Source organism: Triticum urartu, chromosome 7A (genome assembly GCF_056163025.1).
Source record: "Triticum urartu cultivar PI428250 chromosome 7A, HENAU_Tu73, whole genome shotgun sequence".
In the NCBI taxonomy this organism is placed as follows: Eukaryota; Viridiplantae; Streptophyta; class Magnoliopsida; order Poales; family Poaceae; genus Triticum; species Triticum urartu.
This window is the reverse complement of record NC_141879.1, coordinates 162,152,800-162,213,747: the sequence shown is the minus strand read 5'-3', so window position 1 is coordinate 162,213,747 and position 60,948 is coordinate 162,152,800. Positions and strand designations below refer to the sequence as shown.

General features: G+C 43.5%; 4 protein-coding genes and 1 long non-coding RNA gene across 9 annotated transcripts; all 5 read right to left on the bottom strand.

Moving 5' to 3' along the window:
- Window positions 1-4,367: 4,367 nt before the first annotated feature.
- LOC147958768 (uncharacterized) lies at window positions 4,368-11,005 on the bottom strand. 3 transcript variants are annotated; one of them, XM_087534985.1, is made up of 16 exons: window positions 10,925-11,005; window positions 7,717-7,860; window positions 7,566-7,624; window positions 7,351-7,475; window positions 7,167-7,269; window positions 6,956-7,070; window positions 6,737-6,778; window positions 6,567-6,648; window positions 6,342-6,474; window positions 6,084-6,241; window positions 5,610-6,003; window positions 5,432-5,490; window positions 5,257-5,338; window positions 5,098-5,159; window positions 4,916-5,010; window positions 4,368-4,828 (listed from the first exon to the last, which is right to left on the bottom strand). In XM_087534985.1, the coding sequence occupies exons 2-8, from the start codon at window positions 7,858-7,860 to the stop codon at window positions 6,634-6,636; spliced, it is 603 nt and encodes a 200-aa protein (XP_087391111.1). In that variant the 5' UTR covers window positions 10,925-11,005; the 3' UTR covers window positions 4,368-4,828; window positions 4,916-5,010; window positions 5,098-5,159; window positions 5,257-5,338; window positions 5,432-5,490; window positions 5,610-6,003; window positions 6,084-6,241; window positions 6,342-6,474; window positions 6,567-6,633. The 3 variants fall into 3 exon arrangements, with proteins under 3 accessions (XP_087391111.1, XP_087391109.1, XP_087391110.1); XM_087534983.1 differs by lacking the exon at window positions 10,925-11,005 and having other exon boundaries at window positions 6,567-6,778; window positions 7,717-8,102; XM_087534984.1 differs by lacking the exons at window positions 4,368-4,828; window positions 4,916-5,010; window positions 5,098-5,159; window positions 5,257-5,338; window positions 5,432-5,490 and having other exon boundaries at window positions 5,556-6,003; window positions 6,567-6,778.
- LOC147958769 (uncharacterized) lies at window positions 8,098-9,273 on the bottom strand. Its single transcript, XM_087532295.1, has one exon. It carries the CDS (start codon window positions 9,271-9,273, stop codon window positions 8,098-8,100), a length of 1,176 nt encoding a protein of 391 aa, XP_087388421.1.
- LOC125520269 (uncharacterized) lies at window positions 9,182-12,478 on the bottom strand. Its single transcript, XM_087534982.1, has 2 exons — window positions 11,108-12,478; window positions 9,182-10,999 (listed from the first exon to the last, which is right to left on the bottom strand). The coding sequence occupies exons 1-2, from the start codon at window positions 11,538-11,540 to the stop codon at window positions 9,417-9,419; spliced, it is 2,016 nt and encodes a 671-aa protein (XP_087391108.1). The 5' UTR covers window positions 11,541-12,478; the 3' UTR covers window positions 9,182-9,416.
- Window positions 12,479-14,096: 1,618 nt separating this feature from the next.
- On the bottom strand, window positions 14,097-17,365 carry LOC147958767 (glutathione S-transferase U10-like). The gene is made up of 4 exons (XM_048685148.2): window positions 15,626-17,365; window positions 15,491-15,547; window positions 15,296-15,404; window positions 14,097-14,743 (listed from the first exon to the last, which is right to left on the bottom strand). The coding sequence occupies exon 1, from the start codon at window positions 17,109-17,111 to the stop codon at window positions 16,377-16,379; it is 735 nt and encodes a 244-aa protein (XP_048541105.1). The 5' UTR covers window positions 17,112-17,365; the 3' UTR covers window positions 14,097-14,743; window positions 15,296-15,404; window positions 15,491-15,547; window positions 15,626-16,376.
- Window positions 17,366-20,328: 2,963 nt separating this feature from the next.
- LOC125525076 (uncharacterized) lies at window positions 20,329-26,819 on the bottom strand. 3 transcript variants are annotated; one of them, XR_015611697.1, is made up of 6 exons: window positions 26,658-26,819; window positions 25,815-25,907; window positions 25,631-25,686; window positions 25,402-25,480; window positions 24,958-25,321; window positions 20,329-20,601 (listed from the first exon to the last, which is right to left on the bottom strand). It is a non-coding gene; the product is annotated as an uncharacterized LOC125525076 (long non-coding RNA). The 3 variants fall into 3 exon arrangements; XR_015611696.1 differs by having other exon boundaries at window positions 25,815-26,819; XR_015611695.1 differs by having other exon boundaries at window positions 25,631-25,907.
- Between the last annotated feature and the right edge of the window lie 34,129 nt (window positions 26,820-60,948).

Sequence of the window (60,948 nt, the reverse complement as noted above, 5' to 3'; positions counted from 1 at the left end):
GAAACATTTTATAAATTGTCCACATTTTTTAAAAATGCGAATAATTTTTGAAAATTCCAAACATTTTTTGAAAAAACAAGAATTTTTTTTGAAAAACAAATGTTTTTATGAAAAAAAGACAGTAAAAGAACAAAAATTGAAAATATGAACAATTTTTGAAATCCAGAACATTTTTTAAATAAGTTAACAAATTTCCAAGTTATTTAACTTTTTGGAACAAAATGAACAAATTTTGGAAACACGAATTTTTTTCGAAATTTGAGAACAAATTTTGTAATTGCGAACATTTTTTTAATATAAGAACAAAGTTTGTAATCGCGAACAGTTTTTGGAATTCCGAACAAAATTTCAAAAACACGATTTTTTTTAGAAAAAACGATTTTTTAGAAAAAATGATTTTTTTAGAAAAAATGAGTTTTTTAGAAAAAATGAGTTTTTTAGAAAAAATGATTTTTTATTTATTTATAATTGTCTGAAAAGGAAATAAAAAAGAGAAGAGAAAGAAAAATAATATTTTAATGATAAATCAAAACATTTTTTGAAATTTTAGAACATTTTTCCAAAAACAAAAAAAAGAAAAAAGAACACGAAAAAAGAGAGAAAAGAATAAACAAATTGTAAAAAAGAAAGAAAGAAAAACGGAAAAAGAAAAGAAAAAGCCAGTTTAGGAAACTACTAGAAGGTACCCAAAACCGGGAAAACCCAGCTGGAACCTTCCAGCGGGTTCCCAAAACCGGGATCGGTGGAACGCTTTTACTGGGCCGGCCCAAGCCGATCGATCGCTGTGCGAAACCCCGACAGTTTGACGCAGTGAGCGTCAGCTAGAGAGTTCCCACGGCACTACTATTAAATGGGCGTCTGATCAGCACGTTTAGCCGTTTAGCCCACCTTTTATTCAGTCTATTGGGCTGCCTATTGGTCTATAAATACTAAAAAAAACTAAATGGGTGCCCAGGCATGACCCTAGGCGGGCCACGTGTCGGGCACGGCCCGATCAACCATGTGTCGGGCCGGGCACTCGTGCTAACGGGTTGGCCTGCCAGGCACGACCTAGTGGCCAGGTTTGTTCTTGTCTATTTTTTTTCTCACATACGACCCCAAATGAAACTTTCTTTATAGGACTTAAAAGAAAGAAAATAACAAGCTAGTCCTTGGCTTTTGCAAAGAGGACCATATGTTGAAATGTAAGATTCCTACTCGTTGTAGGTCTAAAAAAGCAACCTCCGGTCACATACAGGCTCACATGGCTGGGGACGAAACCACTTGGGATAGCTAGCCAGCCACCTCCAACTCCATAAGAAAGTATGAGAAGTAATATTGCATTGCCTGTCATTAGGGCTCTGGACCGGGTTGAATAAAGGGAGTCGGCGTCGATCTCCAGTGGACGATGGTCTAGTGGACGATGCTTTTGAGGTTTGAGGAACGGTCGTCAACCGTTCTAGCCCAAAGGCCACGGTAAGTGACATAGTTTCTCCACGGTCGCCAAGGTGATCTCCTTTTCAATCATCGGGATCTCAAGCTCCACCTTTCCCCGTCTCTGCTTTCACCATCACAACGGTCACCAGAGTTAGAGGACCATACGAGCTTATGGGCATGCGTCTATAATGCCTTCGATGTATGACAACTCCCCAATGAGTAGCAAGAATAACAATGCAACAACCTCTGGCCACTCCATGCAGCTCGCACCCTATTGGCATCAGACTAGATGCCCCTGAGGCAGATCTATCATATAGCTACTATATAGATGACAACCCCAAGCACCTCTCATGTCTCGACTCTGACTGCAACATGGTTGGAGCAGATCGGGAATTGGCAAGGGCTCTCCAAGGCAACTCTCCCATTTTACACCAAAAATCTTCTTTAACAAATTGTAATAGGATTTATTTCATTGAGTATATGGGGAATGGAGACATTTGGAGATTCCCAATCCACTACATAGAAGAATGTTCATCCATTTCGTTAATTCATGGGTAACACAAATTGGCTTCTCAAGGACACATGTTAATACACCACACAAATTGATGATAGCAGTCATAAAAAAAATTTGGAGCCACACAAGCCAATCGCCCTCATTCCTTCATTGTTTCATTGACTTCCAAAATTGTGAGAGTTCATCTCAAAATGATTATCGCTGGTAGACAAAGCTAGTATTAAGCCAAGGTGGAAGTGACTTTCAACATCGGCTAAGAAAGAGCAAAGAGCAAGTAAACACCTTTGCGGTGCTAATCATTGCAACATGATATTTTTCTTCTATTTAGTCCTTTCTGTTAAATATATTTTGTTGGAAATCTATCGATGCTTGAAATTATTCCGGTAGTAGTTTAAGGAAGGACATGATCAATTATCGCAACAACACACAAGGTATTATCTACACGTACATCTTGGATAATAAGGACAATATGGTAATTTCCACTGTAAAAATACAACTTTTATTTCAAAGCAGTTAAGCTATTGCATATTCAAACAAACTATGTTCAATGGATGATAGACTGCTATAGCGGGAACTTGTAAAAATGACTTTTGTGCTGGTCTTATCGTGATCTTTCATCAAAGTTGTGATCACTTTATGAGACCGCAAACTGCGCAAGTTGCGATTATGTTGTGCCTATGTACGTTTGTAACAGGAAAATTTGTGAAAAAAATGCATCATACTCGTTTGATAAATGGTAACCTAATTGCATGAAGTACACATACCATGTGGTGTCATTATAATACAATGCATATCAGATTAAAAAGGGATCATAAAATTACTTAAACGTTCGACAAAAGGAGAGCACCATAGTACCAAAAAAGTTGATACCTGATAGAGATCACGACCTCCCCATCCTCCCTCCCCAACAGTCAGTGCTCTTCCACTTGCCGCTGCCTGTGGCCAGGCTAAGCACCAATACTAGTCGATGAAGGTGGCAACGGGGAGGCCTCCACTCCGGAGACTTGGCGACGAGATGTGATCTATGGGCGGTGGCATGAGGAGGAAGGTATGGTTGTGCAGCGGCAGCAGTGTCGTTTCCTACTGGGCCAACGGTCAAGTGTGCGTTGTCAGCAGCAGCGATGTTGTCTACATGTACGCGCACCGCGGCAAATTTTGCCTCCCAACAAGGCGGGCCTCCAATCGGGCGCGCGGGTGACACGGTTGTCAAGATGAGGCGAAAGGCGTTAGACCTTCATATCTAGTGGCAAACAACAAGTATGTTGCACATGCGAGGACGGCGGAGCACTAGGACGATGTGGGATTGTCGTAGCATCTTGAATTGGGATTTTGATGCTACCGATGATCTTCCTCCGTCATCAATCTTCGTCTCATGTGAACGTCCACCTTCGCCTTTTCGGAGCCTTTTGGTGGCAACCATCTCTTGTCAAGGCTTGACTAACTTCGTGTGTGCGCAAGGTTTTCACTTTGTGTGGCATATCACATCAAGACTGTGCTAGACATGTAATTGTCAAGATCATGAAAAATGGTCGCAATAACACATGATGACTTTAATTCGATGGTGCTTCTAGAGTACCTGGTCTCGAGCTACGGGGTGAAAACCTAGGTATGATCCTAGTTGGTTATACCCTGATAATGACGGCATTTTGCATTGTTATCTTGTTGAAGACATTGCTCGGATCTGCTCGGTGACGATGACGACGCTTGAACATTGGTCCCTTTCTGAAGACATTGCTCTTAGAGAACTTTTCTCCAAGAGATGATCTTTCTTTTATCAGCTTGGGCATACGTTCGATCTTGTATGATTTTGCTTTTTACTAATGAGATTCTTGTGTGCTTGGTGTTGGTTGTGTGCATCCAACTAATGTAAAGATCGGTGTATTATTATTATGTTTATATCCTCTTAATGTTTCATTTTATTTAAGTCAACGGCACCGTTTAACCGAAAATAATCAACAAAACAGAGCTTCGTGCATTCTTCCTTGCAAGCTACCCCACGATATTATCAACTAGATCGGCAACGCGTCTTGGCGCAAGGGTGCCTGTCCGAACGTTTTGGTCAAGCATGTAATGTTAAGTTATTAGTAACTCAAGTTACTATTCGGACGATAAAAAAGGCGATGAAAGCATGATATTACCACCATGTAAAATCAAATTCTACACCCAAGAGTTGACATATTTACAAATAGTAGAAGTAGAGAGAAAATTATTGAACAAACGGTCTAGTAAAATAGATATATGCTAAAATCTGTAAGAGGCGCATACACCAACAGTGATGGACCACAATTTTCTAACTCTACAAATCAGAGGCAGATACCGAAATCCCAAATCACTTAAATTGGAGAGACAACTATAACAGGAAAATAAATATATTAAGAAAGGACCATCAGAACAGAGTAGAAGTTTGTAAAGACTTGTAAAACACAAATACAAACCATAAACAACATCGAGGGGCGCCACAACTGCCAGTTAAATTTGATTAGGCAATCTATCCAGCAGCAGAACCAGTTCGAATAGCACGATTAATTCACAATGGGCAACAGGTATAACCCAAATTCACAAAGACCGCATACATCAACATAGACCATAGCATGGACAACGGGCATACTAAATAAGATAGCCAAGCTTCTCTTTACATTCACCAGCAACCAGAAGCTAAGCAAACACCACACAATAGCAAAGGCCAACGCTGATCCTAATACCGACAGCGAATGTTCAACCACAAGCAGCAGACTGAAGTTTTTTGAGACTGGTAGACCGGAACATCACATCATAAACAACACAGCACGACAAAAGGGGCGATAGACCTAAAGAGAAGCTTCACCATCTAACCCACATCGAGTCATCCATCTACTGGGCCATCATTTCGAGCGCACACCTAACAACCGCCCTATGCTCCTGTAAAAAACACAAGTTCAGGTAAGAACCAAACCACGTACAGCACAAGAGGTAGCCGATGATAAAGATGGTGCCTAGCGAGCACACCAAAAGAACTTCCTGCCAAAGGGCGGCTGATCTACAGCTTGGCCCTTTTGGCCGCAGGAGCCTCGTCTTCATCTTCCACCAGGCCTTCGGTTGATCTGCTTCAAAAACAAATAGCCAGTATGTAAAAGAAGGCAAGAATTATGCATATACTGTTAAGCAATTGTTTCAGACCAGACATATACCTTGAGGCAGCAGCAAGCTCATCACCGAGAACAGCGGAGCCGCCAACCATCTTTGCAGGCCCCTAGAAGGCATAAACAGATACATCGTGTCAACCGACTACCAAGCAAGTACGTAGAGAGATCTAAATGAAGTTCCGCCAAGCAAATGAAAGGATGTACCTGAGTACGGCCATCGGAAAACAGAGGTTTACGCAGCCCAGACTTAGGCACACCACTTGCTGCCACCATATGTGTAGTGGCACTGCAGGTCACAAATTTGACAAAGTCATATCATCCATCTAAAAGTGTTAATGCACGGCGTCCTGGATCACTTTTGCTAGAAGGATTCTCATACCTTTTGTTGACAGAAGCTGGTGAAGAACGATTCTTATTGGCTTCAGGAGTGGCAAGCTCCTATAAAAAAGAAGACACATGGCAATTGAGCAAAACAACACATAGAGGGTAAATGCAAATCAACATGAATGGTACATTTTGACATGATAATGGTGGAATGGACCCAGTGAGCGGCGCACCAGTTGATAACCCAGCACCAGTGAGAGAACCAGTATCACTCAGATTGCCTGGGTGAATTTGCCTTATGATACACAACCGCATTTCTCACGGATGTTTCATTGGGCACATCTAGCCTATTGACTTGGAATGAGGTCACTTCAGTGTTAGGTAAGAAGCTCTTTGAGGAGATAGACACCACAAATGCACATCTTTGTCCAATGAGTGCAGTAATTTCTCGGGGCAGTGTCATCCCCACGTGCCATCCGAACTATCTCATCAAGTGGAACACGGTTGGATTTTCCTTCACGGATCAGAGTAATCAAAGATTTGCCAACAAGATCTTTTCCCGCCCTTTCAAACAGGACGAACTCAGCTTCCCCTGTGTCGTCAGCACCTACGAAACATATCCAATACCTGCATCACAACATGCATCAGGTACACACCTAATGAACAGATCACATGAAAACAAATACACACTCATGCAAGAGAGATACCTCGGTACTGCATCGGTGCAGGAACAATCTACACCAGCACACTTGTAGACAGTACTATATGGCTGGGCAGATTTGTGGCACTTTGCACATGACATAAACCAGTAGCTCTGGCCGGAAGCCAACCCAGTTAAGGTAACCTAGCAAAGGAAACACACGTCCTACAGGAGGCACGATACACGTCATGGACAAAGTTAAACAAAACCGAAGCAACCACCCAATACAGAAGCCAGGACACATGGAAAGGTAAAAAGTATTTACCTGGTTCTTGTAGATGTGCAGGGCCAGAAGTTCACTAACTGTTTTGGTCTGTAGATCAACCTGGGCGCTCACTTCAGCTGACGTCTGTCCCTGAAGAACAATCTTTTCTATGGGAGAGGACTTGCCATGGAGCCTGCAGGCAACAAAATCGACAACAGGAGCATAAAACCAAATTAGGTAAAGGACACCACATAACAGGCACGGGCATAAACAAACAGCATGTACCTCGTATGGAAGTCTATCATCTCAGAAATGTCGTCATTTATGTACCACCGACATGCCGCGCTCCCGCTCACACCCCTTCGACCTACAAATGCAACCAAAGATGTAGCTTGTTACACAAATATACTTGGGCAAAATAACAGTCATTCAGACAACATAGGAAGAGTAATTACCTTCGTAGTTTTTTCATTGTTGAGGAAATCGTTAACTGGTAGCTGCTCGGTTGGTTAGTGAGTAGAGGATTAATCGGCTAATCGGCAAGTTAATCGGACATTTAATCAATTAATCGGATGATTTTTCGGTTTATCGGCTACTCGGTGACCCTATGAGTAGGGATTAATCGGCAAGTTAACTGGTTAATCGGATGAATTCTTGAACATGGAGTTTTTTACCAGAGTCCCAACAAACAGTGCAACAACTGGTTCAGATTTTCCTAGCTCGATAATGTAGTCTCCTTCAAAGGTCGTGGCACGTTCACCCCAGAATACAACAGTTATCTGGTATCCACTGCACATAATACAAATAAAGCAGAGTGAAAAGAATGACACACCAATCAAGGCGACAACACAAACAACAAGCGCCTGACAGACAAAGGTAGCATACCTTAGGTCCTTGATGTTGATAGTATGCTTTGTGGAAGGCTCGCTCCTGTTCGAGCTATGATACTGAACAACATCAGACACACCAGTGATAACTCCAAGTACATCTGAACAACCAGGGAAAGGGAGGCCAGCTTACGGGTGCACACACCAAACACATTAATACAACGATAGTCTGGCTAACACACCTGTGAAGAATTCAGGTGCATCGAGAGGGGCAGGCAGGCGTGACAGTTCAGTGAGTGAGTAGGTGCAGAATGGAAACTGAGCCTCTGGGTTGGTATTAGGACTGGCCGTGGTGAACCTATTGAACCTGATCATGTGTACTGCATCAATTGGCTTGAAGTAACGCTTGTTCAGGAACACCAAGAACTGTGAAATTTCATATGCACATCCTTCTTACAGTTTACCCATAAACTTGGTCACAAGATTCTCACCGATCTCAGCATAGATGTGGTTGCCCTGCCAAGAAAGAACATACATCAGTTACCAAGTGAAAAAGCCAGAAGAAAACCAGAAACAACACAGGGGACGGAGCCAGATGAGTCATATACCCGGGTATCCAGAAGGACCATGTCAGTGTGTTTGATAGGACCATTATCAGTGGTCCCACGATGATGCCAGTGTCGCGAGACATACACACGGACTGTCGGGTTTCTGTTCCCCACAACAAGACCCTGCAAACCAGCCATCGCCATCTACAACACAGGGGTCATCACCAAAATATAGCACTACCGTTAAACTAAGTAAGTTCGGATGACATAAGGCAAACCACAAATATAGACAATGGTAGTACAACCCAGAATATAACCCACATCGCATAGGACCACATATGTAACAAGCGTAACACAAAAGTCATCTACCAAAACATTAGATAATTCCCAAAAGCATGTGCCAACGACCAAAAAAAATGGAGATTGCCATCAAACACAAACCTAGGCCATCCCCGCGGCCCGGAAGACCTCAGGGAAAACAATGTTCTTAGTCTTAGATCCACACTTACCATCAGCATCTAATATAAGGATTTTCAAAGAAGCTCTCAAAGTAACACGAGAAACCGCCACATACAGCTGGCCGTGCGTAAAAACAGGACCCTTAAGATATATACCAACAGCAGACAGGGTCTGTCCTTGGCTCTTGTTGATTGTCATGGCATAGCACACACGAACAGGAAACTGGCGACGCCTAAGCACGAAGGGTGCGTTACCCTTCTTTGCTAATAACTCAATCCTAGGGATATAAACGGTATCGCCCACATGCGAGCCAGTCATAATAACAGCCTCGATAAGCCGATCACCCAATTCTTTCACAATTAGGCCTGTACCGTTACATAAACCATTTGCCCGGCTAAGGTTTCTAAGAAGCATAATCGGAAAACCAACCTTAAGAGTCAACCTATGGTTTGGGAAATTTATAATCTTAGTTGAATTCAAGTACTCAATTGGATAGTAAATATCCTTGTCCCTAACAGAATCTACAGAGTCGTCAATTGAATCAGCGCTCAGATAGTCTCTGCTATCAGTAGGAACCAACTTAAGAACATGATCATTAATATCATCAGCATGGTCATTGGTGGGTGCTAAAATGGCTCTTTCTTGCAAGTATCCAGAGTTCATGTAGTTTTGAGAGAAACCACCGTAAACAGAAGAAACAATAGCAGATATTGGATCACCATCTGTACAAACCAATAGGTCGTCCAGAATTTGTATCCAAGAAGCCTCAACATCATCGCCTCGCCTTGTAACAGGCAACTTTCCTTCACCAAGATCAAGAACCCATTTGCTAAATAAGGCAACATCCTGCTGTGCCTGACTATCCACACCATGAACAGACAAGCGCATGTTAACAGAGAGTGACAACTTCTTACCAGAGCGCCACAGCGGGGAATTTGTGATCGCCGCATCAACAATCTGAGGTCTAGTACCTCCCTCAACGACCAGTAAGATTTGTCTAAGGTCACCACCCAAGACCATCACTATCCCACCAAACGGAACATCCGCAAGGTCTGGATTACCCACAGAGAGGACATCAGGCAATGTTCTATCTACAGCCTCAAAGCACTTCCTGTGTGTCATAAGCGCCTCGTCCCAAATAACAAGCGAAGCTACCATCATTAACTTACAAAGCTTAGAACCTCTTTTACTATCACACTGCGTATTATCTTCAAGGAGAATGGGTATTTTAAAGCGAGAATTGGCAGTCCTCCCACCAGGCAGTAACAGCGATGCAATTGTTGACAATGCAACAGTTAGCACTATCTTCCTCTCACCCCTAAGGAAAGCACAGATTGCACTCCATAGGTAAGTCTTTCCAGTACCACCGTACCCAGAGACAAAAAAAAGCCCGGCTCCCCCGACTGAACACATTGTACAATCGTCTTGTAAGCAACCAGTTGGTCCTCGTTTAAACTATCAAACATGACTAAGGATTGTGTAGCCAAAGCAGGTTCATCATAACATAATTCATCACGGATGAGACGATTATCATCGGAATGTTCACCTTCACCGGAATGGGACGACAAGTTAAAAAAATTTATATCAAATCCATGCTTCAAAAAAACATCGGCCAGCTCATCAAGAAGCAGATTCCTCAGTCTCTCAGGAGGAACAACATAGTTTGGATTACCTAGGGCACGGCGCAGCCTATGATGGATATCATCGTACATGCCACTGCAGTACCGCTCAAAAAAACCAAGCTCATCCCTGATAGAACAGTGCATGAGCATAGTCACAAACAGCTCCCTAAGGCGATGCCCAAACCCCCAGACAACCGCCTCATCAAACGTTGTGTACCACTCACTATCATCCCCTAGTAAACCACGTGCGGCACAAGCCTCTTTAAAGGTGTGATAAAGACGACCAGCATATGTACGGAGACATTCGAAAGGCCTAGCCCCCTTAACAATCATCAAAAGCATGCGTAAGTAATACAACTCACCACTCAAAGGATGCACATAATATACGCGACCAATCTTTTCACCCCTACCCCTTGGATGCCATGATCTACTTTTAGCATCCCAGGTCCAAGCAGATGGAAAATCATAGTAAGTCAATGACCGGGCATCTTCGAACAAATCATTCGCAACAAACCATTCGGTAAGCATAGTCTTTTGCAAGAAGTCAGAACCAACAATTTTCGTGAGGTCAGCACCAGTACGATAGCAGATATTATTCATACCAGGCATATGAACAGTCAACCTTTGAACCGACGGCATTTTAAAGTGTATCTCAAACCCAAATATGCGCCACAGTGCATCATACTCACATATGTACCAACATATCAAATACTCCTGAACCTCATCTACCGTACGACACCCAGTTGTAGTCAATTTTTTTAACCTTTCTAACATGACCTTAGAATAATCAGCACCTTTAGTGACATACTTGAAGAGGTATTTCATAACCTGAGTTTTATTACACCACTCTACATTTATATGGCCCTGAAATTTCTTGAGCATTGCCATATTGTAAGGAACAACATGCCTATTGTCCAGGTAATGACCATTTTTGTATACCCTTCGACCGTCGTCACGACGTCGATATAAGACAAACCCATTGTCATCAACGACAGTAGTATCTCTAAAATCCTTTGGGAAAAACTTAGAACAAACACCCTTTTTCATGCAGACGCATTTATCATTCATTTCCCCACAGGGACCATGCATCATAAACTCGGAAACTAAAGCATATCCTAAAGGATCAAGCAATGCATCAGGTATTTCAGCGGATATTAATGAATTAATATTCTCAACACCAATCTCACCGCTGCCCCCTCTCCTCCAGACAAGTATATGCGCGTGAGGCAGTCCCCGCTTCTGAAACTCAACGGTGTACATCACTGGAAAGGAAAACAGGAAAGATAAATTAGACAAACAACCAAGCAGAAGCAGTAAAGAACTGATAGGAAACAATGACCATGCACAAAGCACAACAGCATATATAGTACCAGCCTTAATGGGGCCAAAAGCCCGGCCTGACTTGATCTCGTCTAAGTACTCAGCAAGCTTCATGTGGTAGACCCTTACAATAACATCTGCCCTATCAGGAGGCGTCTGCCCCGGCTCCAGCGCAGCAGTGATCTCGGGCCATTTAGGATTGCAAGTAAAAGTGGTAAATACATCTGGTGCACCGTGCACTCGACAAACGGCAAGGCCATCATGGAAGTTTTCATTAAAGTAACGACGACCACCCATGTGACTGGAAGGCACGATGGTCCTCTTCCCAACAGCATCACCATCGACACACCCATCACCTACCGCATCGGCAATAACCTGCATGTGCTCTGACCTAAACAGGTCCTGGTTTCTTATGATATACCAGTCTATTCTCATCAATGCACGCACGCACATCGACAACCGACTGAGAGGAGAGGAGACCATAACATATATATGGATTGGGCTGATCACCCTTGTAATGGCACATAAAACGATAGTAATCCTGCATGGTCATCCTATTCCGACTATTTGTATCTGAGTCAGCACCCCCAGAAGGATACGAAGAGGACGCCTCAACGGATGGACTCCCAGGTGGAAGATTAGAACCTACATCCCCATCATCATCACCATATTCAGGAACAGCTAAGTGGGGAACATCTATTTGGAACCCTCGCTCACCATAAGGGAAAAGCAACGGGTACTGCAGACGCATGAACGTGGTATTCAGAGAAGATATCCGCTGCAAACCATCGGAACGACTGCAAACAACAATATCCCGAGAAGACGCCTCTAACGTAAAGTCACCACCGACGACTAAAGCAGCAAGCCCGGTGGTTGTAGGCATGCTAAACTGTGGACTATCACCCTCCGAAGGCCCAATAATACAAATCGAGATATCCTCGATGGGTTCATCACCACGGCCCTCTATCATCCTACTTGCCTCCCTAAAAGTCTGAACCAATGGATTAGACTCATTAAGCATATCTCTAAGACCAACCACAATGCTATCATCCACACCCCCGGTGGGCTTATCGTCTGGATTTAAGGCATTCATCCTATGCCTAATCTCATTAGCAGGGTCATGTATGTACAACTCGGCAAACTTAGGAGTATCATTACCGCTCGGCACCAACGAACCAATACGATGAGACACCTGACCATTGATCTTGAATACCTTAGGTCCACGGCTGCCACCAAACGAACGTTCAATGGTAGCACCCATTGAAGTAAAAGCGAACATACAATTATACTCACGTATAGCCCGAATGAATTTTTTAGCACGAGAAGTTCCATGAATCGAAGGAGCTCCCGGAGATAGGCCGGGGGGTCCTTAAAGGGAGGGATATAGACCTTTGCGCCTTTACAACAATGATTGTAAACCATCTTACGCTGTACCCATGAAGACCTTGACTTAGAACACTCAGCAAACCAAAAGGAAGCACCACAGTATTGGCACAAGAAATCAGGAGGGCCACAGCTGCATAGCAAGCTAACAACCACCAAGGCACAATACCATCAGACGCGGACCGAGTGTAAAAGAAAGACAATCATCACATAACCAAAGGAAAGATATCGTGTCAGCAAGTACCTTTAAGGGACTCAGCAAACCCGACCGAGTAACCTTGCCAATCCTTCGGCAAAGCCCCTCTGACAACAACCTCTAGAAAGACACGCAAAACCAAATAAGAAACCGTACGGCAAACAACAACAACTATGAAACAAACAAAGAATGGTCATGCACCTTCGCTTCCAGGACGACGCAATCTAATTGACACTTTCCGTATTTTTCGTTTGTTGCGATCTATCCCAGTCACCTCTGAACAGACATAAACAGAGTGACCATGCCAGACCGTTGGCAAGGGGCCATCGACAACATGCTCTAAGAGGAAATGCAGAACCAGTTAAGGTACCATACGCCCGGCAATAGAAAACAGGAAAAAAGAAAACTAATAATCCACATGCACCTTCATAGCGAGCACGCCGAAACTGAACGCACAATTTCCGTTTTCTGCGATTGACCGCCGCCATGGCAGAGCTCACGAAAGGAAACCAACCATCACCTAACCATGTCACAAACATCACGGGAGTGAAGCAACTGTCACAGCAACCTAAGAAACGAAACGAAAAAGGCTAATGGACAGGGACGTACACGCACGTCCAGAAGAAGGAAACCCAACGAGCCGGCGAGGCACATAACGTTGAGCAATCCCAGGGACCAACGGACATCCGTCAGGGGTGGCGGACCCAGGTGCACCCCCACGCCCGGGTACTGGCTGGGCACCAGCGGCAGGGACCCGCCGAGCAGCACCCCCACGCCCGGCTACTGGCTGGGCACCAGCGGCAGGGACCCGCCGAGCAGCACCCCCACGCCCGGCTACTGGCTGGGCACCAGCGGCAGGGACCCGCCGAGCAGCACCCCCACGCCCGGCTACTGGCTAGGCACCAGCGGCAGGGACCCGCCGAGCAGCACCCCCACGCCCGGCTACTGGCTAGGCACCAGCGGCAGGGACCCGCCGAGCAGCACCCCCACGCCCGGCTTCTGGCTGGGATCCAGCGGCAGGGACCCGCCGAGCAGCACCCCCACGCCGGGCTACTGGCTGGGCTCCAGCGCCAGGCACCCGCCGAGCAGCACCCCCACGCCCGGCAACTGGCTGGGCTCCAGCGCCAGGCACCCCCCGAGCAGCACCCGCACGGCCAGAGACATGACCAGAAACAGGGGCACGGCCTGTATTAGAACCTCCACGGTCGATGCCCCGTCCACGACCAGTAGCAGCCTGCCCACGGCCACGCCCACGACCACGACCACCTATCAACCCAGTACCAGCCTCAAACACGCCTTGACCCCGAGACACAACCGGATCACGAGGCATGTCAACAACCAGACAACATCGTCCCGAACACTGGACAAATAAGAAGCTGGACCCATGTAACTGCACACAGCATAACGTCAGGCACTCAAGTATAGAAAGTATACCACATCATAGACATGCACCAGCAACATAATCAGGCAAAGGATAAGAATTATATTGAATAAAGGAACAACTACCATCCACACGTCATTACAAACAGCCATGTATCATAGTGTACATACACAACGATCTGAATGTAGACTAAACAGACTCAGTAAAGAAACAACTACTAGCTAACAACCCCAAAGATAACACAACCTATCCATGAAGTACATCTAGAAGCTGCAGGCTGTAGACACCAACCTAGCATGTAGCATCTGCTGCCGTGAAGCAGCATTGACGTCACCCACAGCAGCAGATGCATCACCACCAACAACAGAACCCGAAGATCGAACCAGCGAGGCTGCTAAAACAACCGCGGAGCGTGCAAGCTCTCGATAGGTCATCATACCATGGTAGTTGTAATATAAGACAACAAGCCCATACAAACCCTGTAAAAAACAAATGGCCTGGAAAGCAGCATCATTGTAAAGAGAAAGATACCCCACACCGTCCTGGGACCAGAAAAACCTCCTCACAGTCAAGGCATCGCTTCCAAGGACATGGACCTCTATTTCCACCCCTCCGATTACGACCCCATCATCCATGACCTCTCGTAAGTACGAATGAAAGGGCAAACGACACCGTGAGGCAACGACATCTAACATGTGCACATAAGAACAACTCACGACAAACATCCTGCCAACACAAGAAAGAACCCAAAATGAGCAAACTCCACACCAAAAAAAACATCAAGCAAGGACAAAAGTTAGACCTTCATGATTCAGGCTAGAGGCCCTTTAAATAAGAAAACAGAACTTAAATATAGTTTCCCTTGCAGTATGTACAGTACTGAACTACACATGTGACCTTGCAATACACATACGACTCAGCTGCAAGCGCGCGGCATAAGAGCATATAGGCCAACCAATAAGGATGCTAACTCCATTATCGCAACGCCATATTGTCTGGACGAGCAGAAGAAAATACAAAACTGAAATTCCATGACAGTACTGCTATCTTGTCTGCATATAAGGCATCAGACAAAACAAAATGGCCACACCCTGTACCATGAAGCGAAGCAAAAGCCCTTTTAAAAGACAACAACAATAACCATATCACAACTATCACCAGACTGCAACTATCATCAATATCCGTGTTGGAAAAAACACCAAGAACTATCAGACTACAACACATATCCCTTTACAGCATATACGGAACGGCGAAGGCCAGGCGAGAGAGAGGAATCACCTGCAAGGAAACCAGCGAGACAGTCCGTACACCAGCAGCGGCACGACCCACCAGCTAGATAACCAGAACCACGGACAGGTCCTAATCAGGACGGATCAACCAGCAAAACCTAAGCAGATCCATGGGGGGGAAATCAGTCCAGCACCCGCACAACACATCACGAACGCCCAGGCAAACAACCGATCAAATAACTACCTGGGCCATCTCAAAGGCCTCTCCGGCGACTCCAAAGACAGATCCTCCGCCGCGCCACTGACCCAATTGCAAGACAGGCAGAAACGTAAGAGAAGAGGCGAATAGAACAAGCGAAGAGAGAAGGGGGAAGACCACCTGAGAACGGCGCACCGAGGAGGACGAACGGCTGTTAGAGGAGGAGGACGAGATCCGGAGCAGGAGCGCAGGGGGAGCGACGAAGGGGGAGCGGCGGAGGCAAAGCGAGCGGGGCGAATGGGAGGAGCAGTGCGGTGGAGGGGAAACGAACGAGGCGAATGGGAGGAGGAGTAGCCAGGCCGCGACCAATCCACGGGCGACACGCAGCGCCACAAAAAATGAAATCCCGAAATTACCCTCCGCGGGGCGACGAATTAACAGGCGGTGGCATGGGCGGGGGGAGGAGATATTTACCGCCCGCGCAGCCGATCGACATACGCAGCCCACGCCCAGGCACGGCGACCGACAGGTGTGGCCCACAGAATAGAGGGCCACCCAGCAGCGAGACGAGAGCCATATCGCGGCGTGTGGAAAAACGCTGGAAAACGAGGGAAAGCCGACTGTTCATTGTAGCAGTGTCACCGGGTCGATCCGACGGCCGATATCGATCAGGAGGGAGATCAAACAGTCCAGGACGCATCAAAAAACGGATCCGACGGTCAGTAATCGCTAAGCTATGAGAACGCCCATGTTCTCCCAAGTAACATATTTCCTGATCTGTCACCGGATATCACTAGTCACTAGTACTAGTAGTACACAAATTTTTGTAAAAGCAGTACCTAGGAATAGCATCGCTCCATTTTTCTTTTCGAGAGCAGGTTTTCACGTAGCATGCGTACGTGTCGATGCCACGCCGGCATGAAGACACAGCTCACGCGGGCGCGCCGCGCGCTCTCTCCTTCCTCTCGAGAAGACGCGCGAGTAGGCTCTCGTGCGGCACGCTCGTCCCGAACGCGGCGGCGAGCTCGTCGAAGGCGACCAGGCTGGCGTGCACTCGCGGAAGCGCGCCCGCCTCGACGATCTCTTCACCGGCCACGGAGGAGAGCACCCTGGTCCCGGCGGCGCACGAGCCCAGAACGACGTCCAGCAGCCCGGGCTCCCGCCCGTGCAAGAACGGCCCCTCGCCCCCGCCGCCGCCGCCGAGCGGGAAGTCCCTCTGGATTCCCGCCTCCATCACCGCCATCCGGTCTTTCATCTCCCTCACCAGCCCCGCCCGCTCCTCCCCGCCCGCCGCGAACAAGACGAGGTGCGAGAGCGGCGACACCTCGTCGTGGAAGAACCTCGCCCAGAACCTGGCCGCGGCACGCTCGCGGGGCCGGTCCCGCGGCGGGAGAAGCCGCCCCGCACGACCGGCCCACGCCTCGTCGACGTACTCGAGGATGACGAGCGACTCGGAGAGGGCGCGGCCGTCGACGACGAGCACGGGGACCTTGCCGCCGTGGACGGGGTTCAGGCGCAGCAGCGCCTCGCTCTTGCGCTCCAGGTCCTCCTCCGCGTACTCGTAGCGCACGCCCTTGAGCTCCAGCGCGTTCCGGGCCATGGCGGCGTGGGCGCTCCCCCACGCGCCGTACAGCTTCACCTCCCTGGGCTCCTCGGGGGCTGCCATGATTTTCCTCCGGCGCTATGATTTCCGGCGTTGCGTGGCCCGTGTCTGCTAAATAGTGATCCCACTGCGTATCTTCTTGCGCTTCACGATGTTGATATGCTTTTTTAGCTAAGTCTCGATCGAGGACGTGTCGGCACACTGCAGTTGGAGTGGCGATATTTGAACGTTGCCGGGCTTGTTCGGCAAGAAGATGACTAGCTGGTCTGCTTGTCAACATTGACTCGATTTGTGTCTTCTCAGGATTTTTTTTCGAAAAGGGATTCTTCCCGGTCTCTGCATCAAAATGATGCATACGGCCATCTTATTATCAAAACAAAAGGTTCCACAAAGGTTCGAAAGTCTCAAACTGGAAAAACTGAAAAAGAAAGCTCACACGGAGCCAAAAAGGGCTAGATACACAAACTAGCCGAAACGAAGACGCCACAACCGGCTGGCTAAAGAGAGATAGGTAAACTAATTGTCTATCCTATTACATGACCGTCATCCAAACCGGTTGAAGATATCCCGAGTTACCATCTCCCAGCGGATAAATACAGTAACCAAATGCTCCCTGGCCTCCATCGAAGTGAGTAGCGACCACGAACGGATCACTGCCGTGGCTCGGAAAATAACCTGCAAAAAGTGAATACGTGATGTTCTGTTAAAGACCAAATCATTTCTGCAATTCCAGATAGTCCACAGCAAAGCGCAAACTCCAACACGAATATGTCTCGCTAAGTCACGCTCAACCCCATCAAGTCATGTCCCAAATAACATGTTGGCAGAATTCGGTGGAGTAATATTAAAAGCAATGTGGACCGAGCGCCAAAGAACTTGGGCTAACGGGCAATCAAGAAAGAGGTGTTTGATTGTTTCATCCCGATCACAGAAACTACACCTAGTAGGTCATGTCCAATTACGCTTTATCAAGTTGTCCTTTGTTAAAATAACTTGTTTATGGACAAACCACATAAACACTTTTATTTTCAATGAAACTTTGACCGCCCAAACATGCTTGAAGGTAGGAATGGAGCTCGAATTAATAATATCAATGTACATTGATTTAACTATGAATACTCAGACCTAGTCAGCTTCCAGCGTAATTCATCGGGTTGTTGAGAAAGCTGAACCTCCATCAGTCTCCTAACTAGATGGAGTCATTCTTCCCAACGATTGCCCGCTAGCGACCGTCTGAATTGAACATTAAGGGGGATAGATTGAAATACCGTCGCAACGAACACCTCGCGTCGTTGAACAATACGATATAAAGACGGATATTGAATGGCCAAAGGTGTCTCTCCGAGCCAAGTATCCTCCCAGAAACGCGTACCAGCATCGTTGCCAATAATAAATTTTATCCTATGAAACAAGGATTGTTTGACTTTCATTAATCCTTTCCAGAAAGGTAAGTCTGTCGGCCTGACTGTCACCTGGGACAAAGTTTTTGTCTGAAGGTACTTACTACGAAGGATTTGCGCCCACGTGGCATCAGTTTCAGTGGACAACTTCCACAACCACTTACTAAGAAGGCATCTGTTCTTAACTTCAAGATTCTCAATACCAAGACCCCCTTGATCTTTCAGTCTACAGATGATATCCCATTTAGCGATTAGCGGTGGTAGAACAATCTTTTTCAAGTCTAGCCAAAAATGTGGCGTGGATGACATCCATCAAGGAAAAGGTGTCACTTTGACTAGTACTAGTGGCTGGGGCGCGCCTTGCCGTGCCTCCTTTGCGTGACTGGGTGTACTAATCTTGTTGTATTATTTGTTAACGTCTGTGTGCAGTCCAAATGAGCGCCAATTGCTTAAAAGGAAATACACTTAACAGAATTGCAATATTAGAGTGTTCAGCCATAAAACATAGCAAGCAGAGCAAGCTAGTGGGTCTATATTAACAGAAGCACATGAGACACGTCCAGCGGTTGAAATCAAAGATGAACATCTTCCAAAAGGTGGATGATCTTCAAAAGAGGCAGAGTCTGTCGGATCATCAGAACTAAGGCATATCAAGTCTTAGAGAGAGACTAAACACGACACATGTATCATATGTATAGCCGGTAGCTGATGTCAACGGTGGTGCAGCTAGAGATAATGCACAGTGAGAGAGGCGGCTTGCACTTGAAATGAAGGCGCGGGTGTCACCTAACAAAGCACCTGTGAGGGTAAGCTTACATCAACATTTATGAAGCAACAAAACTTTAAAGTATATTTGGTTTTTCACTTCTGATTTAGAAAAAACTAATCCCATGATGCTTTGTTTATAATATTTGTAAGAGATCAAAGCTTGGAACTGGATCATATGATCCTAACAGGATAGGTCTATTCTATTTCATCATTCTCCCAATATTTGCTCGCTTACTGACAACAAAAATATTTAGATAAGAAACTGCATGTGCTAGCAACTGTTGCTCCCTATCAGTTGAGGTGCAGTTCTAGCTACACACCACATAATGAATTTGAGTTATTAATGGCAAAGAACCTACAAATAAGCTACACGAAGTCAATGGTTAGCCTCAGATCAATTACAGAGGCAAAAGCTTTCAACCAGGAGCCATTGTAATTAAAATGAACTTGTTTTTTTTGTCTACAGAACTTGAAGAAACTGACCACACAATATAGGAGAAGGCATCTGCAAGGAATGGCTCTATCTACAGGTGAATCAAGCAGTGAGCTACACACAGAAATAACAAAGTCTTATCTAGCTTCAAATTTGAGGCTGGAGCATATTAACTATGACAGACCACTCCAGAAATAATTCTCCATTCCTATCTATATGACCTACTCAGTTTAAGAAAAAGAGCATTCAGATTAGATCAATATTAGTTCTATGTAAATATAAAAATCTAGCAAAGTCCTTGGTGGTTTGTACATGTTATTAAATGGTACCATGGCATGTGGGTTCAAGGTACACATAATTTATAAATGGTTATAATAATAAGATTCTAATCTTCACACTAATTTGTAAATGTTTGTACATGGTAGCACAACAGATTAGAATCAGACCTCTTATTATTGAAGGTAGGTGTGAGACAGATATGATTTTCTCCTTATATTACATCATTCCTTGCAGTTTGAGGGAAATGTATGTCTCGAGTAAAGCATAAGCATATACTACAAAGAAATTAAGAGTCCATGGTGGCATTCTGTAACGCCCACGGTGCGGCTATATCTCCCACGTGTCGAGGCACGACTTAGAGGCATAACCGCATGGTGGTTTTGTCGCAAGAGGGGTAATCTTCACACAATCACATGTACTGAATAAGAAAGGGATAAAGAGTTGGCTTACAATCGCCACTTCACACAAATAACAAGTTAAACATACATCATCCAGAGTACAATCAAGGTCCGACTACAGAACCAAAATAAAAGAAGACAACCCCAAATGCTAGATCCCCGATCATCCCAACTGGGCACAACTACTGATCATCAGGAAACAAGACCAAGGTCCTCATCAAACTCCCACTTGAGCTCGGTTGCGTCACCTGCACTGGTATCATCGGTACCTGCAACTGTTTGGAAGTATCCGTGAGTCAGGAGGACTCACCAATCTCACACCCACGAGATCAAGACTATTTAAGCTTATGGGTAGGAGGTGGTAATGAGGTGGAGCTGCAGCAAGCGCTAAGCAAATATGGTGGCTAACATACGCAAGTAAGAGTAAGATGAGAAGCTACACAATGGCCGTGAAGCTACAAGTGATCAAGAAGTGATCCTGAAACTACTTACGTTCAAAGATAACACAAAACCGTGTTCATTTCCCGAACTCCGCCGAAAAGAGACCATCACGGCTACACACGCGGTTGATTCATTTTAATTAAGTCAAGTGTCAAGTTCTCTACAACCGGATATTAACAAATTCCCATCTGCCACATAACCACGGGCACGGCTCTAGAAAGTTTATACCCTGCAGGGGTGTCCCAACTTAGCCCATCACAAGCTCTCATGATCAACGAAGGATATTCCTTCTCCTAGAAAGACCCGATCAGTCTCGGAATCTCGGTTATAAGACATTTCAACAATGGTAAAACAAGACCAGCAAGACCGCCTGAATGTGCGGACAAATCCCGATAGGAGCTGCACATATCTCGTTCTCAGAGCACACCGGATAAGACATCCTATGAGTAAAACCAGCCCTCAAGTTTCCCTGAGGTGGCCCCGCAGTCTACTCGGTTCATACCAACACTTAGAGAAGCACTGGCCCGGGGGGTTAAATAAAGATGACCCTCGGGCTCGCGAAAACCCAAGGGAAAGTTATAGGTTGTTAGGCAAATGTAAAACCAAGGTTGGGCCTTGCTGGAGGAGTTTTATTCAAAGTGAACTGTCAAGGGGGTCCCATAACCCCAACCGTGTAAGGAACGCAAAATTAAGGAACATAACACCGGTATGACGGAAACTAGGGCGGCAAGAGTGGGACAAAACACCAGGCATAAGGCCGAGCCTTCCACCCTTTACCAAGTATATAGATGCATTAATTAAATAAGAGATATTGTGATATCCCAACAAAATCATGTTCCAACATGACAACTTGCAAGACACCTGCAACTAGCAACGCTATAAGAGGGGCTGAGCAAAGCGGTAACATAGCCAAATAACGGTTTGCTTGGAAGGTGGGTTAGAGACTTGACATGACAATATGAGAGGCATGATAAACAAGTGGTAGGTAACGCGACATAGCGATAGAGCGGACAACTAGCAAGCAAAGATAGAAGTGATATCGAGGGTATGGTCATCTTGCATGAGATCCCGCTAGGAAGAAGAACGAGTCCATGAAGAAGACAAACGGACATAGTCGAACGAAACCTCACAACTCCGGAACGAAACCGAAGCTAACGAGAGAAGAAAACCGGAAAAAAGCAAACAACATGGTAAACAACCATCACATAAACATGGCACAATGCACAACCAAGTATGATGCATGTCCGTTTTAAAGAGGCATGGCATGACAAGGCAATTTGCAACAAACAAAACTACAAGTTAAGTGGAGCTCAATATGCATCAAGTTGCATATTGACAAAACACCACATGACTTATTTAGTTCTCTCCCGTTTATGTACCCAACAATATTAAATGTTATTAAACATGGCAAGAGGTGAAGCATAAGAAAACTACCTATCTAGGCAATTTAAATGAGGCTGGAAGCAACAAACAATAATTCCAGAAAGTCCCCATATGCAATATTTGAATTTGGTACTGTTCTACCATAAACACAATTTTAGAGTTATTAAACATGCAAAGTAATGCCACCATGTTAAACTATGCATTTTTCTAGACAAGATGCATATAAAGTTTATTAAATTTCGAATTACGATTATTTAGTTATGAATTGAGACATTTTAACATGCCATTTATGCAAATTTAAAAAACAACATTTTTAAACATGGATGAAAGTGGCATATTATGAAACTAGAGGAAAATCTAAGCATTTTACATATATAGTTTGTTTAAATTGAATGCATGCATATTTAGTTATTAACAATGCAAAACAGTGGCATTTCTGTAAATAAGAATGCGTTGGAAAATACTAAAATACACAGACTGGGAAAAAATATGCACGGGCCGGATTGCAGCGGCCTAGGAGGACTTGGCCCGAGTGAGCGCTGAGTGTGTGTGAGACAGAGAGGATGACGAGTGGGGTCCCATTGTCATAGAGGGGAGATAGGCCAAAATTGGGGTTCTAAATATGTTCCCAAGGGGGTTGGAACCAGGGTCTGCGGGTTGCGGGCGAGGGTCGAGCCACTGGGCTAGGCTCTGAGTGTTTGAAACAAGGGAGGCAGGGTTCCTTTTGAACCAGCACAAAGCGGAAGATGGCTTCCTCTTCGTTGCCAGAGAAGAAGGTGACGACGCCGGCGAGCAACGGCGGAACAGCAGGGCTCAGGATGCGACAACGGGGTTGCGGAACAGGGGCACGGTGAGGCTGCAAGGGCGCGGGAACGAACGTCTGCTACTAGCCTGTGTCATGTGCGTGCGCGCGCGGCAGAATAAGGGCTTCGAGAATGAGCTCGAGCAGGAGCTCGTCTCGGCCGCGACAGCGAGGCACGGCGAGGCGCTGGCTGTGTGCATGAGCACGTATGTCACGCATCATGCAGGAGCACGGAGGCGGACACTTGCGGGGAGAGTTGTGGTACGCGCGCGGGCATGCGCAAGCAGGAAACAGAGAGAGAGAGAGAGAGAGAGAGAGAGAGAACAAAGGAGCACACCGGCGCGTGCGAGCAGGACAGGGGCAAGCTCGTCGGAGGAAACTCCGGTGACCAAAAGCCACAACGGAGGGGCGCGATCAATGCACGGGACAAACCCGCACTCCCACGTGCCACCCGCGGCACCGAACGACGACAAAGACATCGCCGGCGTCGGGAGAACAGAGGCGGCGGAGACCAACCCAACACGGCGAACGGCGGGGTGAAACGGGTAACTAGCTGGAAGAAAAACGCACCTACAGAGGATCCTAAGCCTAGCAATGCAAGGAAATGGGCAGGAGGCCACCGGAGGAGCTCCCGCGACAATGACGCACAGCGACATGCGAGGCCGGGAAGGAATCGGGAGGGACAAGACGCAAACGAGCAAGAAAAAGGCATGAGGAGGATCGGGTGCTCACCACGGCGTGCTTGGCTTGCCGAGAGGTGGTTAGAGACGGTCGGAATCGAGGAAGAAGCAGATCGGCCGCAGGGGAAGAATACGAAGTAGAGGAAGGAAAGGACGTCGTGGAAGAAGACGATCGCGTTGCCCTTGTCCCCATCTGGCTCTTGATCTGCTTGTAGTCGAAGGAGACTCCGTCGGGGAGCCGACCAGGAGTGAAGACAACGACGGAGGAGGGCTATAGCTGCGGCGGATCCATGAGAGTGCTTCGGAAGCTCTCTGGGTGGAAGGGGCAATGACTATGGTGGCGTGGCTTGGACCTACTTGGTGGCGGCGGCACGGAGAGGGAGAGAGGGAAACCCTAGGGCGCGGGGTTGCGGTCTTTAAAGGAGGGGAGGCGCAAGGCCGTAGCTGCCCTCGTGGCCATGTGCCTCTGGTCGAGGAGTTTTACTATGAGAGGGAAACGAGCGAAGGAGGAGGAAGCACGGTAACGAAGGGAGGCTGACAGACAGGCCCCGCGTGGGTGAAAGTGGCTGGCGGCGAAGGAGCTGCTGCTGGGCCGCGGCACTAGTGGGCTGGAGGATGATGCTACTGGTGCTAGAAGGCTGGGGTCCAGGTAAAGCCCATCTCCTGTTACTTTCAAATATCTGTTTATTTATAAATAAACAAATAAAAGGGAAAAGACCAAGGTTTCTGGAGAAGAATAAGGAGGAAGTAAAAATATTCCTAGGCTCGTGGATTTATGAAGGATTTTAATAAAATGGTTTGGGCATTTTTAAGGCTAGAAAAATAATTCATGTTTGAATTAAATTCAAACTTGAGCCATTTTTGAACCCAACCAAAACACATCCAAATGAGCTGAAATTTGGAGAGGTGACTATTGGCATCATTTGGGATTTATAGGGAAAGGCTGAACATTTTCCTGAACAGGAAAAATGTCACAAGAAAATATAAATGGAATAAAGAGGAAAGGAGAAGTTAGATGGGATAGGAACTTGGGTGAACTTGATGAATGGCTGCGGGTATGTGCATGGTGAAGAAATGGGGTGAAGATAAGAAGAAGAGGGTTCGCACAAGAACACACAATAAAATTTAAATATGCAAACCAAGGTATGATGATCATGGCATAAACATATAGGAATGAAATATGCAAAACAATTATGATAATGCAACAAACATAAAAAAAACACGACAACAACTACAATAAATGGAAGGCAACTGGAGCATCGGTCTCGGGGCGTCACACATTCAGAATAATAAGAAAAATATAATGAAGAACAAAACTTACTAACCTGAAAGCAGCCACATATGGTATAATTGTTCCATATCGAATGCTGAAAAAAATCATCTTATTAGCTATGGAAGTTCAACAATTGTAAATATAGTTCATTTTAGTAATGTAATGCCCAGAAAAAAAACCATCAAAACTGTCCAAACCCATAATTTCACCTTCTCATTTTCAATGTTAAAAGCATGGACCGCACAAACTTCTGTCTTAATACAGCTCTCATTGCACAAGAAAATTAAGAACATGGAGATAGGAGAATATGTAACCAGTGCATGGTCCATCTCAACCCTCGATGAAGAACCACCAAGCATACTTGAACAACCAAGAAACAACTAAAGCGGAAGCTCGAGGTAGGAATCATTCAAAATCTGCACCATATGTGATATTAAATGTGTATATCCACGAGGAAATAAGCACCGGCAACAAAAGAGGAATGAATTGAGAGTACCTTGCTTTCAGGATTAGCAGTTTTAACACCATTCGTTGATTGAGCCATGAAACATTAACCAAAACTTGATCGACTGCGCCTGCAAGCACAACACGCACGCCACACAACACAAGGGGAAACACCAAATTAGCGGTCAACAACCCATCTCACTACAATATACACATCAAACCCAATCCAATCGGTGCAATGAAAGATTCAAAACCCACTCACCATGTCATCGCCATCAAACCTCTGAGAACCATTTGTAGAACCTTGCGGCGGTCGGTTGGCTCACCATCCTCACTCCTATAACAGCGACAACGACAACCATTAACAATTTATAACTATTTTGAATTAGACAAAAGGGGTTGGCAGCCCAGGTTTAATTAGCGTTCGTCTCAAACAAAGAAATATTCATGGCTTCCTTACTTAACTTGTGCTAGAGTTGCAGATGGAAGTTGATGGTCCTTACGTTGCCAAGAAGAACAAGGCGATGATGTTAGCAAATTAAGTGCAGCTCTAGCACCCTGTGCATGAAATGTATCATGTATCAAACCATCAATTAACTGCCGAAAAACATAAATGTACCATGTGAAGATATAATAACTTCACGAGCGAACTCAATGAGTGTGAACCAACAGAGTGTGGATCACCACAGATTCTGCAGTCAACAACCTTCAGGACAGAGAGAAAATAGTCTCACATATTCTCAGATGGTCAGCATCAGGCAAACACAGGAGATTATACAGATAATTGCATTACGAAATACTCTATAAAGAAGTAAATCACAATATGCTATTATGATTGCAAGTAATTTTTCTGTAACAGTCTTGCCCCTATTTGATTTTTGATGACTAAAGATATGTAAAATGTACGACACGGAAAATAGAGAAATCATGTTGATGAATAAATTTATAGAGTATATAACCACAGTTACTAAAACAAATCAGAATAGTATCGCATCAAGTTGATCCGAGAAGGTGGTTAAATAGACTAACATGTCTGTGTACCATTTCTCGTTTCTAATTTTAGCATAAGTCAATTCGTCATGATACACTGGATACACACACACATAGTATGCTCTACCTAGTCTCAGTCATCCAAAACTGAACCAAAATGTGCTGCACACACAGTTTGCTCTAGTTTCAGCCATAGCATCTAAGACAGGAGTTTAACCAAAACGAGATGTGTACAAACTGAAACAAAGTATAACCAAAATGTACAAACTGTAGTTGATGTTCAGATATGGGAGTAGATGGGGGAGACGGGAAGCTCACCATGTTGGTGTTGCGTGGAAGGTAAAGAGGGATGTTGGTCTGCTCCTCTGGCCGCTCTACCTGCAGAGATGAGACGAGACGAGACGATGTCTCTGTCCACCGCCTCATCCCCACGCGGCCACGCCATCTCCTTCCTTGATCCAAATCCAACACACACACACACACACAAAGAGAATGGATTTCATTGTGGGCTGCTCCTCCCATGGCCACCCTTCGCCTGTTGGACATCATCTCGTTCTCGCACCCCGGCCTCAAGCGCTCTGGTTCCGTCACGACCGGCTCGTCCACGCTGTGCACGCTCAGCCTCGATGGGAGGGGAGTGGGCAGTGGCGACGGTGAAGTCAGGGAAGGAGGGCGTCGCGGGGAAGTGCCAGCCCACATGGTCCTTGGGTGGTTCCCGGCATCGCCCTCTTCCGGCAAGGCCACCCTGCATCTCCTCGTGTTCACCATCTCCCGCAGCGGTGGCGCGGCGCGTCGAGCAGCCGGCCACCGCGAGGAGGCCGCTGCACGGACCCGACGCTGCAACTCCTCTTCGTCTTGTTCGACCAATGCAACCGCGGCGAGGAGATCCGCGACCGACGAGGAGAGACGCAGAGGAGGGAGGCTGGTGGCACGGGGAAGAGGAGGGGCTCGGAGTAGGAGCGGCGGCGCGAGGAGAATCGAGGGAGAGGAGAGGAGAGGAGGTGGCAGCATCAAAAGCGAGAAGGGGCTGGTGCGGAGACCCCGGCTAGGTCTTGCCCAATTGCGTCTCCGTTCAATTGCGTCTGCCCCTTTTTACCTATTCTTTTTTTCTCTCTCTCTTGCTAGCACAGTAAAAATGATGAGGTGGAACACGCAAGGAGACGCCATTCACGCGACCCTTATTGTGTTGTATGTGATGTTTAATTCCTTTTTTCAGTGCTATTGTTTCAATGGTATAGCGTGTTCGTCTATTATAAGGTCCAGGTAGCAACTTCATCAATCTTAAAACCAGTCGGCCCGGTCCTTTATAGGTGCTCATAAGAATAGAGTGTGCGTTGATATAGGTGAGTATGAGCACGTGTTATGAGAATTTACGTTTGTATTGTGATTCTCCAAATAAAGGACTAGCATTGGATGGCCACTGAAGCGCCATAATGCGTTGACAGGAATCTCATCACATGCTAAGTATGGTAAATTCGCAGAAAGAGGAGGAGATAAACCCATGTCATCTATCCTTCCCATTTTATAAATAGACATGGTCTTTTACCATGAAATTTTTCCATCATTCAAGTTCGACCATTGTTTTAGAACAAGTATTCTCTCCGTCCTTAAACAGGTGGCGCATAAATTGAATTAAAAAGTCAACATTTTATAAGTTTGATAAGATATATAGAAGAAAAATATCAAACACCTAAACTATTGAACAAATACATCATAAAAATATATCTAATGGTGGATATATTGATATTGATTTGGTATCGTTTATCTTCATATTTTTTGTATATATGCATGATCAAAGTTAAAAATCATTTGCTTTTTAGTTGAACTAGGACAATGCATGTGCGTTGTAACGGGATGTAAAATATTCTAATATGTGCGTATGTACGAGTGTCTGCGTATGTATTGTGTTAAAAAAACTTGTGATGACTTACCCATATTAATATAGTTGTGTAAATAAATGTATATCAAATTCCGCCCGTGATTTACCTTATAGTTTGATGAGAAGTTTGATAATTAAATTGAAGTAGAATCGGTTTAGGTATGTAAATTAAGGTGATTAATTATTGTATATATATATATATATATATATATAAGGTTGGATTAAGGGGTGGTGGAAATATAATTGTAATATGGAACCTTACTTAAAAAAAGAGTTGAGATTTATACCCATCTATTTTAGAATGGAAGGAGCATGTAATTAGAAATATTGAAAATGTACCATGAAATGATCTTTAGTGCTAAATCTATTGACAACATATATAGCTAGCTAACCTGCATTGTTTTAATCAAACGCTAGTACTTTAAAACAAATCAAAGATGAATACTGGCCTTTTCACATGACTTTATAAACTTTTAAATGGAGAAGGTGGTACACCACTTGAGCAGAGCAGGAAATCGAAACAACTGATCACCGTATGCAGTGGTGTTTTTTTTGAGAAAATACACCTAAAAGGTATATTATATCTGATAATTATCACAAAAACAATAACTGATACAATAAAAAGACAACACGACACAAAAATGGCAATAAAAAAATTACATAAAAAACATACCAAATGTGTGTTCTTCATTCAATTGTATGCCGACCATCGGAGCTTGAGTATTGCATTAAACCAACAGTAAAAAAAAGTGTCACCTACAAGCACCCTCGGCAATCCAAGTTTTGAAGACAATTGATCGCTAGAAACAAGATATACTAGACGATGCCCACGCGTTCGTGTGCAGAACTTGTTAAATAATTATGTATGCGATAAAAACAAATAAAAATGCAAAAACAAATACAACAGTGTTATCTATTTGCAGTTTTAAAATGGTAAACATATGAAACATACAACAAAATGTTTAGCTTTATTCATTAATCAAAGTGTTTACATCGTCTATTAGTTTACCAATAAGGAAATAGGGGGATCTCCATCCCAAGTGCTAGATAACTTATTATAAAAGCTAAACTGAGCTAGCTCATGAGTTAAATTATTGACCTATGTATTACAATGGTCTTCCCAAGTCCTGTAGCTAAATCCACAATTTCTGCACAAACAACAACCCTTGTGTTCCACCATTGGTTGTTGCCAGTGCAAACATTTATAACTTCCAAGGAGTCTGTTTCCGCCTGTATGGATTGAAGTCCCAAATAACTTGCAAATGCCAATTCATCCCCCAAAGCCATAGCTTCTACTGTGACTGCATTAGCATAGAAGATACAAGTAGCAGCAATAAAGTTCCCTTTGCAATCTTCAGCATGGCTGATGTTATAAGGTTGCATGCTTAGAAAAATTAGGTTGTGGGTTGCATACAAAAAATAGCTTATCTCTACTCCTAATGGAGCAGTTGGTGAATAGTCTCCACGGTTTATTTTCGCTGGTTTATTTTCACTAGTTTATTTTCGTCTCTCCTCCCACCACCCCCTCCCACCCTGGTCCATCGGTTTATTTTTCTCTCCACTCTTTATTACAACCAGAACTTTCCTAACGTATAACAAATCACAGATCTAACTTCCTTAAATTATGCAGATCAATCGATTCCTTTTATTGGTTCAATTTGTCTTAGAAAACAAATAACAGATTTTAGGAAACAAATATTATATTTTGATCTAACTTTCCTAACTTATCTAAATCAATCGATTTCTCTCATTAGTGAAATTTTTTTTAGGAAACAAATAACAGACACATCACAAACTTCCCTCCCAATAAATAGTTTCTTAACATTTGCAAACTTTTCTAATCAGACCCGTCACAAACGGGCAGGTACTGATATCACGTTACCAAACAATAAACCCCATTTGCATAGAAATCAGTTCAAAATCCTAACTTTCCTAAATTTTTACCTTTCCTTGATAACAACCAATATTTCCTATGTTTTCCACCTATAGAAGGAAATCACCCCTCCATCGATATTAGCATTGTTTTTTGGAATGAGATCTCCAGGTTATGTTTTTTTGCGATTCTTTCCAATTGTGACCTCTCCTTCCGCTCCGGCTCCTTCTCGCATAAACACCTCCACCACAGCCAGCTGACGCCACCCCAGACCTCCTGCCTCTCCACACCTTCTCCGGCACCTCCTCCTCGTACTCCATTGACAATCCCTCTGCCATGTTTGTCCACGGCGGTGTCGAGGACATGGCGCAGCAGCGTACCAGCGGTAGAGCAGCGCATAGCAGCAGGAAGCAGCACGCAGCAGGCGAGGCAAGCGGCCGGCGTGGCTGAGGGTGCGGCCGGCAGAAGATGGCCGTGACAAGAGGGGGCGCGAGGCAGGGGCGCAACTGCGGGGCGAGCGAAGGGATAGGCGGTGATACGCCCATTTTGCATCATGCTTTTATATCGATATTTATTGTATTATGGGTTGTTATTACACATTATGTCACAATACTTATGCCTATTCTCTCTTATTTTACAAGGTTTCCATAAAGAGGGAGAATGCCGGCAGCTGGGATTCTGGGCTGGAAAAGGAGCAAATATTAGAGACCTATTTTGCACAGCCCCAAAAGTCCTGAAACTTCACGGAAGATGTTTTCAGAATATATAAAAAATACCGAGTGCAAGAAGTTCACCAGGGGGGCCACACCCTGCCCACGAGGGTGGGGGGCGCGCCCTACCCCCTGGGCGCGCCCCCTACCTCGTGGGCCCCCTGGTGGCCCTCCGATGACCATCTTCTGCTATATGAGGTCTTTCGATGAGGAAAAAATCAGGAGCCATCTTCTCGGACGAAACTCCGCCGCCACGAGGCGGAACCTTGGCGGAACCAATCTAGGGCTCTGGCGGAGCTGTTCTGCCGGGGAAACTTCCCTCCGGAAGGGGGAAATCATCGCCATCGTCATCACCAACGCTCCTCTCATCGGGAGAGGGCAATCTCCATCAACATCTTCACCAGCACCATCTCCTCTCAAAACCCTAGTTCATCTCTTCTATCCAATTCTTGTCTACAAGTCCGGGATTGATACCTGTGGGTTGCTAGTAGTGTTAATTACTCCTTGTAGTTGATGCTAGTTGGTTTATTTGGTGGAAGATCATATGTTCAGATCCTATATGCATATTAATACCCCTCTGATTATGAACATGAATATGCTTTGTGAGTAGTTACGTTTGTTCCTGAGGACATGGGAGAAGTCCTGCTATTAGTAGTCATGTGAATTTGGTCTTCGTTCGATATTTTGATGAGGTGTATGTTGTCTCTCCTCTAGTGGTGTCATGTGAACGTCGACTACATGACACTTCACCATTGTTTGGGCCTATAGGAAGGCATTGGGGAGTAATAAGTAGATGATGGGTTGCTAGAGTGACAGAAGCTTAAACCCTAGTTTATGCGTTGCTTCGTAAGGGGCTGATTTGGATCCATATGTTTCATGCTATGGTTAGGTTTACCTTAATACTTTTGTTGTAGTTGCGGATGCTTGCAATAGAGGTTAATCATAAGTGGGATGCTTGTCCAAGTAAGGACAGTACGCAAGCACCTGTCCACCCACATATCAGATTATCAAAGTACCGAACGCAAATCATATGAGCATGATGAAAACTAGCTTGACGATATTCCCATGTATCCTCGGGAGCGCTTTTCTCTATATAAGAGTTTGTCCAGGCTTGTCCTTTACTATAAAAAGGATTGGGCCACCTTGCTGCACTTTATTTACTTTTGTTACTTGTTGCTCGTTACAAATTATCCTACCACAAAACTATATGTTACCACTTATTTCAGTACTTGCAGAGAATACCTTGCTGGAAACCACTTATCATTTCCTTCAGCTCCTCGTTGGGTTCGACACTCTTACTTATCGAAAGGACTACGATAGATCCCCTATACTTGTGGGTCATCAAGACTCTTTTCTAGCGCCGTTGCCGGGGAGTGAAGCGCCTTTGGTAGTTGGAATTTGGTAAGGAAAAATTTATATAGTGTGCTGAAATTTACTGTCACTTGTTATTATGGAAAGTAATCCTTTGAGGGGCTTGTTCGGGGTTTCTTCACCCCGACCAGTAGAGCAAAGAGTTGCTCCTCAACCAACTGAACCTACTGAAAATGAAAATGAAAATTTCTGCTTTGAATTTCCTTCGGGTATGTTAGAAAATCTGCTAGCTAATCCTTTTGCAGGAGATGGAACAATGCATCCTGATGAGCACCTAATATATGTTGATGAAGTTTGTGGATTATTTAAGCTTGCAGGTGTACCCGGAGATGTTGTTAAGAAGAAGGTCTTCCCTTTATCTTTAAGGGAAGATGCATTGACATGGTATAGGCTATATGATGATACAGGGTCATGGAACTACAAACGATTGAAATTGGAATTTCATCAGAAGTTTTATCCTATGCATCTTGTTCATCGTGATCGCAATTATATATATAATTTTTGGCCTCGCGAAGGAGAAAGCATCGCTCAAGCTTGGGGGAGGCTTAAATAAATGTTATATTCATGCCCCAATCATGAGCTCTCAAGAGAGATGATTATTCAAAATTTTATGCTTGGCTTTCTGATAACAATCGCACCATGCTCGATACTTCTTGTGTTGGCTCTTTTATGATGAAGACTATTGAATTCAAATGGGATTTATTGGAAATAATTAAACGCAACTCTGAAGATTGGGACCTCGACAAAGGTAAGGAGTCAGGTATGACACCTAAGTTTGATTGTGTTAAATTTTTATGGATACCGATGTTTTCCGTAAATTTAGCACTAAATATGGACTTGACTCTGATATAGTAGCTTCTTTCTGTGAATCTTTTGCTACTTATGTTGATCTCCCCAAGGAGAAGTGGTTTAAATATCATCCTCCATAGAAGTAAAACTAGTTGCACCTATTAAAGTTGAAGAAAAGACTATCACTTATAATGATCTTATTGTTCCTACTTCTTATGTTGAGAAACCACCTTTCCCTGTTAGGATAAAGGATCATGCTAAAGCTTCAACTGTGGTTTGTAAAGGCAATATTAAAACATATACACCTCCTGAGCAAGTTAAAGTAGAACCTAATATTGCTATTGTTAAAGATCTCTTGTCCGGTAATATTGATGGGCATGTTATTTATTTCTGTGATGAAACTGCTAGAATTGCTAAACCTTGTGCTAAAGATAAACCTAGACCTGTGGTAGGCATGCCTGTCATTTCTGTTAAAATAGGAGATCATTGTTATCATGGCTTATGTGATATGGGTGCCAGTGCTAGTGCAATACCTATTGGCCTATATAGAGAAATTATGCATGATATTGCACTTGTTGAGTTAGAAGATATTGATGTCACAATTAAACTTGCCAATAGAGATACTATTTCACCAATGGGAATTGTTAGATATGTTGAAGTCTTGTGTGGGAAAACTAAATATCCTGCTGATTTTCTTGTTCTTGGTTCCCCACAAGATAGCTTTTGTCCCATTATATTTGGTAGACTCTTCTTAAACACTGTTAATGCTAAGATAGATTGCAAAAAGGATGTTGTTACTACCGGTTTGGATGATATGTCTCATGAATTTAATTTCTCTAAATTTAGTAGACAAAATCGTGAAGAAGAATTACCTAGTAAGGATGAAATTATCGGTCTTGCTTCTATTGCCGTACCTCCTAGTGATCCTTTAGACAATATTTGCTAGACCATGAAAATGATATGTTTATGAATGAAAGAAGGGAAATAGATGAAGTATTCTTTAAACAGGAACCTATTCTGAAACACAATTTTCCTGTTGAAATCCTAGGGGATCCTCCTCCACCCAAGGGTGATCCCGTGTTTGAGCTTAAACCATTGCCTGATACTCTTAAATATGCTTATCTTGATGAGAAAAAGATATATCATGTTATTATTAGTGCTAACCTTTCAGATCATGAGGAAGAGAGATTATTGAAAACTCTGAAGAAGCACCATGCTGCTATTGGGTATACTCTTGATGATGTTAAGGGCATTAGTCCCACTCTATGTCAACATAAAATAAATTTGGAAGAAGATGCTAAACCAGTTCGTGATCATCAACGACGGCTGAATCCTAAAATGAAAGAGGTGGTAAGAAAGGAAATACTAAAGTTCCTTGAGGCAGTTATAATCTATCTCGTTGCTGATAGTCAGTGGGTAAGTCTTGTCCATTGTGTCCCTAAGAAGGGAGATATTATTGTCGTTCCTAATGATAAAGATGAATTGATTCCTCAAAGAATTATTACAGGTTATAGGATGGTAATTGATTTCCGTAAATTAAATAAGGCCACTAAAAAGGATCATTACCCCTTAACTTTTATTGATCAAATGCTAGAAAGATTATCCAAACATACACATTTTTGCTTTCTAGATGGTTATTCTGGTTTCTCTCAAATACCTGTGTCAGCCAAGGATCAATCAAAGACTACTTTTACTTGCCCTTTTGGTACTTTTGCTTATAGACGTATGCCTTTTGGTTTATGTAATGCACCTGCTACCTTCAGATGCATGATGGCTATATTCTCTGACTTTTGTGAAAAGATTTGTGAGGTTTTCATGGACGATTTCTCCGTCTATGGATCTTCCTTTGATGATTACTTGAGCAACCTTGATCGAGTTTTGCAGAGATGTGAAGAAACTAATCTTGTCTTGAATTGGAAAAAGTGCCACTTTATGGTTAATGAAGGTATTGTTCTGGGGCATAAAGTTTCTGAAAGAGGTATTGAAGTTGATAAAGCCAAGGTTGATGCTATTGAAAAGATGCCATGTCCCAAGGACATCAAAGGTATAAGAAGTTTCTTTGGTCATGCCGGATTTTATAGGAGGTTCATTAAGGACTTCTCAAAAATTTCTCGGCCTCTGACTAATTTATTACAAAAATATATACCATTTGTCTTTGATGATGATCGTGTAGAAGCATTTGAAATACTTAAGAAAGCATTGATCTCTGCACCTATTGTTCAGCCACCTGATTGGAATTTACCTTTTGAAATTATGTGTGACGCTAGTGATTATGCTGTAGGTGCTGTTCTAGGACAAAGAGTTGATAAGAAATTAAATGTTATTCAATAGGCTAGTAAAACCCTAGACAATGCTCAAAGAAATTATGCTACTGCTGAAAAAGAATTCTTAGCAGTTGTATTTGCTTGTAATAAGTTCAGACCTTATATTGTTGATTCTAAAGTAACTATTCACACTGATCATGCCGCTATTAAATATCTTATGGAAAAGAAAGATGCTAAACCTAGACTTATTAGATGGGTTCTCTTGCTACAAGAATTTGATTTACATATTGTTGATAGAAAGGGAGCCGAGAACCCCGTTGCAGACAACTTGTCTAGGTTAGAATGTGCTTGATGGCCCACTACCTATTAATGATAGCTTTCCTGATGAACAATTAAATGTCATAAATGCTTCTCGTACTGCTCCATGGTATGCTGATTATGCTAATTATATTGTTGCTAAATTTATACCATCTAGTTTCACATACCATCAAAAGAAAAAGTTCTTTTATGATTTAAGACATTACTTTTGGGATGACCCACATCTTTATAAAGAAGGGGTAGATGGTGTTGTTAGACGTTGTGTACCTGAGCATGAACAGGAACAGATCCTACGCAAGTGTCACTCCGAAGCCTATGGAGGACACCATGCTGGAGATAGAACTGCACATAAGATATTGCAATCCGGTTTTTATTGGCCTACTCTCTTCAAGGATGCCCGTAAGTTTGTCTTATCTTGTGATGAATGTCAGAGAATCGGTAATATTAGTAGACGTCAAGAAATGCCTATGAATTATTCACTTGTTATTGAACCATTTGATGTTTGGGGCTTTGATTATATGGGACCTTTTCCTTCCTCTAATGGGTATACACATATTTTAGTTGCTGTTGATTACGTTACTAAGTGGGTAGAAGCTATTCCAACTAGTAGTCCTGATCATAACACCTCTATTAAGATGCTTAAATAAGTTATTTTTCCGAGGTTTGGAGTCCCTAGATATTTAATGACTGATGGTGATTCACATTTTATTCATGGTGCCTTTCGTAAAATGCTTGCTAAGTATGATGTTAATCATAGAATTGCATCTCTTACCACCCACAATCTAGTGGCCAAGTAGAATTAAGTAACAAAGAGTTCAAATTAATTTTGCAAAAGACTGTTAATAGATCTAGAAAGAATTGGTCCAAGAAACTTGATGATGCATTATGGGCCTATAGAACTGCATATAAAAATCCTATGGGTATGTCTCCGTATAAAATGGTTTATGGAAAAGCATGTCACTTACCACTCGAACTAGAACACACGGCATATTGGGCTATTAAAGAACTCAATTATGATTTTAAACTTGCCGGTGAGAAGAGGTTATTTGATATTAGCTCACTCGATGAATGGAGAACCCAAGCCTATGAAAATGCCAAGTTGTTTAAAGAAAAAGTTAAAAGATGGCATGACAAAAGAATACAAAGAGTGAGTTTAATGTAGGTGATTATGTATTGCTATACAACTCTCTTTAAGATTTTTTGCAGGAAAACTTCTCTCTAAATGGGAAGGTACTTACGTTATCGAGGAGGTCTATCGTTCCGGTGCCATAAAAATCAACAACTTCGAAGGTACAAATCCGAAGGTGGTGAACGGTCAAAGAATCAAACATTATATCTCAGGTAATCCCATAAATGGTGAAACCAATGTTATTGAAACCGTAACCCCGGAGGAATACATAAGGGACACTTTCCGGAACATTTTAGACTCCGAAAAGGAATAGGTATGTGGTACGGTAAGTAAACCGACTCCAAAACAGTTTTAAGGCAATATTTATCCGTTTTGAAATATTTAGAAAAATAGAAAAATAAGAAGCAGTCCGGGAAGGACACGAGGGCTCCACGAGGGTGGAGGGCGCGCCCCCTACCTCGTGGGCACCTCGTGCGCTTTCCGGACTCCGTTTTCTTACACGACACGTATTTTGGTCGGTAAAAATTCATTATATAATCTCCCGAAGGTTTTGACCCTCGTATCACGCAAAAATCTCCCGTCTTTGTTTCAAGCTGTTTTCTGTCAGGGTTGTCAAGGCCAGGCACTATGTCGTCTCCCTCCTCCTCCAACCATGAGGGCAACGATGCTTGGCTAATAAAGATAGAGCTGAAGAGAGAAGAACCCATGGAGATCAACAAGGATGAAGGGATCAAGAAGGCCATGGAGAACCAAGTTCCGGCAACAGAAGACACCCTCCAACTTGATCACAATCTTCTTACCCCAACAGAGATCGAAGCTTTCAAGATGATTGAGTTAGCTCGTATACAAAATAAGTATCTCACACGTGAAAATATTTTGTTGAAGGAGCGTATCATCGCACTCAAGGGCATTATCCGCAAGTTAGAAGACCTCCTACGCTCGATGTGCGACTATCCATCATCGACAACTCCACCTTCTTCACCAACAAAGGAGACATAATCACATGGGTATGGGCACTCCCCTTGGCAACTGCCAAGCTTTGGGGAGTGCCCCGGTATCATATCACCATCACTTTTATCTTTACTGTTTTCCTTAGTTCGATCCTTTTGGTAATATCTTGATTTAGTAGAATAAAAGTTCTTAGTATGATCTAGTTGTGAGTTTTGCTTTATGATCCTTCTATGTAATCGAGTCTATGAGCTATATAAAATAAAGATTAGTGTTGAGTCAAGGGCTTGATTCTTTTACCATGATCTTAAGTGAATAAAAGAAAAGAGAAAGAAATAAAAAGAAACAAAGAGATCATATGGATCGTATGGAGAGTAATGAGCTCACATAGAAAAAGTATGATGAATAAAAGTTGTTGAGAGTTGACAAACATAGTTTTGGTCATCATTGCAATTAATAGGAAGTAATAAAGAAAGATAGGTCTTCACATATAGATATACTATCTTGGACATCTTTTATGATTGTGAGCACTCATTAAAATATGACATGCTAAAGAGTTTACGTTGGACAAGGAAGACAACGTAATGGGTTATGTTTTCTAACATCTGAAATAAATTATATTGTCATGGATCATCCAACATGGTTGAGCTTGCCTTTCCCTCTCATGCTAGCCAAATTCATCGCACCAAGTAGAGATACTACTTGTGCTTCCAAATACCCTTAAACCGGTTTTGCCATGAGAGTCCACCATACCTACCTATTGATTGAGTAAGATCCTCCAAGTAAGTTGTCATCAGTGCAAATCAATAAAAATTGCTCTTTAAATATGTATGACTTATTAGTGTGGGAGAAAATAAACTTTATACGATCGTGTGATATGGAAGAAATAAAAGCGACAGACTGCATAATAAAGGTCCATGATACGTCTCCGTCATATCTACTTTTCCAAACACTTTTGCCCTTGTTTTGGACTCTAACTTGCATGATTTGAATGGAACTAACCCGGACTGACGCTGTTTTCAGCAGAATTACCATGGTGTTATTTATGTGCAGAAACAAACGTTCTCGGAATGACCTGAAACTTCACGGAGCAACTTTTTTGGAAAATATAAAAAATACCTGCAAAAGACGAAGGCCAGGGGCCCCACCACCTGTCCGCGAGGGTGGGGGTGCGCCTGCCCCCCTAGGGCGCGCCCCCTACCTTCTGGCCCCCTGGAGCTCCTCCAACTCCAACTCTATATATTGTGTTTCGGGGAGAAAAAACCAGAGAGAATAATTCATCGCATTTTACGATACGGAGCCACCGCCAAGCCCTAAAACCTCTCGGGAGGGCTGATCTGGAGTCCGTCCGGGGCTCCGGAGAGGGGAATCCGTCGCCATCGTCATCATCAACCATCCTCCATCACCAATTTCATGATGCTCACCGCCGTGCGTGAGTAATTCCATCGTAGGCTTGCTGGACGGTGATGGGTTGGATGGGATGTATCATGTAATTGAGTTAGTTTTGTTAGGGTTTGATCCCTAGTATCCACTATGTTCTGAGATTGATGTTGCTATGACTTTGCTATGCTTAATGCTTGTCACTAGGGCCCGAGTGCCATGATTTCAGATCTGAACCTATTATGTTTTCATCAATATATGAGTGTTCTTGATCCTATCTTGCAAGTCTATAGTCACCTATTATGTGTTATGATCCGTTAACCCCGAAGTGACAATAATCGGGATACTTACCGGTGATGACCGTAGTTTGAGGAGTTCATGTATTCACTATGTGTTAATGCTTTGTTCAAGTACTCTATTAAAAGGAGGCCTTAATATCCCTTAGTTTCCATAAGGACCCCGCTGCCACGGGAGGGTAGGACAAAAGATGTCATGCAAGTTCTTTTCCATAAGCATGTATGACTATATTCGGAATACATGCCTACATTACATTGATGAACTGGAGCTAGTTCTGTGTCACCCTAGGTTATGACTGTTACATGATGAACCGCATCCGGCATAATTCTCCATCACCGATCCATTGCCTACGAGCTTTCCATATATTGTTCTTCACTCATTTACTTTCCCGTTGCTATTGCTGTCATCACTACAAAATACCAAAAACATCACTTTTACTATTGTTACCTTTTGCTACCGTTACCACTACTATCATATTACTTTGCTACTAAATACTTTGTTGCGGATATTAAGTTTCCAGGTGTGGTTGAATTGACAACTCACCTGCTAATACTTGAGAGTATTCTTTGGCTCCCCTTGTGTCGAATCAATAAATCTGGGTTGAATACTTTACCCTCGAAAACTATTGCGATCCCTATACTTGTGGGTTATCAAGACTATTTTCTGGCGCCGTTGCCGGGGAGCATAGCTCTATTCCTTGAGTCACTTGGGATTTATATCTGCTATTAATTATGAAGAACTTGAAAGATCCAAGAACCAAGATTTATCCCTCAACTACGAGGGGAGGTAAGGAACTGCCATCTAGCTCCGCACTTGATTCACCTTCTATTTTGAGTAAGCTTGCGACACCTAAACCTGCTTCTGCTATTCGTTCTGATATGTCGCATGTTATTGATGATGCCACTTCTGCTATACATGATACTTATGATGAAACTACTTCTATGCTTGATACTACTGTGCCACTTGGTGAATTTCTTGATGAACAACTTGCTAGGGCTAGAGAGATTGAAAATATTGAATCTGGTAATACTAATGAAATTGATGATGAAGACTTGCCTGTTATTCCTGAGGGTTATGTTTTTGATAAAGAAGCTTCTTTAGCTATTTTAGCTTGCAAAGATAGATACGAACTTAAGAGGTTATTAGCTAAATGGAATAAGCAATCTCTAAATGCTAGGATGAAACCTTACCCTGCTTTTGCTACTTCACCTATTTGTGTTACTGATAAGGATTATGAATTCTCTGTTGATCCTGATATAATTACTTTGGTTGAATCTGATCCTTTTCATGGCTATGAATCTGAAACTGTTGTTGCACATCTTACTAAGTTAAATGATATAGCCACCTTGTTCAATACTAATGAGAGAACTCGTTAATTTTATATCCTTAAAATATTTCCGTTCTCATTAAAGGGTGATGCTAAGATATGGTTTAGAATTCTCTTGATCCTGGTTGTGTGCGTAGTCCCTAGGATATGATTTATTACTTCTCTGCTAAATATTTCCCTGCTCATAAGAAACAAGCTGCTTTAAGGGATATATATAATTTTGTGCAAATTGAAGAAGAGAGTCTCCCACAAGCTTGGGGAGGCTTCTCCAATTACTTAATGCTTTGCCTGATCATCCTCTTAAGAAAAATGAAATACTTGATATCTTTTATAATGGACTAACCGATGCCTCCAGAGATTACCTGGATAGTTGTGCTGGTTCTGTTTTCAGGGAAAAAACACCGGATGAAGCTGAAATTCTATTGAATAATATGTTGACAAATGAAAATAATTGGACACCTCCGGAGCCTATTCCTAAACCAACTCCGAAGAAGAGGGGTATTCTATTTCTCAGTCCTGAAGATATGCAAGAGGCAAAGAAATCTATGAAAGAAAAAGGTATTAAAGCTGAAGATGTTAAGAATTTACCTCCTATTGAAGAAATACATGGTCTTAATTTACCACCTGTTGAAGAAACATATGATCTTAATCCATTACCTATTAAAGAAACTCATGGTCTTGATAACCCGACACAGGTAGTAAAGGTAAATTCTCTCTATAGATATGATAAAGCTGAAATCTCGTTTACTAAATTTGCTAGCCCATGCTTAGATGAGTTTGATAAATTTATGGCTAAGCAAGAAGACTTTAATGCTTATTTTGGTAGACAATTGAAATACAATTCAAATATGCTTGAACACTTGGGTGATTATATGGCTAATGTAAAAGGTGAACTTAAACTTATTAGTAAACATGCTTCTATGGTTACCACTCAAGTAGAACAAGTACTTAAAGCTCAAAATGATTTGCTCAATGAATTGGATAGTAAGAAAAAAGAAAAATGATAGGACTTTGCATGCTTCTAGTGAACCTATTACTGAAACACCTGAGAATCCAAATGATATTTCTATTTCTGATGCTGAAACTCAATCTGGTAATGAACCTGAAACTAGTGATAATGTTCATGATGATGCTCAACCTAGTAATGATAATGATATAGAAATTTAACCTGTTGTTGATCTTGATAACCCACAATCAAAGAATCAACATTATGATAAGAAAGACTTTGTTGCTAGGAAACATGGTAAGGAAAGAGAGCCTTGGGTTCAGAAACCCATGCCTTTTCCTCCCATACCATCCAAGAAAAAGGATGATGAGGATTTTGAGCGCTTTGCTGAAATGAATAGACCTATCTTTTTGCGTATGCGATTAACTGATATGCTCAAAATGAATCCTTATGCTAAGTACATGAAAGATATTGTTACAAATAAGAGAAAGATACCGGAAGCTGAAATTTCCACCATGCTTGCTAATTATACTTTTAAGGGTGGAATACCAAAGAAACTTAGAGATCCAGGAGTACCCACTATACCATGCTCCATTAAAAGAAACTATGTTAACACTGCTTTATGTGATCTTGGAGCCGGTGTTAGTGTTATGCCTCTCTCTTTATATCGTAGACTTGATTTGAATAAGTTGACACCTACTGAAATATCTTTGCAAATGGCTGATAAATCAACTGCTATACCTGTCGGTATTTGTGAGGATGTGCCTGTTGTAGTTGCAAACGTTACTATTTTAATGGACTTTGTTATTCTTGATATTCTCGAGGATGATAGTATGTCTATTATTCTTGGAAGACCCTTTTTGAATACTGTAGGGGATGTTATTGATTGCACCAAAGGCAATGTCACTTTTCATGTTAATGGTAATGAGCACACGGTACACTTTCCGAGGAAACAACCTCAAGTTCATAGTATCAACTCTATTGGAAAAATTCCATCGATTATATTTGGAGGTTTTGAATTTCCTCTTCCTACTGTCAAGAAGAAATATGATATTCTTATTATTGGGGATGTGCATATCCCCATTGAGGTAACATAGTGTTATTCGCAATTTCTCCGGTTCCATGTTATTCGGAATGAGTTCATTAACAAGACTTGATCAACCTTGTTAGTGGATTCCTTTTGATGACCCTGAGATGGATGAAACTAGAAGGCACAACCTGTTGTACCCTCCTTTTACTTTTTGTTATTTATATTAAATAAAATAAAAATAGTATTTTTTCTGTCTGTTATCTGATTATCCGTGCAATATAAAAATACCCCGAAAATAAAAGTTCTCCAAATGCCCTGAAATTTAAATATGATTTTTTGGAATATTTGAGAATATTTGGCACTGAGAACACAGCAGGGGGGTCAACCACCTGCCCACGAGGGTGGAGGGCGCGCCCTACCCCCTGGGTGCGCCCCCTGCCTCGTGGGCCCACAGTGGCCCTCCTCCACTTATCATTTCACCCACACACTCCTTCTCCCCCCCCCCCCCCAAACACGAATAACCAGCTCAAACCCGAGTCCAAGCTTGTTTTGCTGCCATTTTCGATCTCCTTGCTCAAAGCACCTCTCACAAAACTGCTTGGGGAGATTGTTCCTTGGTATGTGACTCCTCCATTGGTCCAATTAGTTTTTGTTCTAGTGCTTTATTCATTGCAAAATTTTCCTGCTTAGGTGACCCTGTTCTTGAGCTTGCATGTCAAATTAATATGGTCAAAAGTAGTTTTGATGCATGATATAGGCCCTAGGCACTTGTAGGAGTAGTTGCTATCAATATTATTGAGTTTGGTTTACTTTTATTTTGAACTTACTAAAAATTTCAGAATTTTTCAGAAAATGATGAAGAGACTCTTGAGGGGCTCATCGAGCCAAAACTCGAAGGAAAAGGCACCGAAGCCTAAGTATAATCTGCCTCGCACCGCGGAGGTTCAGTCGTGTGAATGGCCTTTCGATAATTTCTTGAGAGCAGCCGGGATTTATGAAGATTTTCATGAATTGGCTAAGAATGCAGGCCTCACCGCTTTCCTCCACGACCAACGCGATCAGTATCTCTTACTCACAAATATCTTTGTGCAAAACTTTCATTTCCATTCTAGGAGCTCACCACCTACGGTGGAGTTTCATTTATATGATGAGCATAAGGAGATGTCACTTTATGATTTTTGTCGGGTTTGTTTAGTCCCTTTCGAGGGCAAGACAGAGGAACCAAATCGCGAGGATGTGGATGGGTTTATTGATACAATCACTGTAGGGGAAACAAGGAAGGTTTCCGATGCACGAATCACTAGCATACATTTTCCTGTTCTACGCTATTTTGCATTATTTGCTAGTCGTTGTTTAATTGGTCGCGAAAACTATGGAAACCTTAGTGTCCCTGATATTATTATTTTGCTCCACGGTTTATACGGTGATAACTCTGTTAGTATGGGCGGCATTATTGCTAAACGGTTAAGTCTGAACCGTACCAAGGGACCCCATCTTTGGAGGCATCTATGCTTCACGCCTAGCTGCACATTTTAACATACCTATTAGGCATTATGAGAAGGAAGAAAAGGTGCTGCCTCGTGTTTATTTAGATTATAAAAGTATGGTGGCACATGATTTTATTGTTAATAATAGGGAAGGTGAGCTTAAATACAAATCGTTCTTTGATAAACATCATGCTGAGACTATTACCCCGCCTGCTCCTTCTTTGTTTGATTTATCTGCAGGCCAGTACCTTGTTTCATTAGAGGCTATTCACGCCTACCGGAACCCTGCACCAGCCATGGAGCCAGAGCTGGAACCACAAGTTGATCCTTCACGACAGTCTAATTACCAGTGGGATCCGGAGATGATTGCCAGCCAGTGGCAATCGGAGTCTTCTTATTCTTCTCAGTACGACCCCAACTATTACTATGGATATCCGCCAGGCCAGCCGTGGCCATAGACCAACTTAGGCCAAAAGCCTAAGCTTGGGGGAGTATGTATTTCCCACCGACATTACATTTATGTTCACACACTCATTGCTAGATGTCGGTGCTCATACTTTTTCATTTGTATCATACATGCTAGTTTATTTCCTTTTATGCTTTCTTCTTGTGTGTTTAATAAACCTTAAGAAAAACCAAAAAAAATTGTTGTACTCCCTCCGGTCCTTTTTACTCTGCATATTAGGTTTGTCCGAAGTCAATCTCATCCAACTTTGACCAAGTTTATATAAAAAATTATGGACATTCACATAGCAACACCAATATCATTAGATTCATCTTGGAATATATTTTCATATTATATTTATTAGATATTATAGATTCTAATAATTTCTAATATAAATTTGGTCAAACTTAGCAAAGTTTGACTTTTGGCAAATCCAATGTGCAGAGTAAAAAGGACCGGAGGGAGTAGCTTTTAATTAGTTTACTTTCCATGCTTGTAGTAGTAATTAAAAAGAAAACCCAAAAAGATTTCATGTTCTTATTCTACTTGTTGGGAGCTCTCCCGTGTAAATAGTTTTATTTCTTTTCTTTTCCTTGGGGTCGATAGGAGAAGACCTTAATTAAATTGTTGAAGTGGCTCTTGTATGCATAATTGTTGATCTGACAAAAGAACCCATATTGCCTTGTCTTCTCCTGTTTATTGAATGCTTGCAGATTCCAGCTTAGTCCAATGCACCTGCACTATTATTAATATTCACATCGGTCGGTCGTGCAAGTGAAAGGCAATTATGACGATATATGATGGACTGACCGAGATGAGAAAGGCTAGTATGAACTCGACCTCTTTTGTTTTTGTAAATATGATTAGTTCATTGTTCCTGATTCAGCTATTATGAATAAACATGTTTGCAATGACAACTAGAGATCATAGTTTCTTGTGCCATGCTTGATTAGCTATGAGTTATAATGGTTTACCTTGTGTGCCAACATGCTATTAAAATGGTTGTGATGTGGTATGACAGGGTGGTATCCTCCTCTGAATGATTTAAGTGACTTGACTTGGCGCATGTTCACGCATGTAGTTGAAACAAAATCAACATAGCCTTCATGATATTTATGTTCATGGTGGATTATATCCTACTCATGCTTGCATTCGGTGTTGATTAATTTTAATGCATGTTCATGACTGTTGTCGCTCTCTAGCTGGTCGTTTCCCAGTCTTTTGCTAGCCTTCACCTATACTAAGTGGGAATACTGCTTGTGCATCCAATCCCTTAAACCCCAAAGTTATTCCACATGAGCCCATTATACCTACCTATTTACGGTATCTACCTGTCGTTCCAAGTAAATTTGTATGTGCCAAACTCTAAACCTTCAAATAAATATCCTGTTTTGTATGCTCGAATAGCTCATGTATCAACTAGGGGTGTCCGTATCTTCCATGTTAGGCGGGTTATTCTCAAGAGGAGTGGACTCCGCTCCTCACTCACGAGAAAATGGCTGGTCACCGGGATGCCCAGTCCCATGCTTTATGCAAACTAAATCAAAATAATTGCAAACAAAACTCCCCCTGGGACTCTTGTTAGTTGGAGGCACTCGTTGTTTCGAGCAAGCCATGGATTGATGCTTGTTGGTGGAAGGGGGAGTATAAACTTACCATTCTGTTTGGGAACCGCCTATAATGTGTGTAGCATGGAAGATACCACCATCTCTTGGTTGTTATGTTGACAATGAAAGTATACCGCTCAAAATATTATTCACCTCTATTTCAAAACCGAGCTCTGGCATCTCTACAAATCCCTGCTTCCTCTGCGAAGGGCCTATCTATTTACTTTCATGTTGAGTCATCATCCTCTTATTAAAAAGCACCAGTTGGAGAGCACCGCTGTCATTTGCATTCATTATTGTTAGTTTACATTGAGTATGACATGACTGGATCTCTTTTACCATGAATTACAATGTCTAGTCAGTCCTTGGTCTTTAAAGGTACTCTCCATTTATGTTCTGTGGTCTCAGAAAGGGCTAGCGAGATACCATCTTGTTATATCATATTATGATTGTTTTGAGAAAGTGTTGTCATCCGAGATTTATTATTATTGCTCGCTAGTTGATTATCCTATTGATATGAGTAAACTTGAGACCTAAGAGTTATTGTGAATGTGGTTAGTTATAATCTTTGCTGAAAACTTGAATGCTGGCTTTACATATTTACAACAACAAGAGCAAACAGAGTTTGTAAAAGTTTTTCTTTATCACTTTTAGTTTCTCAACTGAATTGCTTGAGGACAAGCAAAGGTTTAAGCTTGGGGGAGTTGATACGTCTCCGTTGTATCTACTTTTCCAAACACTTTTGCCCTTGTTTTGGACTCTAACTTGCATGATTTCAATGGAACTAACCCGGACCAACGCTGTTTTCAGCAGAATTACCATGGTGTTATTTATGTGCAGAAACAAACGTTCTCGGAATGACCTGAAACTTCACGGAGCAACTTTTTGGAAAATATAAAAAATACCTGCAAAAGATGAAGGCCAGGGGGCCCACCACCTATCCACGAGGGTGGGGGGCGCGCCTGCCCCCCTAGGGCGTGCCCCCTACCTCGTGGGCCCCCTGGAGCTCCTCCGACTCCAACTCTATATATTGTGTTACGGGGAGAAAAAAAACCAGAGAGAAGAATTCATCGCGTTTTACGATACGGAGCTACCGCCAAGCCCTAAAACCTCTCGAGAGGGCTGATCTGGAATCCGTTCGGGGCTCCGGAGAGGGGAATCCGTCGCCATCGTCATCATCAACCATCCTCCATCACCAATTTCATGATGCTCACCGCCGTGCGTGAGTAATTCCATCGTAGGCTTGCTGGACGGTGATGGGTTGGATGGGATCTATCATGTAATCGAGTTATTTTTGTTAGGTTTTGATCCCTAGTATCCACTATGTTCTGAGATTGATGTTGCTATGACTTTGCTATGCTTAATGCTTGTCACTAGGGCCCGAGTGCCATGATTTCAGATCTGAACCTATTATGTTTTCATCAATATATGAGTGTTCTCGATCCTATCTTGCAAGTCTATAGTCACCTATTATGTGTTATAATCCGTTAACCTCGAAGTGACAATAATCGGGATACTTACCGGTGATGACCGTAGCTTGAGGAGTTCATGTATTCACTATGTATTAATGCTTTGTTCCGGTACTCTATTAAAAGGTGGCCTTAATATCCCTTAGTTTCCATAAGGACCCCGCTGCCACGGGAGGGTAGGACAAAAGATTTCATGCAAGTTCTTTTCCATAAGCACGTATGACTATATTCGGAATACATGCCTACATTACATTGATGAACTGGAGCTAGTTCTGTGTCACCCTAGGTTATGACTGTTACATGATGAACCGCATCCGGCATAATTCTCCATCACCGATCCATTGCCTACGAGCTTTCCATATATTGTTCTTCGCTTATTTACTTTCCCGTTGCTATTGCTATCATCACTACAAAATACCAAAAACATCACTTTTACTAATGTTACCTTTTGCTACCGTTACCACTACTATCATATTACTTTGCTACTAAATACTTTGCTACAGATATTAAGTTTCCAGGTGTGGTTGAATTGACAACTCAGTTGCTAATACTTGAGAGTATTCTTTGGCTTCCCTTGTGTCGAATCAATAAATTTGGGTTGAATACTTTACCCTCGAAAACTATTGCGATCCCCTATACTTGTGGGTTATCAGTCCATATCACAAGTGGCAATATAAAGTGACATTCTTTCGCATTAAGATTTTGTGCATCCAACCATAAAAGCGCATGGCAACCTCTGCTTCCCTCTGCGAAGGGCCTATCTTTTACTTTTATCTCCTATCTTGCATAAGAGTCATGGTGATCTTCACCCTTCCTTTTTACATTTTATCCTTTGGCAAGCACAGTATGTTGGAAAGATCCTGGTATATATGGATAATTGGATGTGAGTTTTCATGAACTATTATTGTTGACATTACCCTTGAGGTAAAACGTTGGGAGGCAAAACTATAAGCCCCTATCTTTCTCTGTGTCCGATTAAAACTCCATACCCATAAGTATTGCGTGAGTGTCAGCAATTGTGAAAGACTGTATGATAGTTGAGTATGTGGACTTGCTGAAAAGCTCTTATATATTGACTCTTTCCTATGTTATGATAAATTGCAATTGCTCCAATGACTGAGATTATAGTTTGTTAGTTTTCAATGAAGTTTACGATTCATACTTGGAATTGTGATTGAAATTATTACTCTAGCATAAGAAATTATATGACAAGAATTATACAAGTTGCTGTTCTAAGAATGATCATGATGCCCTCATGTCCGTATTTTATTTTTATCGACACCTCTATCTCTAAACATGTGGACATATTTTTCGATTTCGGCTTTTGCTTGAGGACAAGCGAGGTCTAAGCTTGGGGGAGTTGATACGTCCATTTTGCATCATGCTTTTATATCGATATTTATTATATTATGGGCTGTTATTACACATTATGTCACAATACTTATGCCTATTCTCTCTTATTTTACAAGGTTTCCATAAAGAGGGAGAATGCCGGCAGCTGGGATTCTGGGCTGGAAAAGGAGCAAATATTAGAGACCTATTCTGCACAGCCCCAAAAGTCCTAAAACTTCATGGAAGACGTTTTCATAATATATAAAAAATACCGAGCGCAAGAAGTTCACCAGGGGGGCCACACCCTGCCCACGAGGGCGGGGGGCGCGTCCTACCCCCCTGGGCGCGCCCCCTACCTCGTGGGCCCCCTGGTGGCCCTCTGATGACCATCTTCTGCTATATGAGGTATTTTGATGAGGAAAAAATTAGGAGCCATCTTCTCGGACGAAACTCCGCTGCCACGAGGCGGAACCAATCTAGGGCTCTGGCGGAGCTGTTCTGCCGGGGAAACTTCCCTCCGGGAGGGGAAAATCATCGCCATCATCATCACCAATGCTCCTCTCATCGGGAAAGGGCAATCTCCATCAACATCTTCACCAGCACCATCTCCTCTCAAAACCCTAGTTCATCTCTTGTATCCAATTCTTGTCTACAAGTCCGGGATTGATACCTGTGGGTTGCTAGTAGTGTTAATTACTCCTTGTAGTTGATGCTAGTTGGTTTATTTGGTGGAAGATTATATGTTCAGATCCTATATGCATATTAATACCCCTCTGATTATGAACATGAATATGCTTTGTGAGTAGTTACTTTTGTTCCTGAGCACATGGGAGAAGTCCTGCTATTAGTAGTCATGTGAATTTGGTCTTCGTTCGATTTGATGAGATGTATGTTGTCTCTCCTCTAGTGGTGTCATGTGAACGTCGACTACATGACACTTCACCATTGTTTGGGCCTAGAGAAAGGCATTGGGGAGTAATAAGTAGATGATGGGTTGCTAGAGTGACAGAAGCTTAAACCCTAGATTATGCGTTGCTTCGTAAGGGGCTGATTTGGATCCATATGTTTCATGCTATGGTTAGGTTTACCTTAATACTTTTGTTGTAGTTGCGGATGCTTGCAATAGAGGTTAATCATAAGTGGGATGCTTGTGCAAGTAAGGACAGTACCCAAGCACCGGTCCACCCACATATCAGATTATCAAAGTATCGAACGCGAATCATATGAGCGTGATGAAAACTAGCTTAACGATATTCCCATGTTTCCTTGGGAGCGCTTTTCTCTATATAAGATTTTGTCCAGGCTTGTCCTTTACTACAAAAAGGATTGGGCCACCTTTCTTGTAACGCCCTCGATGCGGCTATATCTCCCATGTGTCGAAGCACGACTTAGAGGCATAACCGCATTGAAAGCAATCTCGCAAGTGAGGTAATCTTCACACAACCCATGTAATACATAAGGGAAAGAGATACATAGTTGGCTTACAATCGCCACTTCACACAATACATGAATAAAGCAATACATCATCCAGATACAATCAAGGTCCGACTACGGAACCAAAATAAAAGAAGACTACCCCAAATGCTACACAGATCCCCGATCGACCCCAACTGGGATCCACTACTGAACAACTGGAAAACGGAACAACATAAAGAACACGATCTTCATAGAGCTCCTCCTTGAGCTTGGTTGCGTCATCTGCACGGTTCCATGGCACCTGCAAGCTGGTTGTTGGAAGTATCTGTGAGTCACGGGGACTCAGCAATCTCACACCCTCGCGATCAAGACTATTTAAGCTTATAGGAAGGGTAAAAGTTATGTGGTGGAGCTGCAGCAAGCGACTAGCATATATGGTGGCTAAACATACGCAAATGAGAGCGAGAAGAGAAGGCAAAAGCACGGTCGAACAACTATGATCAAGAAGTGATCCTAGAACAACCTACGTCAAGCATAACTCCAACACCGTGTTCACTTCCCGGACTCCGCCGAGAAGAGACCATCACGGCTACACACGCGGTTGATGCATTTTAATTAAGATAAGCTTTAGGTTTTCTACAACCGGACATTAACAAATTCTCATCTGCCCATAACCGCGGGCACGGCTTTCGAAAGTTCAATCCCTGCACGGGTGTCCCAACTTAGCCCATCACAAGCTCTCATGGTCAACGAAGGATATTCCTTCTCCCAAGATAATCCGATCAGACTCGGCATCCCGGTTACAAGACATCCTCGACAATGGTAAAACAAGTCCAGCAACACTGCCCGAATGTGCCGACAAATCCCGATAGGAGCTGCACATATCTCGTTCTCAGGGCACACTCAGATGAGACTAGCTACGAGTAAAACCAACCCTCAATTTTCCCCGAGGTGGCCCCGCAGGAAGCTTAGTCGGACCAACACTCAGAGGAGCACTGGCCCAGGGGGGGTTTAAATAAAGATGACCCTTGAGTCTGCAGAACCCAAGGGAAAGAAAAGGCTAGGTGGCAAATGGTAAAACCAATGTTGGGCATTGCTGGAGGAGTTTTATTCAAGGCGAACTGTCAAGGGGTTCCCATTATAACCCAACCGTGTAAGGAACGCAAAATCCGGGAACATAACACCGATATGACGGAAACTAGGGCGGCAAGAGTGGAACAAATCACCAGGCATAAGGCCGAGCCTTCCACCCTTTACCAAGTATATAGATGCATTAATATAAATAAGAGGTATTGTGATATCCCAACAAAGTAACCATGTTCCAAACATGGAACAAGCTCCAATCTTCACCTGCAACTAACCACGCTATAAGAGGGGTTGAGCAAAGCGGTAACATAGCCAAACAACGATTTGCTAGGACAAGGTGGGTTAGAGGCTTGACATGGCAATATGGGAGGCATGATAAGCAAGTGGTAGGTATCGTAGCATAGGCATAGCGAAAAAGCGAGCAACTAGCAAGCAAAGATAGAAGTGATTTTGAGGGTATGGTCATCTTGCCTGTAATCCTGCAAGGAAGAAGAACGAGTCCATGAAGAAGACAAACGGACGTAGTCGAACAAATCCTCACAACTCCGGAACGAAACCGAAGCTAACGCGAGAAGCAACCCGGGAAGAAGCAAACAACATAGTAAACAACCACCACATAAACATGACATGATGCACAACCAAATATGATGCATGTCCGGTTTAATGAAGCATGGCATGGCAAAGTGCACAAGCAATCCTACAAATTAAGTGGAGCTCAATATGCAACTCCGTTACATATTGACAAAACACCACATCAAGTTATTTAGTTTGACCTTGTTTATGTACCCAACAATATTAAATGTTGATTAACATGGCAAGAGGTGAAGCAAAGTAAGACTACCTATCTAGTCAAGTTTAAATGAGGCCGGAAACAACGAACAACAATTCCAGAAAATCCTCATATGCATATTTTAAGGTTTGGTGCTGTTCTGCCCTAAACCATATTTTAGAGTTGTTAAACATGCAAAGTAAGGCCACCATGTTAAACTAGGCATTTTTCTACCCCATTTACATATAAAGTTTATTAGGTTTGGAGCTACGGTTATTTAGTTATGAATTAAAGCATTTTAACATGACATAGGAGAAAAATTAACCAAACAGCATTTTAAACATGCATGAAAGTTGGATATTATGAAACTAGATGAAATTCTAGTCATTTTACATATATAAATTATTTACATCCGATGCACGGTTGTGAAGTTATTAAATGCATGAAGTTAGAGGGTTTTTCTATAAAAACTGCAGTCTCAGGATTAATATCAAAACGATCTGAGGAAAAAAACATGTCTCGGGTCACATCTGAAACAGCCCACTTAGCGGCTTGCAGCTCACCTAGCTGGGCTCAACCCAGGTCGGTGGAGGCGGCCCAGGGGGCGCTGGAGCAGGCCGCTGGAGAAGGGTGGGCTTTAGGGTGTAAAGCCGGCCCACGCGGGGTCGACGCGGTCAACGGGCGCCGGTAGGGTCGAGCGGGCAGCGGCGCTCCTCCGCGCGGAGCGGGACGACGACGGTGGCTTGGCGTGTCTCCGGCGGAGGAGGGAGGCGGATCCCATCGGGGATGGATGGATCCGGGCGGTGGGGGCCGGATCCCGCCGGATCTGTCGCCGGAGCAGGGCGGCAGCAGGGAGCCAATGACGAACTCCATGGCGGCGGCGGCGAGGAGCACTGCAGGGGAGATGAGAAGGTTAGGGAGAGGCAGGGAGATGTAGAGGAGGGGCGGCGGAGCTGGCCTGAGGCTCGGCAGCGGCGGAGCCAGCCGGCGGTGGCGGGGCGACGAGGAAGGGCGCGCTCTGGCGGGCGGCGCTTGGCAGCGGGGAAGCGGGCGAGGAGGCGAGGCGCGGTGCAGGCGCCTCGGGCCCAGATCGGCCTGGGGCGGGCCGCGGATGGGTTCCGGTAGGCCCGCGCGGCTGGAGGCGCGAGGGAGGGGCTGGGGCGACGCGTGGCAGCTTGCCACTAGTCCGGGGGGCGCGCTGGAGATCTCAAGTGGCGGCGCGGCCATTTGAGGCTCGCCAAGTGGTGGGACGACGGTGGCTGGCGCTGGAAAACGAGGGGGGCAGGGAGGTAGGGGAAGGGCTAGGCTGCCCAATTTGGAAGGGGGTGTCCATATGTAGGCAGGGATGGCTATGGTTTGGGTTTAGGGGGGTTTAGGAGCGTTTCGGAGCCTCCGATGGTGATCTGACGGTCCGGAACGGACGAGGGTTTAGGTGGGCTGCAGGTGGGTTGTGAAAAGAGGTTGGGCCGAGATGAGAGAAGAGGAGTGCAGCCCGGCAACTGTTTCCAGAGACCGAAAACGTCTGACGTTTTGACCGACTATAATGTCGCTATAGTTATCCGTTGGGGCATCAAACGAACTCCAAATGCGATAAAACTTGGCAGGCGGCCTACCTATACTATAATAAGACCGCACGCCAACTTCCAACCCATTCCGAGAACATTTTCTGGCCACTTATAAAATAATATTTCGGAGGTGCCGCGGGCTAGTGCAAGTGTGTCTGGGTCAAAACGGACAACGGACGGAATTGGGGGAACCCGGACGGATGCAAGTTTTGAAAACATGAAGATGCAATGCACATGATGACAAGGCAAGATGCAACACGCAAGCGAATGACATGTCAATGACAGCGAATAACTGGAAGACACCTGGCGCATCGGCCTCGGGGCGTCACAATACTCCACCACTACCAGAGGATCTCGTCCCGAGATCTAGGATGGCACCGGGGAGAAACGGAAGAGGAAGAGGTAAAATAAAGTTGCTTCTTTGACAAACGAGTGAAACCAAGAACCTTGAGAGGTTAAACGATTTCGAGAAAAGAATACAACAGAGATGAACAAGGTCGAAAACACTCCGTTAGAAAAGAGGAACAAGGAACATTGCGAAAACCTTGAGGTTGAAGGGCAAGATATATATTGAAACCACTCCGGTTAAAACAAGATGGAGAAGGATTAAGAATGATATAATTTGGACAGCACTCCGACTGAAAATGGAAGTAATTAACAAGAACTTGACAAGATGAGAGGATACTTGATGAAATCAACAACACGCTACCTCCGGAACTATTGAAAGAATGGCACAAGGGGTAAGAAAGATTTCAGACAGCACTCCGGTTGAAAAGAGATGAAAGACTTGATAAAATGAAAGAGCTTGAGCAAAGGGACACAACACTCCGGAACAAAAGTAAGAATGGAATGGAATGAACAAAGGGAAACAAGATCTTGAGAGAGCACGCTTGCAACAAACGCTAGACCGGAGTTGTTGGGTTATCAACAACGAAACGAATAAAGTTGTTGTGGGCTTATGGGAAAACAACTCAAAACTATGAGGTGAGATTCTGCCACTCACGGGAAAAATAATTGGATTGGTATGAACAAGGAGACGAGAAAGTTATTCACCAGAAGTATAAAAGACGAACTTGGGTCCTTTAAGAGAACCATAAATAGCAACAACCGTTAGGGAAGGCTTTAGGTGAAAATTTTAACCCAAGATAACTCCAATGACGAGATAGATGGATTTAATATATCTCATTCTTAACAACATGTGAATCATGAAATATGAACTCAAATTATCAAGAATGACATAATACCACCTCCAATGATACAGTAGAAAGAATTGCGCTCCGGATTGCAAAATGAAGAATGATTGAGCTCCTCGGAAAAGAATCTTGATGAACACTTCGAGAACAGATTAAATCCTTGATGAACCATCATGTAGAACATCCATGAAGAACTCCTGTAACAAAAGGATGATGAAGACGAAAGGAAAAAGAAGTTAAAAACACAAGGTGAAACCTTGCGATGATTGGATGGAACTTTGCGATGAGATAAAGTGGAAAACTTTGAACTCTGGAAGAAAAGATAAAGCATTTCGAACCGAGAATGTGATATGAAGAACCACTCCGAAATAAGGAATTGAAATTTACTCGATGAAATAAGAATAAGAATTACATTATGCTTATCCTTCACCAATTTAGATTGATGACAAGCAACGAATTTGGCACACTACTTATTCTCGTAGAAAGGATTAAGATAGATATAGCATAACTTGAGAAAGTCTTCAACTAGTCACCGGTAGGATTGAGAAGAACGAATGAATATATACGATAATGAATGACGAGAACTCTTACACGAACCACCGTTAGGATTGACAACGAATAAATAGATATGATAGCAAAGAAGAAAAATCCTGAATAGCCACCGTAAGAATTGGAAATGAACGAAGTAAAGGCATGAATCACCGGTAAGAATTAGAGAACGAGTGAGGATACTTGAGGGGATTTAGATACCACTGAAAAAAAGAGACCACGAGCTAATTAGAGAATATTGAATGATGCACCGGTAAGATTTGGAGAATGATAGCTGAAGGCTGAGAATGAATAAGTCTTCTGAAATGATGGGCTCCGGAGGAAGGAAAATAGAAAACAACTCATGAAATGCTCCGGATGGATGAAAAGAATTCCCACAATCAAAAACAATTATGAGAGGATGGCCTCAAACTAGAATCACGAATCTCTGAGAGAACGGATAAGATATGGAGGTAAAACTTTTCTTCGGTCTTCACATGCAGAGAATGACGATGAGAAACACCACCATGAATTGTTGATGCACTCCGGAATGAAAAATAGAAAAGGTTGAACCAATGATGAAAGAATTTGAAAGATCTTGGAGAAAAGGCATTTGACTGATGGTGAATCATTCTTACGTCAAACTTCGAAAAGAAAATTTAAGGATAGCTCCGGTAAAATAAGAAGAGTCAGGTAAGATCCTGGAAAAGACATGTGGGTTAGGGCCCACTCAAAAGAAACACCGTTGAAATGATTTAAAGGAGAGGTTGCACCAGTTGAATTAAATGACTTGAATGAGATAACACCCTCGAAAAGAGCTTGAATGGATATTGAATGACAAGACGAGCCTTCTGAGATATCTTCAGCAATCCGGAACAATTGAATAACGAGAGGGGAATGATTAAGAGGTGCACCGGCATAAGAACACATTTGGAACGAGGACAAGAATATGATCAACACGAAAGCTTGAGTTGATTCCACCGGAGAAGATAAAAGAAACGAAGAATGATGAACTAGAAGCTCCGTTAGAATCTTCATGAGAATCACCGGTTAAGAACATTGAAAGAAAGGAATGAAGAGACTTCACATGAATAAGATGAACACTTGATTATGGAATCTGAGTCCTTGAAGAAAAATGGGGTGGGTGGGCGGGAAAAAACAAAGGCAACTTGGAGACGGATGAAACAAACACCGTTGAGAAAGCTGAGATTGAATCTTGCGGATGTTGAAATGATCGGATCCACTTGAAGAGAAGCACACCGGTTGAAAAGGATTGCCATGACACTCTCGATTTCAAGAAGGATTAGTATTCACATAGAAATATGAGAACACCGTTTGGGGAAGGTATGGAATCAACATTTGACTTCGAAGCAACTCGAATACCACAACTCAAAACAAAACAAAGGATTGGCTTGCAAAATAAGCCGAAACAAACATATGATAGAGATTTCGTCCGAAGTTTTCGTGGTGGGGTCTACACGGGCTCGATCGTACAACACCATCATGTACAAGGCAGTGCACATGACATACGAAGCGTCCCCGAGTCGGCATAGCCAAGGACTCTTTAAGACACAACGAGACCACTGTAAAACCAACCGTGGATAGTCGGACCACTAGACGTCGAACCCCAATTTCATATCATACACTTGCCGGAAAGATATCCTAAGAGCTACTTGAATTCCCACTTATAAACTCCTGAAACTTTCCGGTTATGCAATCAGGTGTTGGGGATACAGGGGAAGCATAATATCTCACTCAAAGCTAGCAAATCCTACATCCAGCTGTATCCATCCTTCAACACATAACCGAGAAACCTTCGGAAATCATTTACCTCAACCTTCGAAAAGCATCCGTTATACAAGTTATGGAAATACTCCCAAACTCCCGCCCCAGTACTGGGTGGCGTCGAGGTTATCTCACCAACAACTACATAAAAGAGATTTTCAATGTCGGCGAAACTCAGGTATTCCAGAACTGCAATGATAAGATAGTGACGACAACACCTCGGAGCTCAACTCCCCGGGACACTGCCACTACCCCTAAATGTCAGGAGGCACCAAGAACAATGTTCTCGTCACAAAACCATCGAAACGACTCCAAGATACCCGCGTGATCCTAAAAAAATTCAGTGAAATTTGAGAAGAGAAGAGTCAAAACTCTACGTCAGGATGCCTCACCAGAGCGACGAAGGGACTGAGGAGTAAAAAGAATTCCTAACTCTCCGATATATATATATATAATCCTAAATGACTCAAAACATTTTTCTAGACTCAACAACGCCAGTGATTTGATCAAGCAGGGGGCTCCTAAGGTCGGGGAAGGCTCTGATTACCAACTTGTAACGCCCTCGATGCGGCTATATCTCCCACGTGTCGAAGCACGACTTAGAGGCATAACCGCATTGAAAGCAATGTCGCAAGTGAGGTAATCTTCACACAACCCATGTAATACATAAGGGAAAGAGATACATAGTTGGCTTACAATCGCCACTTCACACAATACATGAATAAATCAATACATCATCCAGATACAATCAAGGTCCGACTACGGAACCAAAATAAAAGAAGACTACCCCAAATGCTACACAGATCCCCGATCGACCCCAACTGGGATCCACTACTGAACAACTGGAAAACGGAACAACATAAAGAACACGATCTTCATAGAGCTCCTCCTTGAGCTTGGTTGCGTCATCTGCACGGTTCAACGGCACCTGCAAGCTGGTTGTTGGAAGTATCTGTGAGTCACGGGGACTCAGCAATCTCACACCCTCGCGATCAAGACTATTTGAGCTTATAGGAAGGGTAAAAGTTATGTGGTGGAGCTGCAGCAAGCGACTAGCATATATGGTGGCTAAACATACGCAAATGAGAGCGAGAAGAGAAGGCAAAAGCACGGTCGAACAACTATGATCAAGAAGTGATCCTAGAACAACCTACGTCAAGCATAACTCCAACACCGTGTTCACTTCCCGGACTCCGCCGAGAAGAGACCATCACGGCTACACACGCGGTTGATGCATTTTAATTAAGATAAGCTTTAGGTTTTCTACAACCGGACATTAACAAATTCTCATCTGCCCATAACCGCGGGCACGGCTTTCGAAAGTTCAATCCCTGCACGGGTGTCCCAACTTAGCCCATCACAAGCTCTCATGGTCAACGAAGGATATTCCTTCTCCCAAGATAATCCGATCAGACTCGGCATCCCGGTTACAAGACATCCTCGACAATGGTAAAACAAGTCCAGCAACACTGCCCGAATGTGCCGACAAATCCGGATAGGAGCTGCACATATCTCGTTCTCAGGGCACACTCAGATGAGACTAGCTACGAGTAAAACCAACCCTCAAGTTTCCCCGAGGTGGCCCCACAGGCAGCTCAGTCGGACCAACACTCAGAGGAGCACTGGCCCAGGGGGGGGGTTAAATAAAGATGACCCTTGAGTCTGCAGAACCCAAGGGAAAGAAAAGGCTAGGTGGCAAATGGTAAAACCAATGTTGGGCATTGCTGGAGGAGTTTTATTCAAGGCAAACTGTCAAGGGGTTCCCATTATAACCCAACCGTATAAGGAACGCAAAATCCGGGAACATAACACCGATATGACAGAAACTAGGGCGGCAAGAGTGGAACAAATCACGAGGCATAAGGCCGAGCCTTCCACCCTTTACCAAGTATATATATGCATTAATATAAATAAGAGGTATTGTGATATCCCAACAAAATAACCATGTTCCAAACATGGAACAAGCTCCAATCTTCACCTGCAACTAACCACGCTATAAGAGGGGCTGAGCAAAGCGGTAACATAGCCAAACAACGGTTTGCTAGTGAAAGATCGTGGATGTCGCCTAGAGGGGGGGTGAATAGGTGCTTTAAAATAATTACGGTTTAGGCTTGAACAAATGCGGAATAAACCTAGCGGTTAATTTGTCAAACACAAAACCTACAAGAACTAGGCTCACCTATGTGCACCAACAACTTATACTAAGCAAGATAAACAAGTATGTGATAGCAAGATATATGACAAGAAACAATATGGATATCACAAAGTAAAGTGCATAAGTAAAGGGCTCGGGTAAGAGATAACCGAGGCACGCGGAGACGACGATGTATCCCGAAGTTCACACCCTTGCGGATGCTAATCTCCATTTGGAGCGGTGTGGAGGCACAATGCTCCCCAAGAAGCCACTAGGGCCACCGTAATCTCCTCACGCCCTCGCACAATGCAAGATGTCGTGATTCCACTAAGGGGCCCTTGAGGGCGGTCACCGAACCCATACAAATGGCAACCCTTGGGGGCGGTCACCGAACCCGTACACTTTGGCAACCCTCGGGGGCGGTCACCGGTACCCGTCGAATTGCTCGGGGCGATCTCCACAACCTAATTGGAGACCCCGACGCTTGCCCGGAGCTTTACACCTCAATGATTGAGCTCCGAACACCACCAACCATCTAGGGCGCCCAAGCACCCAAGAGGAACAAGCTCAAAGGTACCAAGCACCCAAGAGTAATAAGCTTCTCAACTTGTAACTTCCACGTATCACGTGGAGAACTCAAACCCATGCACCAAATGCAATGGCAAGGGCACACGGAGTGCCCAAGTCCTTCTCTCTCAAATCCCACCGAAGCAACTAATGCTAGGGAGGAAAATGAGAGGAAGAACAAGAAGGAGAACACCAAGAACTCCAAGATGTAGATCCAAGGGGTTCCCCTCACCTAGAGGAGAAAGTGATTGGTGGAAACATGGATCTAGATCTCCTCTCTCTTTTCCCTCAAAAACTAGCAAGAATCCATGGAGGGATTGAGAGTTAGCAAGCTCGAAGAAGGTCAGCAATGGGGGAAGAACACGAGCTCAAAGGATAAGGTTCAATGCGGAAGAAGACCCCCTTTTATAGGTGGGGGAAAATCCAACCGTTATGCTCACAGCCCGCACAGAGCGGTACTACCGCTCCAATGAGCGGTACTACCGCTAGGGTAGTAGTACCCCTTTGAGAAACAACAGCGAGGGGGCAAAAGGCCAGTAGAACCGCCGGAGCGGTACTACCGCTCCTCCTCACGGTACTACCGCTAGGGATCGTGGTACTACCGCAAAGGGTAGCGGTACTACTGCTAGCGAGCGGTACTAAAAAAACATCCGGGCCTACCACCGCAGGACTTGGCACGATTTTTTGGTCCGGAGCGGTACTACCGCTGTAGGAGCCGTGGTAGTACCGCTCTGGAGCGGTAGTAAAAATTACATCTGCTCCAATTCGCGGTAGTACCGTTGCAACCTTTTTAGAACACCAAAACTGCCACAACTTTTGCAAACGGACTTCGAATTCGATGAAACCAAGTTTGTTGGAAAGCTAGCGACAAGGGCTAACACAATCTTGATAGAAATACCAATAAGAAGCAAATTAGAAAAGGCCCAAAAGAAAATGGTGAGAACCCTTCCTCGGATAAGACCGGT

Excerpts from the sequence above, each read along its gene's own strand:
- LOC147958768 (XM_087534984.1), bottom strand. The coding sequence starts at position 7,860 with ATGGCGATGGCTGGTTTGCAGGGTCTTGTTGTGGGGAACAGAAACCCG. Across the intron at positions 7,625-7,716 it reads TGGTCCTTCTGGATACCCGG|GGCAACCACATCTATGCTGA; the intron begins GTATATGACTCA and ends CTTTCTTGGCAG. Across the intron at positions 6,779-6,955 it reads CACTGTTTGTTGGGACTCTG|CTACCAGTTAACGATTTCCT; the intron begins GTAAAAAACTCC and ends CCAACCGAGCAG.
- LOC147958769 (XM_087532295.1), bottom strand. The coding sequence starts at position 9,273 with ATGGTAGCTTCGCTTGTTATTTGGGACGAGGCGCTTATGACACACAGG.
- LOC125520269 (XM_087534982.1), bottom strand. The coding sequence starts at position 11,540 with ATGGTCTCCTCTCCTCTCAGTCGGTTGTCGATGTGCGTGCGTGCATTG. Across the intron at positions 11,000-11,107 it reads TTTTGGCCCCATTAAGGCTG|TGATGTACACCGTTGAGTTT; the intron begins GTACTATATATG and ends TTTCCTTTCCAG.
- LOC147958767 (XM_048685148.2), bottom strand. The coding sequence starts at position 17,111 with ATGGCAGCCCCCGAGGAGCCCAGGGAGGTGAAGCTGTACGGCGCGTGG.